Raw genomic sequence first — 72089 nt, forward strand, 5'->3', positions numbered from 1 at the left:
GTTTCCCCGTTTTCGGCTTTGTTTCACCGGCGTAGCACTGCCGTGTCACCGCGTCCGCCATGGCCGACGACGAGCTAGTGTAGGGCCGTAATCCGTGCTCATAGGGACGTCAATCGATGCGCCTAGACTTGGTGATCATTTTGGTACGTTAGCCGTCGCCGTTGATCTCACCGTCGGCGAGAAATCGCTGGTCAGAGTCGTCGCTGCCGTAGTCAACGTCGGAGGTTGAAGATGACATGTGGGACCCGTTGTCAGTGACTCAGCGTTCAAATGGATTTTTTTTCTATTTTCAGATTTGATTAAATAGTATCTGTTTTTGTTATTTTTGTATAGATTTATTTAAAGCTCCAAAAATTATGAAACTTTGTGTGTGACTTCTCTGTGATGTATAGTATTTAAGAAAAATATGAAATAATGTTTTTCAGTAATTTTTAAATGTGGTACAAATTGCTCAATTAATTCATAAATGGATTTCCATGATTTTTCTAGGCTTATTTATTTATCCAAAAATTATGAAATTTGTTTTGCCTCTTAGTTAACATGTAATGAACATGTACTAAAATTTTGAGCTCAATTAGAATAAGTTGATTTATTTCACAATTTTGAATTAAATAATTAATTCATAAAAGCAAATAGTAACCTTTAATGATTTAGGTTTTTGTTTGGACTTTTGGATTGAGTGATGACCTTGGGTCCTTAGTTGATGATGATCCTTGGCAATTGATGTATGTGTTATGAAAAAGGATTTAGTTGGTTGACTTGCAACTGTACCGCGAAGGAAAGTTGTATTCAAATTGTTAATTTTGCATCCATCATCGAGCATCATGTTTCATATTCCACATCATGTTAAACATGGCATTGTTATTACATGTAGTGAACGAAGGTGAAAATGTGGTAGTTAATCAAGCTGTTGAGGAGGTTAATCCGTCTGTTGAGGTCGGATCGAATCCTTGTGTAATGTTGCAAGAACCGGACTTTTCCGTCAATGAAGGCAAGCCCCGGATGCATACAACCCTACCTTGTGTTTTACAAATTAATTTCGCTTTTGCTTTCCGTTACTGCATTAAGTGATTAGGAGTTAAGTAAGAGCCTAATTGGTGCATTACCACCCTTGTTATTCCATATTTACCATATTACCAGTTTTAAACCCATATATGCCTAGTTTTGCTTAGCTATGCGTAGAACGATGAAAGTCGGGTGACTACCTGCCACCTGCAAGTAACAAATGGAACATTGGTTAATTTTGTTAGCATGTGATATGAGAATGTGGAGTAATAAATCTAGACCAGGTGGACTCGGTGTGTGTGAGCCACAAGACATGGAGGTCTTGTGAGCGGGTTCTTTCCGCCTGTGTTGATTAAGGCACGTCCGTTGTTGAATTGTATGAGGTGAGAATTTGTAGTACTAACCACATACTCCAGTAAGCCTAAACTTGGAAATTCTATTACGAGAATGGCTACTCGTGCACTGGGAGTGGAGAGATGGCGGGAATAGCGTGTACCCACGTGGCCATGGGCTGGAATGGTGGAGTACTGTATTCTCGGGTGGCGCGGACCCATTCTTGTTTTAGAGGATCCAAGGGTAGGTTGATATATGTGAGTCGGGGACCTGCATATGTCATGTGGTCTAGAATCCCCAGCTGGGCTTAATCGGTTCGAATCGTCGTTGCTCCTCGGTTAAGGAGACTCAACTCACTGTTCATCATCGTAGAATTAATAAACAGAACTTGAATAAGGCTTGTGAAGGTGTTGGATATGAAGTTTCATGATCTCAGTGCGGATCGTGTCAGCTTTGTATATAATTCTTGAGAAGTTTTCTATATAAAGAATGTTGTTAAAAGAGCTTTTGCGCAAAAGAACTTTGATCATTGTTAAAGCTATACCTTGAATCCCTAAGCCTGCATTACTGAGTTTATCAGTTAATATTTTGGATAAGTCTTGTTGAGTACTTTCGTACTCAGGGTTCGTTGACCCCTTGTTGCAGGTGAGCTTCATGAGCAGATCTGTTTTGGATCGTGCTGCATGACTATCGTTCGTTCTGACGATGAGAAGTAAATGTGTGATCCTTGGGTAGGATGTTTATTTTGTGTGTTAAGTATATGTTCATTATGCCACTCCACTACTACTATGGTTTGTAATAATCATCGAACTTAGTTTGTAAGGTTTGAAACAACTGGTTTGTAAACTATGTTATCGTAAGACTTCCGCTGTTTTTACTCTAGTTTTGTTATTGGAATAAATGTTGTAATACTGCAATGACTCTGTAACGTGATCCTGCTCGGAAATCATGGATGATTCGGGGTTCCCCGAGGACACCCAATAGTCTTTTTAAGTTATTGGAAACATATGCATAAATGTCAAAGGTTGTTGGACAGTGACAGGTGCATGTGGGCCCTATAACTTAGGAGGTTCTGCCACAGAATGGTATCAGAGCGATCGTTACAAGGTTTTTGTTGTATTGTTTTACAAAAACTTCAAAATGATTTGGATGACTAAATTTAACTTGTTAATTTGGTCCAAATTGCTTCTGACTTATCTTATTTCTTTCTCACCATTCCCTATTGGATTAAAAAGGTTTTGTGTGGTGGAGTAGTAATCATACTATGCCCTATATAAAAACAAATGTTGTTTATGTGTATTATAAACTTTGCTGTTTTTGTTCGTAAGAACGATTCATGCATCAGGAATAATTCACTCGTTACTTCCTTCACCTCTTAGTCTGGAGTTAAGTAGTGAGTCTGGTTTGAGGAATGTAATCCATCTTAGCTACTTTTTGGATTTTGATCAAATGGTCTTACTTGGATTAAATTGGTTTCCTATAGTATGGCTCTTGCCAAAATGATGCCCCGTAAGTCCACCGGACCCAAAGGAGTTCCTTGTCACCAATTTGCCCCTAGAAATGATGGTGCTAGCAGTAGCAGCTCTAGGCCTGATCCCCAGGCAAAGATACTGAGGGTTTCTATGGAGTTAGCACAATCTACTAGAGATAGGGCTTTGGATGTTATACAAATAGGAGAGTTACAGGGTCAATTGAGGCAGCTCACCACCGTGCATAGGAACTACGAAAGTATGTTAGTTCATATGGTGGAAGGAAGAAATGAAGCTTGGCACAGGGAAAATGTAGCTAGAGCTAGAACTCATGAGCTAGAATTCTATGTAGAAGATTTAGAAGAATATAATACATATCTACATGAGGAAGTTCATAGGCTTAGCAATCTACTAAATCCGAATCATGAGCCTCAAGCAGATGCCATGGACCCCGGTGTCATCCTTGCCGATGATGATGAATCGGGAGAGGAAGAAGAAGAAGATCCTAAAGAATTAGTAATGATTGATGAAAGTGATGATGAAGACGGTAATAATTCCGGAATGGATACCGAGCCTGAAGTTTGAAGAAATTGAGGAAAAGAGTAGAGTTGTATAATAGTAGCTCTAGCTAAGTTATGTAGTTCTGTTTTCGTACTCGTGGGTTTGTTTGTACGTTAGTAAACTCTATGTAATGTGTCTAGAGTAAGCTTTGGTACAATTCAATAAAGACATGTGAATAAAGTTTGGTTTGTTATGAGCAGATGCGTCGTACACGGGGTTCGTTTATTCCGGGAACTTCACAAGATGAGGATGGTATTCCAGATCCGCCACCAGTTCCAACCAATTTAGCTGATGCTATAACTGCACTTGTCAATGTGATGGCTGAAAATTCTCGTTTGCTTCATGAGATGGCTCAGAGTAATCAGAATTAGATGTACGGAAACCGTGGACGCCACCATAATCGACAGGAGGCTACATATGTTGATTTCACAGACACAAGACCCCCGGTGTTCACCAAGGCAGATGAACCATTGGAGGCTGATGATTGGCTTCGAACCATGGAGCAGAAATTTGACCTTATCCCATGCACGGAGTATCAGAAACCTACGTTTGCCGCCCAACAACTTAGAGGAGCAGCAAGTGCTTGGTGGGCAAACTTAGTGGCTATGCAACCTGCTGGCATTCCAATAACTTGGGCTGAGTTCCGTACAGCCTTCAGAGCCCATTATATTCCTAAAGGAGTGATGGCTATGAAGCTAGATGAATTCCTTGCTTTGAAACAAGGAGATCAAAGCGTTATGCAGTATGTGGGAAGATTTAATCATCTGTCCCAATACGCATCCGAACATGTCAATACCGATGCCAAGAAGAAGAGGTGGTTTATGAGAGGCCTGAATACCAAGTTGTAGACTATGATGACCACTTATACCAATGTCACTTACCATGAGGCAGTAAATATTGCAATTGCTTCAGAATCAAAGTATTGGCAGCATAAGGAGCTCAAAAAGAAAAAGAGTGTGCCGTCTGGATCTTTTGGGGGAAATCCGAAGAGGCAGAGGGTGATTTATCATCCAGTACATCATAATCATCCTCCTTATCGTCCGCCGCAGTTCCAAGCCGGGCAACAGTCAAATGTTCGTCCTGCTATAACCTATCCGAGTTCACAATCAACCAATGCTCCTGGTGGCAATGCTCCAACATCCCAGAGTCACAACTATCCATGCTACAATTGTGGAAGAACTGGTCATTTCTCTAGGGAATGTCCATATCCTAGGCAGGCTAATCAAAATTATCAGAAGGCCCCTGCTAATCAACAACAGGGTCAGGCACCAAACAAGAACCCCAATCAGAATGCTCAGAAGGGCAAAGATGAGAGGAAGACAGGACGGGTGTTCTATATTCAAGCTGGAGAAATTCCGGAAGGGGAGCCAGTGATGATGGGTATGTTTCCTGTTGCCAATCACCCTGCAATTATACTTTTTGATTCTGGCGCATCGCATTCATTCATCAACAGAACATTTATCGTAAAGCATGAAATTCCAATTGGGGCAACAAAGGAAAGTTTCTTTATACAGTCACCCGGGGGATGTCTATATACTAAGGAAATGGTATACCAGGTACCCATAAACCTGGGTGGGCATATTTTTCTCACTACCATGATTATTCTTAAGGATCAGGATATAGATGTAATCTTGGGAATGAATTGGATGTATCAGCATAAGGCTGTTATAGATATTTTGAATAGGACTTTAAGAGTAAGTTTGCCTGATAGTAATTCTCAACTTCTTATCCAACTTCCAACCCTAAGAAGATCAGTGGGCAAGATTTGTGCAACTGCTATCAAAGAGATTAGAGATATTCCGGTAGTGTGTGAATTTCCAAATGTGTTTCCTGAAGATTTACTCGGTCTACCACCTGATAGGGATGTACAGTTCAATATAGAGTTACAACCTGGAACAGCTCCAATTTCTCGGAGAGCTTATAGGATGCCACCTAAGGAATTGGCCGAGTTGAAGACTCAGTTACAAGAATTGATTGAGAAAGGGTTTATCCAACCTAGTTCTTCACCTTGGGGATGTCCGGCAATTTTTGTGAAAAAGAAAGATGAGACTTTGAGGTTATGTGTCGACTATCGTCCATTGAATAAAGTGACCATCAAGAATAAGTATCCATTACCTCGGATAGATCTGCTTTTTGATCAATTGGCCAGAGCTAAAGTTTTCTCCAAGATAGATTTGAGGTTAGGATATCACCAAATCAAGATAAAGCCTGAAGATATTCCCAAAACGGCATTTACCACAAGATATGGATTATATGAATACTTGGTAATGTCTTTTGGTTTGACAAATGCTCCAGCTCATTTCATGTATCTAATGAACTCAGTATTCATGCCTGAGCTAGACAAGTTTGTAGTAGTGTTTATTGATGACATTTTAGTATATTCCAAGAATAAGAAAGAACATGCGGAACATCTCAGAATTGTTCTGACCCGCTTGAGAGAACATCAACTATATGCCAAGTTCAGCAAGTGTGATTTTTGGCATAAGGAAGTGCAATTTCTTGGACATGTCTTGTCAGCCGAAGGAGTTGCAGTTGATCCAAGCAAAGTGAAGGATGTGCTTGATTGGAAACCGCCAACCACAGTTCATCAAGTTCGGAGTTTTCTGGGTTTGGCGGGGTATTACCGTCGGTTTATTCCAGATTTCTCAAAAATATCAAAGTCCATAACTGAATTGTTGAAGAACCAAGTTAAGTTTGTCTGGTCATCAGATTGTGAGGAGGCTTTCCAGACTTTGAAGAGACTGTTAACCACTGCACCAGTATTAGCCCAACCTGACATCGAGAAGCCGTTTGATGTTTATTGTGATGCTTCAGGTATTGGTATTGGATGTGTGTTGATGCAAGAAGGCCGAGTCATTGCTTATGCGTCCCGACAACTTAAGCAACATGAAGAACACTATCCGACTCATGATTTGAAGTTAGCAGCTGTGGTTCATGCTCTAAAGATTTGGCGGCATTACCTGCTTGGTAATACGTGTCATATGTATACAGACCACAAGAGCTTAAAGTATATCTTTACTCAGTCAGAGTTGAACATGCGACAAAGAAGATGGTTAGAACTGATTAAGGATTATGATTTGGAAGTACATTATCACCCCGGTAAAGCAAATGTGGTTGCAGATGCCCTCAGTCGCAAAAGTTATTGCAATTGTCTGACAGTGAGAACAATGGGTTTGAATTTATGTCAAGAAATGGAAAAGTTGAATGTAGAAGTAATTCAACAAGGAAGTTTGACCAACATAATTGTTGAAGCCACTATTCAAGATCAAGTTATTGCTGCTCAGAAGGAAAACAAGGGTATAGCCCATATTAAGGAAAGAGTCAAGAATGGAAAAGCGGAATGCTTTAGTATTGACAATAAAGATGTGTTGTGGTTCAAGGATCGCCTGGTGGTACCAAAAGTTCCTGAGTTGCGGCAGTCAATTCTAGATGAGGCACATGCTACTAGGTTATCAATCCATCCAGGAAGTAACAAGATGTACCGTGACTTGAAGCAAAGATTCTGGTGGACTAAAATGAAAATAGAGATTGCTAGATACATAGCAAAGTGTGATACTTGTCAAAAGGTGAAAGCTATACATTTGAGGTCTGCTGGTGAGTTACAACCATTACCTATTCCATCTTGGAAGTGGGAGGACATAAGTATGGACTTTATTGTTGGTCTACCCAAGACATCAAAGGGATTTGACTCAGTATGGTTATTGTAGATCGACTCACTAAGTCAGCATATTTTCTTCCAGTCAAGACAATATATCCTACGATCCAATATGCCAAGATGTATTTAGCAAGAATCATGAGTCTCCATGGAGTACCCAAGACTATTGTGTCAGATAGGGGTACACAGTTTGTCTCCAACTTTTGGAAACAATTGCATTCTTTATTGGGTACCAAACTTCTGTATAGTACAGCTTATCATCCGTAGACTGATGGACAGACTGAAAGGGTTAATCAAGTACTTGAAGATATGTTAAGGTGTTGTGTCCTTAACTATTCCAATAAGTGGGATGAATGCTTACCTTTGGCCGGGTTCTCATACAACAATAGTTATCAGGAAAGCATTAGAATGGCTCCATTTGAAGCACTCTATGGTCGTAGGTGCAGAACATCGTTGAGTTGGTCTGAGCCAGGAGAGAGAAGATTCTTTAGAGTTGACCTTGTGAAAGAAATAGAAGACAAGGTTAGGCAAATACAGAGTAATCTGAAGATAGCTCAGTCCCGCCAAAAGAGTTATGCGGATAGACGACGGAGACCATTGGTATTCAACAAAGGAAATTTTGTATATCTGAAAGTATCACCAATGAAGGGAGTTAACCGTTTTGGTGTTAAAGGAAAGTTGGCACCCCGATACATTGGACCATATCAAATTTTGGAGAGGTATGGAAAAGTGGCATATCGCTTAAAATTACCTAAACATCTTGCAGCTATGCATGATGTGTTCCATGTTTCTCAATTGAAGAAGTGTCTCCGAGTGCCTGAATAGAATGTTGAAGTTAAAGGAGTGGAACTAGAACCGGATTTAACTTATTCTGAATATCCTATCCGAGTGTTAGATCAGAAAGATCGTGTTACTCGAAGACGGACAATCAAGTTCTATAAGATACAATGGAATCAACATTCAGAAGAGGAAGCTACTTGGGAATCAGAAGATTACTTGTTAGAAAAGTTTCCAGAATTTCTAGCGTCAATATAGAATAGAGTAATGTAAGTTGAGTTCGGTAGTACAAATTGTGTTTTGTAAAGGGACCTCAGCTGTTTTATGAACAGAGTTTGTATGTGTTCTCACGACACATTTCCTTTTCCATTACTTACCCTATGGCTTTGAATCTTGGGGCGAGATTTCTTTTAGGGGGAAGGATTGTAACACCTCGGGTGTTTAAATATTAAAATCTGACATGTCATCATATGCATTGCAAAGCATTTGGCATTTGGTGAAAACTTTGAGATGCATACACTAATACAAGTTTATATTTATGTGGTATGTGTTGCAATGTATTGTTTGACTCAAGTTCAATGTTTGTTTGGATTTTGAATTTTTCGAGAAAACCCCGCTTTTCAACATTTAAATCCTACCCTGAAAATCCATTTCAAAATCTAAGCATATTTTGGGGTTGGGCCCAAAAGCAAAAGTGTAGAGCTTGGCAAGTTATACAAAGTTTATTTTTGGAGTTTTTCAAGTTGTTTACAAAAATTTTGAGTAATTCAAAAAGGCGTAATTCGTTAAATTTCCCTATTTGAATTCAAAAGTTCATTTCAAAATCTAGACCGAATTAGGAAATGGTTATAAAAGCAAAGTTGTAGAACTTTTGATTTTGAACAACTTTTATTTTTGGAGATTTTTGAGTTGTTATGAAAATTTGGGAGTAATTTATGAATTTTGGTGAATGGTAAACTTGTAATTTCGATGAACAGTGTTCACCGCTTGCGCTACACCGCCGGCGAGCTTCGGCTTGCTTCCAGTCACGCGCGTGGCCGTCTGGGCGTTGCGTTGGCACGCTGAAGGCTTCATCGTGGCTTCCTTAAGCTTTCTGGCCATCCTTTTAAGCCTGAGCCGCCATCGTCGTTGCCCTTCTCCCTTGCTCTGTTTTCCCGTCGCCGCTGCTCCACTCCGGCGAGCCCGTGCCGTTGTTGTCGTGCTCCACCATCGCTGATAAGCTAGTCCCAGCTCCGCTTTAGCCTTACGCGCTCAGCCAACCCATCAATTCAGCTTAATTTCGCTGGGAACCACCGCTCGTCGTGTTTCTTCTCCACGGCCGGCAGCCCCGCTGTCGAGCCCGCATCGCCGTGGCCAGCGCGCTACGGTGAGTCCCTGCCCTTGCCGAGTCTTGCTTCGGCTTCGCTGCAATGATGTAGTGCTTTGTGACCCATTGGTTTCTCATTTTGACCACCACAGCTACCGAAGCATCGCCGTCGTTGAAGATCGCTCTGCCGTGAACCCTGTCAACATCGACCCGTGTCATCGTAGCTCATCCGGTCCCATTCTTTGCTCTAACGTGTTCGTGGTGAGCTACTAGACCTTCCCATGCCCTCTGTTTCCCCGTTTTCGGCTTCGTTTCGCCGGCGTAGCACTGCCGTGTCACCGCGTCCGCCATGGCCGACGACGAGCTAGTGTAGGGCCGTAATCCGTGCTGATAGGGACGTCAATCGATGCGCCTAGACTTGGTGATCATTTTGGTACGTTAGCCGTCGTCATTGATCTCACCGTCAGCGAGAAATCGCTGGTCAGAGCCGTCGCTGCCGTAGTCAACGTCGGAGGTTGAAGATGACATGTGGGACCCGTTGTCAGTGACTCAGCGTTCAAATGGATTTTTTTCTATTTTCAGATTTGATTGAATAGTATCTGTTTTTGTTATTTTTGTATAGATTTATTTAAAGCTCCAAAAATTATGAAAATTTTTGTGTGACTTCTCTGTGATGTATAGTATTTAAGAAAAATATGAAATAATGTTTTTTTAGTAATTTTTAAATGTGGTAAAAATTGCTCAATTAATTCATAAATGGATTTCCATGATTTTTCTAGGCTTATTTATTTATCCAAAAATTATGAAATTTGTTTTGCCTCTTAGTTAACATGTAATGAACATGTACTAAAATTTTGAGCTCAATTAGAATAAGTTGATTTATTTCACAATTTTGAATTAAATAATTAATTCATAAAAGCAAATAGTAACCTTTAATGATTTAGATTTTTGTTTGGACTTTTGGATTGAGTGATGACCTTGGGTCCTTAGTTGATGATGATCCTTGGCAATTGATGTATGTGTTATGAAAAAGGATTTAGTTGGTTGACTTACAACTGTACCGTGAAGGAAAGTTGTATTCAAATTGTTAATTTTGCATCCATCATCGAGCATCATGTTTCATATTCCACATCATGTTAAACATGGCATTGTTGTTACGTGTAGTGAATGAAGGTGAAAACGTGGTAGTTAATCAAGCTGTTGAGGAGGTTAATCCGTCTGTTGAGGTCGGATCGAATCCTTGTGTAACGTCGCAGGAACCGAACTTTTCCGTCAATGAAGGCAAGCCCCGGATGCATACAACCCTACCTTGTGTTTTACAAATTAATTTTGCTTTTGCTTTCCGTTACTGCATTAAGTGATTAGGAGTTAAGTAAGAGCCTAATTGGTGCATTACCACCCTTGTTATTTCATATTTACCATATTACCAGTTTTAAACCCGTATATGCCTAGTTTTGCTTAGCTATGCGTAGAACGATGAAAGTCGGGTGACTACCTGCCACCTGCAAGTAACAAATGGAACATTGGTTAATTTTGTTAGCATGTGATATGAGAATGTGGAGTAATAAATCTAGACCGGGCGGACTCGGTGTGTGTGAGCCACAAGACATGGAGGTCTTGTGAGCGAGTTCTTTCCGCCTGTGTCGATTAAGGCACGTCCATTGTTGAATTGTATGAGGTGAGAATTTGTAGTACTAACCACATACTCCGGTAAGCCTGAACTTAGAAATTCTATTACGAGAATGGCTACTCGCGCACTGGGAGTGGAGAGATGGCGGGAATAGCGTGTACCCACGTGGCCATGGGCTGGAATGGTGGAGTACTGTATTCTCGGGTGGCGCGGACCCGTTCTTGTTTTAGAGGATCCGAGGGTAGGTTGATATATGTGAGTCGGGGACCTGCATATGTCGTGTGGTCTAGAATCCCCAGCTGGGCTTAATCGGTTCGAATCGTCGTTGCTCCTCGGTTAAGGAGACTCAACTCACTGTTCATCATCGTAGAATTAATAAACGGAACTTGAATAAGGCTTGTGAAGGTGTTGGATATGAAGTTTCATGATCTCAGTGCGGATCGTGTCAACTTTGTATATAATTCTTGAGAAGTTTTTTATATAAAGAATGTTGTTAAAAGAGCTTTTATGCAAAAGAACTTTGATCATTGTTAAAGCTATACCTTGAATCCCTGAGCCTGCATTACTGAGTTTATCAGTTAATATTTTGGATAAGTCTTGTTGAGTACTTTCGTACTCAGGGTTCGTTGACCCCTTGTTGCAGGTGAGCTTCATGAGTAGATCTGTTTTGGATCGTGCTGCATGACTATCGTTCGTTCTGACGATGAGAAGTAAATGTGTGATCCTTGGGCAGGATGTTTATTTTGTGTGTTAAGTATATGTTCATTATGCCACTCCACTACTACTATGGTTTGTAATAATCATCGAACTTAGTTTGTAAGGTTTGAAACAACTGGTTTGTAAACTATGTTATCGTAAGACTTCCGTTGTTTTTACTCTGGTTTTGTTATTGGAATAAATGTTGTAATACTGCAATGACTCTGTAACGTGATCCTGCTCAGAAATCGTGAATGATTCGGGGTTCCCCGAGGACACCCGACAGTCTTTTTAAGTTATTGGAAACATATACATAAATGTCAAAGGTCGTCGGACAGTGACAGGTGCATGTGGGCCCTATAACTTAGGAGGTTCTGCCACAGCTACCCTTCTAGGGTTAGCCCAAGAGGCTAAGGAATTACAATTCTATCAGATTGAACTGGTCGAGAGACGTGCAGAGCACTCAACACAGCTTCAAGCAGACAAAGGCGGACATATGTAAGTTTGTCTTAGACAAATGCGTGCTTGAAGGGGGCACGTTCTTCAATGAGAACAGCCCGCTAGCGATTTTACTGGAGTACGAGAAGCTGAGGAAATGGGCCACGATGATGCGTCCGCAGGATTACACCTTAGCGCATATATAACGACTTTAATATGTAAATGTAATGAATTAACGATGACAAGAACGACTAAGTGAATGTATATATATGTATATTATCTCATGTGTAATGCATGCATACTTTTTAAGTTTAATCTGTGAAATCTGAATGTGATTTGAATTTGAATTTATATGCCTGCTGTATTTTATTTGAATTTATATGCCTGCTGTATTTTTTTAATTCAGGAAATAATTTACCGAGGCGGGCAAATAATAAAGCCCGCCACGGCTAATGAACATAACCGCGGCGGTCCACAAAAGGTGTCCACCGCGGTAAAATAATTTACCGCGGCGGGCGGTGTCACGTGCCTGCCGTGGTAAAAGTATATTTACCGTAGCGGGCACGTTACACCGTCCGCCGCGGTAAATCGGTTAACCGCGCGGGCAAAGTCGTCCGCGCAGTTAAGCCACGATTTACCGTGGCCTCTAGGCCGCGGCGGATGGCTTTGCCTGCCGCGGGAAACCGAAAACGTCCGCCTCCAGTAAAGTTTGTATAGTAGTAAATGGCATAGGCCACTACTGCATTTTCTGGGTCACTCTATCCAACTGCCAATTGTTTCTATCCTTACATAGTGAAAGTTAAGAGAGCATTGATAGGGGCGCAGCAATCTGGAGATACATATTTGATGAGTATGGCTGCTGCTATGTTGGAGAAATTTGATAAATATTGGGAGAAGAAGCACAATGTTATGGTTATTGCTACAATTCTTGACCCTAGGTTCAAGATGAGGTACATTAAATGGTGTTTTGCACAGATTTTTGACCCAGGTGTGAAATTGAGATTAATGACATCAGCCAAGAGTTGGAAAGGCTCTATAACAGGTATGAGATATTAAATCGGCAAAAGATGGGTGATAATGGCACGAACAGGCAATCAACCCTAATTTTTTACCATTTGACCTTTTTTTAAAGAAAATTTAAGTTTGGCCCATGGGAGACGTAAACTCATCTTTAGACCCTGGGATCCTGACGCCGAGGTAACACGTCTCGGCGTCATAGATCTTGGCTCCGAGATGTCTGGCCGTGCACAGCAGGATATCCCAGATGGTGTTAACGTGACAGGTGCCTCGACGCTAGAATACATGACGCCGAGCTCAGCGCCGCAGATTTTAACGTCGAGCTCGGTCCCGCCGCCGCCAGCCCACCGTCGCCTCCTCCGCCGGCTTTGAATCCTCCGCCAGTGACTGTGGACCGTGGAGTGGTGGTGTGCTTGGAGCGGAGGAGCGAGATGATGAGAATTGGAAGTGAGCTGAGCAGGCAGCGTGGGTATAAATAGCGGGAGCAGAAGCTACCAGACTGGCGCCACGGTAAATTGAAGGCGAGCGTCGTGTTATATGGGTGTTGCAGATGACGCAGCGGGGTAGATGGCGGGGAAATTCAATGCGCGCATCAACATACAGTATGTATTGACCAATCCATCATCATCCGACGGTCCGAGAAAAAAACAGAGGCTCGATCAGAGAGTGAATTTCAATTTCTGCAGCGCAGAGCGCATGCACTAGCCTTGCTCCAGCACTCCAGCAGTCCGCGCGCGGAGGCAAGCGCACGCCTGGCCTATTCCTACTCGGACCGTCGGATGATGATGGATTAGTCAATACATACTGTACGTTGATGCGCGCATTGAATTCCCCCGCCATCTACCCCGCTGCGTCATCTGCAACACCCATGAATTCACGACGCTCGCCTTCAATTCACCGTAGCGCCAGTCTGGTAGCTTCTGCTCCCGCTATTTATACCCACGCTGCCTGCTCAGCTCACTTCAATTCTCATCGTCTCGCTCCTCCGCTCCAAGCACACCACCAGTCCAGTCACTGGCGGCGGATTCAAAGCCGGCGGAGGAGGCGAGGGCGACGGCGGGATTGGCTGACGGCGGCGGCCCGCCATGTATTCTAGCGTCGAGGTACTAACCACGTCAACGTCATCTATGATGCTCTGCTGTGGACGGTCAGGCACCTTGAAGCCAAAATCTGTGGTATCGAGACGTGTTACTTCGACGCCAGAATTCATGACGCCGACTCCTAAGGTCCAAGGATGAGTTTACGGGGGTGTTCGGCTAGTCTACTATTTTAAATCATCCGAAATCCACTGTACAATGAAAAGAGTCAAATTGTAAAAAATTGGGGGCACTGCCTTTCCGTTCCCATAATGCCCTGGACACAGCCTTTAAATCATACGCTCCCTCTCCACTCTCTTTTCAGCTACACACACTCTATAACACGCCCGCGTGCAGTGGCAAAAAACCATACAGGCCAAGGCTATACGCACGCATACTACACCGTGGCACTGGCACGATGAACAGGCCACTGCATGTCAAGTTCCTAAAGACCATGTACGGGCTCCTCGTCATCGTGGCCTTGGCTGCCGCCGCCGCCGTGGTCCCGAGGACGAGCCCTGAGGAGGTGCTCGCGCTGGCGCGGGAGATCCGGCCTGTCCACTGCCTGCTGGCCCTGCTCCTGGCCGCCGCCGTCGCCAAGCTGCGGCGCATGGGCCGGCCCAAGGACGTGTACCTCGTGGAGTACGGCTGCTTCCGGCCCAAGCCCTGGTTCCGGGCGCCCTTCGCGACGTGCCTGGAGCACGCGCACCTGATGCCGTACCTGGTGGACGAGGAGAGCGTCAGCTTCGCCATCCGCCTGCTGGAACGCTCCGGGCTCGGCGAGGAGACGTGCGTGCCGGAGGCGTACCACTACATGCCGCCAGACCGCAGCCTCGAGGCCTCCCGCGACGAGACGGAGCTGGTCATCTTCTCCGCCGTGGACGAGGTGTTTGCCAGGACGAGCGTCAAGCCCGAGGAGATCGACGTGCTCATCGTTAACTGCAGCATCTTCACGCCCACGCCGGTGTTCGCCGACATGGTCGTCAACAGGTACAAGCTGCGTGCCGACGTGCAGAACGTCAACCTGTCCGGGATGGGGTGCAGCGCGGGGCTGGTCTCCGTCGGCCTCTCCAAGAACCTCCTGCAGACGGCACGGCCGGGCACGCACGTCCTCATCGTCTCCACGGAGATCCTCTCGTCGCAGTACTACGTCGGCACGGAGCGCGCGATGCTGCTCCCCAACTGCCTCTTCCGCATGGGCGCCGCGGCCATGATCCTGTCCAACTCCTCGGAGCGCGCGCGGTACAGGCTCACCCGCCTGGTGCGCACCGTGACGGCGGCCCGGGACGCCGACTACCGGTGCGTGTTCCAGAAGGAGGACGACAAGGGCAATACCGGGATCCGTCTCTCCAAGGACCTCGCCACCACCGCCGGCTACGCGCTCAAGAGCAACATCGCCGCCTTCGGACCCCTCGTCCTGCCGGCCTCGGAGCAGCTCCTCGTCGCGCTGTCCTTGCTCAAGCGGAAGCTCCTCAGCGGGCGCGCCAAGGTGAGGCTCTACCGACCGGACTTCCGCACGGCGTTCGAGCACATCTGCATCCATGCAGGCGGCCGCGGGGTGATCGACGAGGTTCAGCATGGCCTCGGCCTCTCCGACCAGGACGTGGAGGCGTCGCGGATGACGCTGCACCGGTTCGGGAACACATCCAGCAGCTCCGTGCTGTACGAACTGGCGTACATCGAGGCCAAGGGGATGATGAAAAAGGGCGACCGGATTTGGATGATCTCCTTCGGCGCCGGCTTCGACTGCAACAGTGTTGCGTGGGAGTGCGTCAAGCCGCCGGCCGACGCCGACGGGCCGTGGGTCGACTCCATCCAACGCTACCCGGTGCAGCTCCCAGAAATCGTCAAGGACACATCTGATGACTCCTAAACCATGCACGCAACTGGCGTTTTCAGTCGTATATAGTTGTACGTACCTAGGCGGGACTCCGGTTCGACGCCCACCGTCGGACCTAGGCGGGAGTCTGACCCCGCCACGCGTCACCACCTCGCGCAGTCGCACACATGACACTAAATGAATAGTGCACACGGTCGGTCCGACACCCCGCGAGCCCCGGTCCGACGCCGCCTTGTCTCCGCGTGCGCGTTAGGGTCAGCCGTCGGACCCAACCAGAGGCCAACGCGAAGACCTCGCTCTCGGTCTCTGCTCAGACGCGCCGGGGGACCGACGGACCCTGGATTAGCCTGGTCTGACGCCCTAGAAAACTCGGGTACGACGCTCTATTTTCACTCGTTTTGATCTCCAACTTCACCACCCTTATCAAGTGTATCACCTTGTACATATGTGTATTATATTTTCACAAATATTTTTAAGGGTGTTAGCACTCACTAGAATCTAAATACATATGCAATGAGCTAGAACATCTAGTGGCACTTTGATAACCGTATTTCGATACGAGTTTTACCCCTCTTAATAGTACGGCTATCTGTCCTAAATGTGATCATACCCACTAGGTGTCTTGATCACCAAAACAAAATGCCCCTATGAATTTTACCTTTGCCTTAAGCCTATTTTGTTTTTCTCTTTCTTCTTTTCCAAGCTTGAGCACTCGATCACCATGGCCTCTCCACCATCACCATGATCTTCTCCATTTTCTCCATCACTTGGAATGTGTTGCCTATCTCATAATTACTAGAGCAGGTAGGTTAGCACATAGGGTTTCATCAATTCACCAAAACCAAACTAGTGCTTTCACCGGAAGCCGGGATGTTCAGACAACGGTTTGACCAAGGTCCTTCCGTGTCCCCGCTCATACATCCTCCCCTCTAGTGTGCACGCCATTATAACAAATCATAGCCTGAATTGAGCTACTCGGCTTCATGGTCAGAATGATTTATCCGGCCAGTTGAGTGAAAGGCAGCGTTCAATCTCGAACAAGGTCCAACAATGGTACGGTCCTTAACCGACACAGACGGAATCAATATAGCCAAACCTAACACCATTTGCATATAAAATCCCGCCTGGTCTCCATTTATATAACACCACATGGTTATTTCCCACGATAGCAAATATAGTCAACCGTGACCAAGTATCCACCTATAAGGTGACAGAAAATCACCTGACTTCTACTGGTCTAAGCATGGCTAAGCATATAATTTGATCCTGGACCTAAAGAGGGGTAACAAGGTATATATATATCTAGACAAGGGAAAGATATATGCATCAACGGTTCCAAACAACGCCTATAACTTAATGCATCAAACATAAATGACTCAAGATATTTTTAATAAATCATGGGAGGCTCAATATGTTTCAAGGCTTGCCTTTGAGAAAGCTAGCGGGAACTGCTCCGGACACTCTGGCAGCTCCTGGACCTGTCCTTCCCCTTCTGGACCCTCCTGGACCTTCGGTGGAACCTCCTCTCCCACCGTCTCAAGCTCCAACAACGTCACTCCTCCTTCCGGTGATCCTATGTATGCATGGATACATCATACAATTATAAATAAAAATGAATGCATAAAGGATGACATGAATATATGATATGATGCAAACACATGGCTGAACATAACATATTATAACAACAGCAAGCTACTAACATAAGCATGTTTAGTATGGAAACTCATAAAGAAATAAGTCACAAGCTTAGATTAAGCATTTTCTAAACTACAATATAGTAGTCACTTGTTTTAACCACAACAGGAGTTTTAAATATCCAACAAACACGTTCTTTAAATTTCTAGAAAGTTTATGAAATTGTATAAAAATTTCTTATTAACATCTTAATATGATTCAGGGAGTGTTTGGTTGGGTTGTGGCTGTGGAAAAAAGCTGCTATGGACTGTGAGCTGTGGGAAAGCTGCTGTGGGCTGTGAGCTGTAGAAAAGCTGAAAGCTATTTGGTTAAACAAGTACAAAATATACCTTCTATCTTTATATCTCTTGAAACAACTATGAAAGAGCTTTTTATTCCACCAATTTCGAAAAGCAGAAAGCCAAAAGCCAAAAGCAGAGTCAAATCAGCTTTCAAAACTGTACTACGGAAAAGCAGCTGCTTCTGAAAAAGCCGTCTGAAAAAGCAGTCCCTTTGGTTGGGCTTTTGGCTTTTGGGGCCAAAAGCCAAAGCCAAAGCCAAAAGCCCAACCAAACGGACCCTCAATAGTTAACAAGGTCAAATAATGCCATGTTTCAGAATTGCACAGAACACAATCAAAACCTGACAGAGAATTTATAAAATCTATAACTCCCAAATCTGCTGGCCTAAAATCATAAAATTTTAGGACAAGATAGATGAGTAAGTTATCTACAACTTTGTTATTATCAAGATTTACAACAAACCTCATTTTCACCATGAAAGCATCATGACAACAGAGACTACACATGCAGCCATTTTCAGCACATAAATAAAAGGTTCGCCACTTGTTTAGTTAAACAAGATAGCACAATCATAAGTTATTCTAATAGCTTCAATCATCACTACCCTAGCTCAGCAATATTTTAGCTTAGTCATAAGTAAAAGCTGAACACAAGGATCATACATACATATTAAGCTTCTCATAGAAAACTAAGAGTTACACTAGCAAACACTTGAATAGCAAGCAAAAAGAGGAACTGCATCAAAATGGAATCCTGCATGCTTGCAGAAATTACAGTGGCTAAGATACATCCTAAACATGCTAGAAAAGTTATTGATTAAGCCCAAACAAATTATTTACAGGCCTTTATTAATTTCCTTAGGTGGCAAGGTGAAATAGAGAACTGCTATTTCTAGTGCACAGTAAATTCTGTAAAAAATATAGTAGCTTAAGAGTGCATTCAATAGACCACTGGAGGAATTTCATAATTTTTGAGCAAGTAAACCAGCCTCTACAAAAATCACAAGCAGATCAGGCTTTCATCAACTTAAACAAGCATTAAACAAGATTAATTCATAACACCACAGTAAAAGCATGTAAACTGCAGGTTTAATATTCTTCTTAGCAAGTATATGACAAAACAAGATCAACAAAACTGGAACCATGATTTTTGGATACTTCTAACTCAAGTTATGCATTTAACAAGATTTCATAGCATTAAACAATTATAATTCAAACAGCATACAAAACGGTAGCACACAGCAAGTTTTATATTTTTATCAGATAGAACACTCCAAGATAAAACCAACAAAATTGGTTTCACTCAAATTGGACTCTCCTAGCTTAAAGATATGGATTTTACAAGTTCAGCACACAATCTGGAAAAGATTAACAACGAAAACTAAACCCTAGCTGCTGCTTTATGCACCCAGTGCATTGCAACCAGAGGCACTGACTGCTGGGCCCCGAGATCAACCTGAACCCACATGTCGTAGGGACAGAAGCAGGGGCGGCGCTTTGACCGGCCTAGCTCACCGGCGGTGAACTTTCCGTCGACGCGACCACCACCAGCGGACTCCACTCTCCGAGACGCATCTATCAGGATAGGTTAGCGAAACGAATTTCTCGACTTCCGCGCAACAGCGGCAGAAGAGGCGGCTTCGGCGGCGGAAACGCACGCACGGCGACGGTCTGCAGCGACGGGCTTGCCGGCGTCGGCCACGACGGCGCGGACGAGGCATAGGCTGAGCTTCTACACCCTAATGCGAACTCAGAGCAAGCACAAAGGGAGAGAGACGGCCCGGCCACGTCGAGCTCGAGCTCGACGGTGGCAATGGCGGCCATGGCAGCAGCTTCGGCCTTGGGGCTCTCACCTCTTGACGAACGATTACAAGGCTAGGTCTGGGACGTAGATGAACTCATGACCCTGCTGTGGCTACGAGGAATCGAAGGATGACGCGTGGTTGCGGTGGATTTGGGCGGCGACGTGGGTACGGCGACGGTGGCGGCTCTCCCCTTCGAGCGAGAGAAAGAAGAGAGGAAGAGCGAGCGAGTGCGAGAGAGGGAGAGGAGAGGTCGCGCGTCGTTCGTCTTCCCTTCGCAGGACGCGGCGGCATGGGCCCGACGACGGCGTACGGTCGCCACGGGCGGGCGCGGCCTGGGCCTGTCGGCCACTTCACCCCTGCCATCCGATTCAAATCAGCTAAGGAGCTGACTCAAAACCACCCCAAAAAGACGACTGAACTCCAAACTTTGTCCCTCCGTAACTACTAAAAACAACGATGATTTGATCAAACAATTGCACAGAATGATAGAGATACACGAGTAAAACAATATTTATTAAATAATATTGGACAAATTCTAACTAGTTTGCGAGATATTAGTTCCCAAAGAGGGCTACATGGAAACTGAAAACTAACGAAATTCAGTCCCAGACTTAGCCGATTTCTGGGAACCTGAAAACAGCAGCAGGTTCAGTTTTGGGATCTCTGTTAGGCGAGGTTAGGCACTGATCTAGGTCACGTTCATTAAACAAAGTTTGCTCTACTCAATCTGAACTGCAACTTTTATTTAAGGTTCAACTCCATGTAAGAACTCTAAGACACATATCAACTCAGATCAAACAAGCATCTTGAAATAAAATTACTTCTGGGCAGCTAGCATATAAAAGCATTTTTAGCCTAAAATATGAATATAAACTCTAACTCATTTTTAATACTGAGTGTGTCTAGGTTGATTAGGTGTTCAAACAACATTCACTTGCATTACCAAGCATGATCATAAAGCAAAACATGGATAAATTAAGCATTTCATAGGATAAACATAGAGTAAATAAAATGCAATTCACATGTTCATGCTCATGAATGAATGGATGATGTTTATGCTCATGCAATGCAAGTGCAAAATGCAATCTTAAAACCTAGGGTGTTACATTGTCTTCAATGTAAAAGACTACGTATCCTTCCATGTGTCCTCCTGTCTTTAATTGATGTTCAGGTTGTAGCTTCCGCTCTTCGAAAGGTCCTTCAACATAATAACAATAGCTTCTGAGCTCCGATGGATCATGTTTGTATTGGGAAAATATTTTGATAGCTAGAACACCAAGATATATGAGACTTATTTCGACTATAGATACCACAATGTTAATGTCATTTGTTTGTGGGGCCTCGTTTAGATTGCGAAAAAATTTCAACCCGATGAATAGTACCACTTTCGTCTTATTTGGCAAATATTGTCCAATCGTGGATCAACTAGGCTCAAAAGATTCATCTCGTGATTTCCAACTAAACTGTGTAATTAGTTATTTTTTTACCTACATTTAATACTCCATACAAGCGGCTAAAAATTGATGTGATGGAGAGAGAGTGAAAAAACTTGGAATTTGGATGGCATCTAAACAAGGCCTAGATTTGTGTTTCTTTCATCGGTTGATTTATTTTTTAGTTTTATGATTTATTTTTTTTCTAAATGTCACCGTAGCGTTAGCGCGAACGATATACTAGCTCTATTTAGCTATCCAAGAGGTTTTGATCTAGATGATCCCAGGGCATCTCTTATACAGCACCCAACAAATTTAGCAATATGGCATGTAAAGAATATATGGTCAATCGATTCTGCCCTTGCACCGGACACACTTCTCACCGCCTATCCAACCTCTTCACTTTAGGATTGTTGCAGCTTGTAATTTGTTGTTATCATAAGAAAATCATAATATTCGTGAGAATTTTGCATTTCCATGTATAGCTTGCAGTCCTATCGATGATCCCTCCACCAGTAATGAACCTTTAGGGCTAATTTGAAAGTAAGGGGAGGCACACCTAGGGATGGAAAATCCTCCCTGAAAAATTAAATGGGTTATTCAAATGATATCCCCATATATTTTCTATGCGGGAAAAAGTAAAGGATCTCAAGAGGATTTGAATTTTCAAAGTAGCCCTTAGAGGGATCTGTTGTCGGCGTGTGGACTCGACGCCTCAACCCCCCTACTGATGCGGTCGAGATCCTCCACCATCATAGACTACCTCCACATGTGCATATGGTCTACTCGATCCATGGAGGATGACAGCAGCGGCGACGACTGCGTTGGCAAATGGCAAGCTCAGGCTCACCGACGAGCCTTTTAATTTTTTATATTCATTTCCAGAGACGAGCTCTAAAAATTCTGATTAACAGTGATAACTCGGGTGGGCAAGTTGCTCGTATCTGGAAAGTGATTTCGGCCGTCTCTGAAAACTTGTGTGGTATTAGTACTACTGTTTTATGATCAGAGGTAGTATAATTCAATGTAACAATGTTTGATGGTAATATTCGGAAGAACTCATATACACTGCCTAGTGTTTGTGGTACGACAACCTTGTTTTGAGCACATAACTTGGTCAAATAGCAACGCATATCAGAGCATCCCCAACACATAGCTTTAATGCTAGTCTAACTAGGCTCGGATGCGGACGAGCGTTAGCTCGTGGTTCTGTCCCCGTCGTGGGAAGGCAGTCGGGAGTTCGACTCCCGGCGCTGCGGGCACAGCTGCGGTTATGCGTAGTTTGTGCAGAAAAAAACTCCCTCGTTTGTCGCGTGTTCGCTTGAGCTTATCCAACACTACTTTTCAGCTATAGAATAATATTTTTCTCTCACAACATTCAGCATTAGCATAAGCCAAATTTCAGCATAAACGAACAGAAAAAGGCCCGAACAAAGGTTCGGGGGGTTTTCTTGTCCTACATGAAATGTGTCTCCTACCTTAAGCTAAATGCGGGGGACGTCCCCCCTGTAGACCAAGTTTTTTTTAACTAGACTCGGATAAAAAAGATAGGTGCCCATAAGTGGCAGTGGTACCTACAGAAACTACAATAGCCTCAGGAGAGAAAATCAGGAAACACAAAAATTGTGTGTGAAAAAGTGGAGAGGAGAGAGTGGTAGGGACAACAAAATCATGCTTGAGTTGGATGGATAGTAACTTAACTTTTTTCATTCCTATTAGACCTACTACTTTTGGATGAAGCCACCACTACTATGCCCCTGATTGGTTCGTTGCTAAATTGCCAAGCCAAAGATTTGGCAAGTCATGATTTTAACTATTTTTGGTTTGCTATCAAAACTTGCTAACCTCTCATATTGACGTGCCAAATCCATGACAAATTTTTTCTCCAACCTTTGCTTGCTTAATTTTTGGCATGACAATTTTTTAGGTTCACTTTTAAATTGCCAAGCCAAAGATTTGGCAAATCATGATTTTGGCTATTATTTAATTTGCTACCAAAACTTACTAACCTCTTATGTTTGACTTGCCAAATATATGATAATTTTTATATTCAATTTTTACTTGCTAAATTTTTGGCATAGCAATTTTCAGGTGTCTGCATTGGCCATGCACTCATATGGTCTAAATCTGTAACAGATCGAGCATGTTTACGCTCGTATACTTTTGTTTTTGACAGAGTTGTTACACAGTATGTTCCTGGTATATTGTTGTGCTTTTTTATTTTATTTAAAGGCTGTTTTTTCTCATGCTATGATGGTTCGCGTCATCTCGTTAAGCAATAAGGCTGTCCGCACCGTAGCCTCTATCGCGCGCGCTAAACGGCCTACAGCACGCGGTAGCGTTCGGCGCGCCCGCACCGCAGAGCTGCAAAGCAGTCGGTACCGTATCGGCCGAACAGGGGCACACTACTTCTAGCGGACCGCGCGTCCGCACGCTAAGCACTGTAGCACGGAGAGAGAGAGTTGGTGAGAGAGAGAAAGGGGAAGGGAGGGGAATAAAATATGGAATAGTGGGTATAGAGTATGGGGTAGAGATAACACGAGTGCAGAAAAAATGAGTGTAGAGTAGAGAATCTCGATGACTAGGATAGAATATTCCTTTTAAGAGATAGAAATAGAGATAGACGAGTGCGGATAGCCTAAAACAGAGAGCGCTATAGTTTGAACTGAGCAATACCTCCTCGATCCCTGTGTGGGTATGAATTTGTCTTTAACTTCTGTGGGAGAGCCCAATGCCCCAATCGTCCTGACCGCGACAAAGCTCCAAACGCCTTTTCGTTTCCCATAATCCTCCCAATCGGCTGCAGGAAGGAAGAACCGAGCTCGCCCTAGCATGATCTTCCAGAAATCAAATAAAAATCAAATAGCTAGCGACTCTTAAATGGCTAGTCTAACATGATCTTTCAGAAACAATTCCCTCACAGCTCACATAACTCTCCAGTGCAGTATTTTTTTTATATTTCTAAGTCTTATTTAGCTAGCTATTTTCAAGTTGTCATTGGGGACGCCCTAAGAGCAAGTATAATAACAAGCTGTAAGCAGGCTAAATACTAAGGTGGAGGAGAGAAGAGAGAAGAGGGAGGAGAGGAGAAGTAGGTTGTAAACTTACAGCCGGCTTAGACACAAGAACCGAAAAACTCCGTGAGAGAGATAAGTATGCCATATATTAATACTGAAGAACTCACTATTATACGAGTGCACTAACAGTCTGATCGGCTGGCCAGCCCTCTCACATAAACACTGTTCACATGAACCAGCCAACAACACTTCTCTCTTATGTAAACGAATCAGCAACGATACGAATCAGTCAACCGAACGTACTGTAAAAGGTATGTCGTAACAATCCTTTTAACCAGCCATCAGCTGTTTTATTAGCTTTGCTCAAAAGCTCATCGGCTACTTTCACCCTGTTGGAATGGAAAGTGATACGTACAGGAAGTTATACGTACATCTAGACTCTCGCACCATCAGGCAAATGACACATGGGGCCGACCGTGCCGCTCCGTTCTACGGGCCCCACATAGGAGTGGAACAGCTATACACCGCTTCCCATTCCCAGCCGTACGCTCCCGCGCGCCCGCTCACCTGCCGTCGCACTGTGGGCGGCGGGAACTCCCAAATTCGAAACCTGCCGCCTCCTTCACCCTGGTGGAATGGAAAGCGATACGTACAGGAAGATATACGTACATCTAGACTCTCGCACCATCAGGCAAATGACACATGGGGCCGACCGTGCCGTTCCGTTATACGGGCCCCACATAGGAGTGGAACAGCTATACACCGCTTCCAATTCCCAGCAGTACGCTCCCGCGCGCCCGCTCGCCTGCCGTCGCACTGTGGGCGGCGGGAACTCCCAAATTCGAAACCTGCCGCCTCCTTCCGCTACAAGCCTCCGCGCCGCTCCCACCGCCACGGCGGCCCCACCGCGCTCACGCTCTCTGGTCCCACCGGTCAGTGTACGAACCACCGCTCTAGGAGGATTAGGAGCACGCGCCCTCGGTCCCCCACCCGAGGAGCCGCCACGCACACCTCCACCGCCCACTTCAATTCCCCAAAAAACGGCATCTCGGCCGCCGTCCCGCCCAACAACAGTACGAGACAGGGGGAGCAGTTCGTCGCGTGTCGCGCCGCCCGCCAATTCGAACGGGCGAGACCGGGATCCGCACCGGAGCCGCCGGAGAGGAAGAGATGGCCAGGCCGTGGTGATCTCCCGCGGGGCTGGAGGTGCGTGCGCGGGGATGGATCTCGCGGGGATGAAGCGGCGGGAGCTCCAGGCGCTCTGCAAGCGGCACGGCCTCCCCGCCGGGGGCTCCAACGCCGACCTCGTCGCTCGTCTCGAAGCCGCGCTCTCGGTGAGGACACCACGCGCTACCCCCGTAAGGCAGTAATCCTCGTTGAGCCGCCAAGTGCTCGTGGAAATGCTCCACACGTTCGATTTGTTTTTTTTTTCTATGAAAATGTTTCGCGGTACTGCTCCTTCTAATGCTGCTGTTGGGTTAATTTCCCTTGTTGTTGTAGGGGACCGCTAGCGCGGAGGAGGAGGTGGCCGGAGTGCCGGCGAGGAAGGGGTGTCTGAAGCAAACAGACGGAGATGCTGCCGAGGCAAAGAAGGTTACTTTTGCGGCGGAGGAAGCGAAGGCAAGGAGACTGAGGTCTCGGGTCATCTGGTCGCCTATTGCCCCCAAGACAAGGGGAAAGTCTGCTCAAGCCTGTACTGACTCTGCTGCTGCTGCTGCTGAAGATAGTATTTCTGCAGAGGTGGTCGCAGATGTCCCGGTGAGGCGGTCCAGGAGGAATTCGGTGTGTGCTGCCGAGGCTGAGGAAGCAGGAGAGGCTGTTTCTGTTGATAGGAAGCGCAAGCGCAAGAACCAGGAGAATGATGAGAGTGTCGCTATCAGTGCTCAGGTTGCGGTTTTGTCTAGAGTGACGAGAAGGTCAAGTTTGGCGGGGGTTGGTGTTGTGTTGCCTCCTGTTGGTGAGAAGAAGAGAGGCAGGGGAAAAGCGGCTGGTGGTAGTATTAAACTTGTTGCTGAGGTTCAAGACAGTGAGCCTGATGTGCAGAATTCGGCTCAGGTGGACGTATCAGCTAGGATTACAAGATCTCGCGCAACAGCACCTGTTGTAATGTCACCCACTGTCGTTGAGAACAAGAGGAGGAGGAAGACCGGAGATGCACAAACAAATTTAGAGCTGCCTACAGTCTCAGATGTGCCTAGAAATGATGCTCCTGTCACCAGGTCTTTGAGGAGCAGAGTTGTCCAGGTTAACAACAGTATGGTGGACGAAACTCACACTGCCAGGCAGCTGGAAAACAAGACGCAACCCAGTAGGCTACCTACTCGTAGGCATCAACAGGTTTCATCTTCTGTGGAGGACAAAAATCAAGAACAAACTGCTGCTCCCAATAAGGCTCCCATATTGAGGCGATCAGGGAGAAATCATTCTGAAGATGCTGAGAAGCAGCCAGAAGTTAAAGATCCAGTTAAGCGATCAACACGTAAATCTGTTGTCCTAGCTACACTTGAGAAAGAGGAGAATGATCTAATTGAAGAAAAGAACCCTGAAGCACATGTTAGGAGATCAATGATGAAATCAATTGTGCCGGTTAAAGATATCAAAGGTATTGGTGAAAAGATTCAAAATGCTAACAGTGAAGATGTGGTGAAGCAAGCAGCAACTAAAGGACCTGTTAGGGGATCGAGACGTAAATCTGTTGTCTCAGAATTGCATAAGAAAGAGAAGGGTCTCATTGCAGAAAAGAATACGGAAGCACATGAAGGGAGATCAATGCGGAAACCTGTAGTGCCAGTTAAAGATATTAAAGCTGTTGTTGAAGAAATTCAAAATGCTAAGGGCAAAGATGTGGAGATGAATGCTGAGATGAATGTTAGGAGATCAACACGGAAGTCTGTTCTTCCTAATATGCTTAATGAGGAGAACCAAGATCACAATAAAATTGTCAGAAATGAGAACTTTCAAAGTGGTAAATGTCAAGATGATGAGAGGCAACAGAAAGTAAAGGAACCTATTAGGCGATCAAGGCGGTCTGTGGTTGCAGTGCCGTTTGAGGAACAAAATAATGGTCTTTATGAGGAAAAAATATCAAAAATTCCTATGAGGAGATCAACACGTAAATCTGTTGCTCTTAATGAAGTTGAAAAAGTGAGCATGAATGACACTGAAATAGTTGCACGGGAACCAGAAAGAGTTGGTGAAGAGGGCTTGAAATTGAGGAAGCACAAAATTTCTTCGCTGGAAATATCCTCTTCAGCTAATGATTCCAGGAAGATGGAGGATTTTGATGGACAGAAATTCAGGAAGCAGCAGAACGCACAAATCTCAAATGAAAAAGGTAACACAGGGGGAACACTGCAGGCATCAAATTCCACAACTTTAAAGGGAAGGTCTTCAAAGAGGAGACGGACAACTGCTTCAGAAGAAGTGAGGTCTGTCAAGGAGGCAAATGATGACATAAATATCAGGGAAGCAACAAAGGATGCACACAAAGCTACTCATGAGAATAAGGAGTCTGGTAGCAGAGTTCAAGAATTTGGTCAGGTTAATGCCACAACTCAAGAGCACTCTTCAGGACCATTGCTTGTAACAGCGACACTCACTGAAGAAATTTCCACAGCGCAGAGTGTACATGTGGTGATACCTGGGTCAGAATCTGGTGACAATTCAAATGAAAGTTCAGATAAGAGTAAGCAGGAACATTCTGACATTCAGGCTGTTGATAGCCATTTATCTGAAACAAGTGGGGAATTAGACCAGTCATCTTGCATCGCTGGACTAGTTCTACACAATTTTGATGCCTCAGAGGACAAATCATTGATGAGCAAAGGCGAGGTTAACATGGGTGCTAATGACATGCTAGGTAATTTATTTCTGCATTGCCAAATTTATAGGCTTTAGCTATGTCCAATTTATCTGTTGTAGACAATCATCACCACAATTATATTTTATTGATCTTCTTTGTATGCTCAAAAGCTGGCATCTAACTACCTTATTGATTTTTTGATGTTGTAATTAGCTTTGCCCATTACTGTCTTGTTATATACTGAAAGGCAACCTTTGTCATTGCAAAATCACCAGATGGCATATAACTACCTTATTGATTTTGTGATGTTGTAATTAGCTTTGCCCATTACTGTCTTGTTATATACTGAAAGGCAGCCTTTGTCATTGCAAAATCACCAGATGGCATATAACCACCTTATTGATTTTGTGATGTTGTAATTAGCTTTGCCCATTACTGTCTTGTTATATACTGAAAGGCAACCTTTGTCATTGCAAAATCACCAGATGGTTTATCAATTGATTTCACTGTTGGAGATCGTGAAGAGCAAAGCCCTGTATCCGGAGAAGGGAGAGTTGGTTTGGAAGCAAATGCCAGCGAGCCTGGGCAACAGAACCTTGCTAACGTCAAGCCCACTGGTCTCCATGCCAAAAGTCTGCAACATGATACTGACATAATAGCTGAAAAGACTGATAAAGGTACAACTGGATTAATCCTATATCCATAACTACTTACTGATTTAGAAGATAATATGTATGTTAAACATCTGAATTCACCTGTGCCAGCTAATTGGTACATGCATTTTCAATTTTGTTGGAAGGTCAAAAGTCAAAACCTGCCATATAATTTTTCACTGTTTTTTCTAAAGAGCTTGTACTACTTACTGATCTTGTTGCATGATTTTCAATTCACTACATTAAACTTGCAAAATCTCCAGATGTTTTGCCTATGGCTTTCCTTATTGAAGAGCATGGAGAAAAACATGCAGTGAGCCCTGTAGCTGTTGAAAAGAGCGTCGGTTCGGAAGCAAGTGCATGTGAATCTGCAGGAAAACCTCTAACTGGCATCTTTTCTAATGATCTCCACACCAAACATCTGCAACATGATTCTGATGTGCTAACTAAAGAGACTGGTGAAGGTAATATTGCATTAATACTTGTTCCACAACTTGTTACGGATCTCGGAGATGATGATGAAAAGTTGTGTCGTCTGCACTGTGTTTCATTTACCAATTTGAAACATACTGAGTTCATCTATGTCAAATTGAGGGTACTTGTATTTCTAATTATTTTTAATAGGCTTTCTGTTTCTTCTATCTGCAACAGCTAGGCCTATGTTCCATTATCATTTGTTGTCTTATAACTATCTGACCTATTTATTTTTTCTATTCTGAACACAACCTTTGGTTCTTGTGTAACTCTTCACTAACGACCTTTGTCCTTTGCTAATACTATCATACTATTGATCAGCTTCTGGAGCTGCCCGACCAATATCAGAATCAGATACTAATCCAGAAATTCAATGTAATGCTGAAGAAAGCATTCGAGCTGCTGATCTTGGGAAATGTCCCAGCAGGGTCAGCAAAGGGAACCCTTATTCGACAAGTCTGCCCTTGGAAAGTGCTGCTGATGATTGTATTCTTCCAGTACTGAATGGTGATAAGGGATGCTCATCAGATGGAAGACCTTCGTCATTTGGTCTTGAGTTTCTGTTTGCAGAAGCGTGCGAAGAAAGCTATTCCAAAAATATAGAAAATACTGTTGGAGATTGTGAAGAGCAAAGCCCTATATCCGGAGAAGGGAGAGTTGGCTTGGAAGCAAATGCAAGCAAGTCTGGGGAAAAGAACATTGCTGATATCATGTCCACTGGTCTCTACGCCAAAAGTCTGCAACATGATACTGACATAATAGGTGAAGAGGCTGATAAAGGTACAACTGGACTAATCCTGTATCCATAACTACTTACTCCTACTGATTTAGAAGATAATATGTATGTTAAACATCTGAATTCACCTGTGCCAGTTAATGGGTACTTGCATTTTCAATTTTATTGGAAGGTCAAAACTCAAAACCTGCCATATAATTAATTCACTGTTTTTCTCTCTCTAAAGATCTTGTACTACTTACTGATCTTGTTGCATGACTTTCAATTCACTACATTAAACTTGCAAAATCTCCAGATGTTTTGCCTATGGCTTTCCCTATTGAAGAGCATGGAGAAAAATATGCAGTGAGCCCTGTAGCTGTTAAAAAGAGCGTCGGTTCGGAAGCAAGTGCATGTGAATCTGCAGGAAAACCTCTAACTGGCATCTTTTCTAACGATCTCCACACCAAACATCTGCAACATGATTCTGATGTGCTAACTAAAGAGACTGGTGAAGGTAATATTGCCTTAATACTTGTTCCACAACTTGTTACGGATCTGGGAGGTGATGATGAAAAGTTGTGTCGTCTGCACTGTGTTTCATTTACCAATTTGAAACATACTCCCTCCGTTCTAAACTATAAGTCGCTTTGACTTTTTTGGTACATCCATTTTGCTATGTATCTAGCCATATATTATTTCTAGATACATAGCAAAATATATGTACCAAAAAAGTCAAAGCGACTTATAATTTAGAACGGAGGGAGTACTGAGTTCATCTATGTCAAATTGAGGGTACATGTATTTCTAATTATTTTTAATAGCCTTTCTGTTTATTCTATCTGCAACAGCTAGGCCTAGGTTCCATTATCATTTGTTGTCTCATAACTATCTGACCTATTTAATTTTTTCTATTCTGAACACAACTTTTGGTTCTTATGTAACTCTTCACTAATGACCTTTGTCATTTGCTAATGCTATCATACTATTGATCAGCTTCTGGAGCTGCCCCACCAATATCAGAATCAGACACTAATCCAGAAAATCAATGTAATGCTGAAGAAAGCATTCGAGCTGCTGATCTGGGGAAATGCCCCAGCAGGGTCAGCAATGGGAACCCTTATTCGACAAGTCTGCAATTGGAAGGTGCTGCTGATGATTGTATTCTTCCAGTGCTGAATGCTGATAAGGGATGTTCATCAGATGGAAGACCTTCGTCATTTGGTCTTGAGCTTCTGTTTGTAGAAGCATGCAAAGAAAGCTATTCCAAAAATATAGAAAATACTGTTGGAGATTGTGAAGAGCGAAGCCCTATATCCGGAGAAGGGAGAGTTGGCTTGGAAGCAAATGCAAGCGAGTCTTGGGAAAAGAACCTAGCTGATATCATGTCCACTGGTCTCTATGCCAAAAGTCTGCAACATGATACTGACATAATAGCTGAAGAGACTGGTAAAGGCACAACCAAATTGATCCTGTATCCATAACTACTTACTGATTTGGAAGATAATGTCTGTTAAACATATGAATTCACCTGTGCCAGTTGATTGGTACTTGCATTTTCAATTTCATTGGAAGTTCAAAACCTGCCATATAATTTCTTCACTGTTTTTTTTTCAAAAGATCTGTACTACTTCTTAATCTTGTTGCATGATTTTTCAATTCACTATAGTAAACTTGCATAATCTTCAGATGTTTTGCCAATGGCTCTCACTATTGAAGAGCATAGAGAAAAATATGCAAAATTGTGTCATGTGTTCATATGCGTTAGTGGCTTAGTGCTACTGCTAAAACCATGTTAACTATCTCCAATGGAGCAAAATTGAAATATCGAAATGGGTAACCACTGAAGAATCCTGAACTCTGTTGACAGTAGACACATGTCTAGTGCATATTGAACTCAGTTGACAGTAGACACAGCTAGGCCTATGGTTTATTATCATTTGTTCTCTTATACTATCTGAGCTATTTATTTTTTCTATTCTGAACACAACATCTGGTTCTTGTGTAACTCCTCGACAATGCATTGCCTTGCTGACTGAGAAAAAATTTGGCCAGTGGTCTTTGTCATTTTCTAATGCTATCGTACGATTCATCAGTTTCTGAAGCTGCCTTGCTAATATCAGAATCAGATACTAATCCAGAAATTGTCTGCAATGCAGTTGCTGAAGAAAGCATTCGAGCTGCTGATCTGGGGAAATGTCCCAGCAGGCGCAGCATAGGGAACCCTCTTTCGACAAGTCTGCACTTGGAAGGTGCTGCTGACGATACTAGTCTTCCAGTAGTGAATGCTGATAAGGGATGTTCATCAGATGGAAGACCTTCGTCATTTGATCTTGAGTTAATGTTTGCAGAAGAGTGCAAAGAAAGCTATTCCAGAAATGCAGAAAACAGTGCTGTAGAAATTGATGGTGGAGACAAACCTAGCACCCCTGTGACACCTGGTTTCTATGTGCAATCTGATTGTCTGGAAGATGAGGATGTGCAACCTACTGAATGTGATGCTGACAAGAAACTTGATGATGATGAAGGTGTCGTAGAAGGTATGAATCCTTCATAACAGCTTCTGATATTAATTGGCCACTTATATTTTTTTAATGTATCCTTTCCCCTTTCTCAGCAGAAACTCAAGAGAAAAGTAATGATCAGCATGTTCCTGCCAAGACTGACCTAAACATGAAGTTAGACAATGAACTTTCTGGTCCTGGTACGGAATCAAGTTGTAGCATTACTGAAAAGAACGCAAGGTTTGTTGCAGATAATCTTGATGAACAAGCTATAATTCTGGTCCAACATGGTGATGTGCAAGAAGGTAAGCATCCATTTCTATGATAGCTGGATTAGTGGATAGTGAGTGTATCAGTTCCAGTTGTACTATCTGGCTAAGTGTTGTTTGAGAATAATACATAAATGTGTCTCAGGTGACCTCAAGAAACCTTCACCATGTTCAACAACACCAGAGTGTAAACATAAATGTGGTTTGCCTGAGGAAACAGTATTGCCCCCAAAGAACACGGGATCTCTATCAAGTGCAGAACAATCACCATTTGGCCTGGAGTCTTTGTTCTCACCGGAAAACATAGATGAATCTATGAGATTTGCGACAGCTCATACTAAAAATGGATTTGATGATTCAAAAGATTGCCATGTCAAGTCTGCACTCGAAAATACTCTTGTGTCTGAACCTTTTTCACACCATGAAGGTATTTCCAAAAATGATGATCGTATGCATACATCCCAGAAAGATCATATAATGGCAGGTATAGACATCACATTTGATGGTGGAAACAAACCTAGCACCCCTGTAACACCTGGTTTCTATGTGCGATCTGATTGTCTGGAAGATGACGTGCAACCTACTGAATGTGATGCTGACAAGAAACTTGATGTTGATGAGGGTGTCGCAGAAGGTATGAATCCTACACAAGAGTTTCTGATATTAATTGGTCACTTATATTTTTGTAATTTGTAATGTATCCTTTCCCCTTTCTCAGAAGTTTTAGCTCAGGAGAAAAGTAATGATCAGCATATTCCTGCCAAGACTGACCTAAACATGAAGTTAAACAATGAACTTGCTAGTCCTGGTACAGAATCAGGTTGTAGCATTACTGAAAAGAACGGAAGGCTTGTTGCAGATATTCTTAATCAACAGGCTATAATTCAGGTGCAACAGGGCGATTGGCAAGAAGGTAAGCATCCATTTTATGGTGGCTGGATAAGTAAATAGTGAGTGTATCAGTTCCAGTTGTACTATCGGGTTAAGTGTTGTTTGCAAATAATGTATAAATGTGTCCCAGGTGACCTCGAGAAACCTTCACTATGTTCAGCAAAACCAGAGTGTAAGCATGAGTGTGATTTGCCTGAGGAAACAGTATTGCCCTCAAGGAACACGGGACCTCTACCAAGTGCAGGACAATCACCATTTGGCCTGGAGTCTTTGTTCTCGCAGGAAAGCATAGATAAATCTGTGGGGTATGGTGCACTTGCTTCTGCAACAGCTCATACTGAAAATGGATTTGATGATTCAAAAGGTTGCCATGTGAAATCTGCACTCGAAAATACTCATGTGTCAGAACCTTTTTCACACGATGATATTTCCAAAAATGATGATTGTATGCGAACATCCCTGCAAGATATTGGAATGGAAGGTATAGACATCACACTTTTTCCCCTCTTCTATAGTACCCCCCTTCATAATTTCCTTGGATTCCTCCAAACCTATAGAAATGAGGTATTTCCTGCCATTTAAGTGGTACCCATAAGAACTGTTCATTTTTTAGGATTACCAGAGGCTAACCTTGATGAAGAACGGGTCCTGTCAGTCTTTTCATTGGATGCAAAGCACATAAAGGAGTAAGCTTATTTTTTTGTCGTACCACTAAAAGTTCATATGTAATGGGAATGGTATGTGTTTGATTATTTTAAGATGGGAAATCAATTTTGTAGGGTCATTAATTTTGAGGAAGTGGCTTGTGAGGGTGAAGGAGGTAAGAAGTTTGTCCATTCTGAAGAGCTTAAAGCTTCATCTGAGAAAACAAATGTCAATGGGCCAGGTACATCCTTTATTGATTCTACAGTTCTAGACCTTTGTTCTTTATACAGAAAATTAGTGGTCTCTCAAGACTAAAAGCATTCTTGGATATATTTTAGATTTGACTATATTTTTTATACATAACCTACTGCAGATGGCAATGCACATGGTATTACTGATGCTGTACTGAGCAGTGCACTGCACACTCCTGACAGTGACAACTATGAGATATGTTTGGGTTCCAATACTGACGTGCTGCATCAGGGTCATAATGATCAATGCAGTGATGACACAGAAGATATTATTGAGGATGCCTCTGCCAAGTACATAGAAAGGGGAATTGTACTACTCTCAGGTAAAGAAAGATCAAATTTAAAAGATGGGGAACTTAACTCCAAGTTGGAGGGAGCAAAAGTTGTGGAATCTGGTCTTTACTTCAACAAGGATATTGGTAACATTTTAGATAGTGAATCAATCAATGTTGAACAACGGGTTAAAGTACACCATAGCTCTGATCTGTCTCACTCGGATGAACTGATTGGGTGTTCCAATACTGAAATGCTGCGTCAGGGTCACAATCATAAAGATCGATCCAATGTGGATAGGGTAGAGCAAGTTGCTTCTGAACCCTGCACAAATGATATTGTTGAGGCTGCTGCTACTGCCAAGTGCATAGAAAGCGGACAGGTGCTGCCCCCATCTGAAGAGAGGTCTAATTTGAATGATGGGCAGCTTAACCCCAAGCTGGAAAGCCCAAACATTATAGTATCTGGCCTTAACTGTGATAAAGATGTTTGTAATACTTCAGACAATGGATCTATTGTGGCCGTTGTTGGTGAAAGAACTCCATCTGGTTCTGGTTTACCAGAAGATTATCCTAAGGATCATTACCCACGACAAGAGCTTTCAGATGTCTTCTCAGTGGAATCATCTCTTCAAGGCACTATATTTGGGAAGACAATTTTTTCTGGTGTAGCAGGTTAGTAACTTCATGTGATTTATGAACCTGAAGCCGTCTTAAACTATCAGTTATCAATTAATGTGTATTTTTTAAAATGATGTATCAGGAATTGGGAATCCTTCATCAAGTTTAGCAACTCCTGATTATAAATATGAAGGTGCTTTGTCTGAGGAAGCAGTGTGCAGAATGAAGAATTATACTGGAACTAGCTCGGTAGATCCCAGACACTTAGTCATGGACCTGCAGTCTCTTTTCTCGGAGGGAAGTACTGAAAAGTCTGATCTGCAAGATAATCTTGCATTTCCAGGTGCTGAGAGCGGAAGGGATGAACGTATCATTTGCCATGTCGAGAGACTAGTTGACACACATGTTTCTTCTGAACCTGATACATACCAAGGTCCTTGTCGAGATCTCAGCAGACATGAAGAAAGAGAGAGTTGCGTGTCTGTTCCCATGCAAGTCAAAGAAAGTGGAGGTAAATTTTATTTGTGTGCTATCAAACTTCTCATTTATTAAGTCTTCATGTCGTGCAACATCATCCTGTCTAATCCTCATAACTCACATAGAAATAACTGAATGATACTGTTTTACCTAGGGTTCTTGAGGTCTAGCCACATGAAAGGTTCACTTACATCAGTCCAGATTGATTTGGCTGATGATGCCCATCTTATTGAAAGGTAATTTTGTTTTGCATTACTAAAGCTGCAAATGTTATGAACCATATGTGGTCTCTCCTTTAGTCTTTTTGACCTTGCAATCAGACAATCACTGTACCACAGGGATATTGTTGCCACCGTGGAAGTGGTTTGTGAGGAGAAAGTGGAAAGAAAGTCTATGCCTACTTCAGATAGTGATATCCTCCAAGAAAAATCATACTCCAATGGACATGGTAAGCCTGAACTTGTTTGCTCGCTGAGGGAAAGATGCTTTGTTGATATCTGTATTGTTTGGCATAGTCCAGGGTCCACTAAAGGGAATTTTGACTTCTAGTTTATATTGTAATTTGTCAAGCATATAAAATATAAGAACCATTATACTTCCAAACTACTTTCAGACAAAACTATTCAAATAAATTTTATGTGTTGAAACCCAAAATGGTAAAAGGTATTGATTACCGAAGTTTGGATGGTTTAACTGCATGCAACCAAAGACAACACTTATTTGGCACTGGGCGGAGCAATAGATTTTATTTGTGTATGGCCTCATGATTAATTCTCTTCTGTTAGGAATTTGTCAATCTTGCAGCCAGAAGCATTTAATTGAAGCAAACTCCAGGCTATTTAGTTGTGGTACCGAAGTGGTCCATCAAGATCATAAAGAGTGCAACGAACCTAATGAAGGTAAATTCAGTCCAAAAGCCCTTGTTGAAAACATGACTGAAGATGCACCAATTGAAGGAATAGGAAGTTCAATGATGGCGCCCTTGGTTGCTGGAATGTCAGAAATACCTGATGAGCAGCTTAACACTAAGATGAGTGATGAAAGTGAGGAACTCAGCTTTAGCTGTGATAAAGACACAATTGAAAATTTCTGTACTGGGCCAGCCAAATGGGATCTGTACCCATTGCCCAAAGACTTCCATATAGACTCTTGCCAGAAACAGGAGGTCCCAGAAGTCCTTTCTTCACCTAAATCTCCTGAAGAATCCGCGAAATTTCAGTGTGCGGGTCTTTCAGGATCAGGTTAGTTATAATGATTTCGTTCTTATATATTCTTGAATCTTGACTCATACATAGACTTTAACAAAGTTATCTGCAAATTTTTCTTCTGTGTATTCTCTCATTCTAGCTTTTACTATGTCAGGGCCTTGCCAGCAGCATGTGAATGAAAGCACCAGTATGCAAGTGACTTGTAATATTGAACCGCTCTATCAGGATCATGAGGAATACAATCAAAATAATGAAGACCAAACCCCTCCTGGTATCCCGTCTAGCAGCGTGCCTGAAGCTGTAGAGATTGAACAGTCAGAAATGGAAATAGGTCTGATCCCTACTGCAGAAGCATCAGTGTTGCCAGTTCCAGATGAGCGGCTTAACAATAAGCTGGAGGGCAATGAAGATAATCACCCAAATGATCTTCCTGCTCCAAGATCTGAACAATCTGCATATTTTCAGAACAATGACTTGGGTTCAATAGGTATGATATTGGTCCTGACTTGTTCATATCTTTCGACATGATGTGTTGCTCAATTTCTCACTGATGTTTTTTTTGGTATAGATGAACTCCGTACTAAGCTGCAGAGTTTCAAAGTTTCCAGCACCGTAAAAGGAAGCTACATCGCTATGAGTGCCCCTCGTCCGAAGCCTAGGGACAGCATGAGTCAATCTGCAATCGTGCTGCTCAGGAACATAGAGAACACACCTGCTGTTAAAGCTGGCCATCCTGTCAAGCCGAATGCTGATGGTAAGGACTCATCAAGGCGAGCGCTGCAGCCCATCAGCGGAAGACCAAGGGAGCACTGACATATGGTAGGTCGTGGTTCGTTTGTTAGTGTATCGTGTCTGTGTTCAACCTTTGGTTGAAAGTTAGGTGTTCATCTCACGGAAAACGGTCCTGTGTATTTGTGCAGCGTGTTGCGACGAAGCTGCTGCGTGCATTATTTAACCTAGTGTGTGTGCCCATTGTAGTAGAGATTGATCGAGTTGTGTTATGCAAGTGGCTAACCAGGTGTTAACCGCTGTTTGGATCTTAATTAGCTTAAACCAGTCGTGGTGTTCGACGATTTTCGTTTAAATATACCTATGTCACGTTGATTGGTCTTATCGATCTCTTGCAATGGGGATCGCAATTAGCGTGCCTTATTCATGCTGGGGTTTGAACCGCTCCGCTAATTGCAATGCTGTGCTCATGTTTGAATTAAACAACACATTTCTATGCCACCTTCGTCATTCTTCAAATCAATGTTACCAGATCTACAACTCTGCTTTCTCTCTTGGGCATGATAACTTGCAGTCTTGCAGAACTCTCTCTCAGAACTTATAAATACAAAATTTTATAGCTGTTGCAAGAGCAACTATGAAGACATAAGTTTCTAGTCAATGTAGGAGCGAGAGAACTAAACATCTGATCAAAAATAGAATTACCGGTAATGGAAACTCAAACTTCATATATCAACACTTACAAGGCACTTCAAATATGTGGTCCTGTATACGCATTATATTTAGAGTTTACTTTTCATTTTGGGTTTTAATTTGTTTTAAACAGCATGCTCATGTAATTGGGAACAATTTAGCATGCTAAGAATTGCATCTAAATGGGGAAAAAAGTATCATAACGATGCAAGTGAAATCTCCAAGATTGCACCCAGAATCCAGAAAAAGGGAAAAGGTCCTGATTAGATCCTCTGCCAAAAAAAAGGCAGATTTTAATAACCATTTCTCAAACCAGAGCATTGTACAACTAACTCTTCAACATGGTTCTCAAAGTGATGTTGCAATGTTGCTGTGGATACAGGCAGAGTAGAGAGAACAGATGGGAGAAAAGCAAAATGAAGGAAAACTATCTATGTTTCTACCATGTAATCCTTGTGAATCGTTGTATGAGAGAAAGGCAATATGAGCTCCAAGTCTTCTGCAACCCAGCCCATGTCATCATAGGAAAGAACCAGTGCTTGGAATTTCACAAACCCCAAATCATCGCAAGTGCATCATCTGTAGTAATGCAGATCCAGAGAAATCATTCTGTCAGAACGTAGCATGCAGGCGTAGACTCCTAGAGTATATTTGATTGATTTTAGAGTCCACTGACTCATTTGATAACACCAAATTGGATGTAGCAATTACTAATCAGTACAAAATCTCTATCTTTCACCTAAGGCCAAGAGCTATACTACATGCAAGGCTTTTTTTTCCTCTAAAAAACTGATCTACAAACTTCTAACTGAAGCACTGTACAAGGCACAAGGGAAGAATTTGATAGTCCATGCAGGTGAAGTGGTTCCCCGCTGATAGCTCAAGGACACAGATCACTGAAACACATATTAATAGATAGGGATGAAAACAAAAATGATAACTTCTGATTTTTGGAAATCGTTTTCGTGTTTTTTTCTGGTTTTCAAGCCTCAACGGAAATGGTAGTGATAATTGAAAAAATGAAAACGAAAACGATAAAAATAATCGGAAACGAAAACGAAAACAATTTTGCTCTCCTCCGACCGTTTCCGAAGATTGCCGTATTTAGCCGGTAATTTACCGTCGGTAATTACTGATTCAAAGGCCTTGAATCCTAATTTATTTAAAGACTATATAATGCATATACTTTAGGTCCAGTTGGCCCACATTTAAGCATCCCATCTGCACACACAAGCACATAAAGCAAATATTTTTTTGAGGAACTATACGGTAAATATTTCATCCGTATATGAATAAGAAGGCAATAAGTCAATCACGTACTGCACCCTAACTCTGAGGTTTAGCTTGTTTGAGATCTAAGATAGTGTGAACTGTGGTTTTAGCTTGTAGTCTTGTCAATTGTGGCTTTATTTATAACTATTGTCATGTGAGATAGGTCGAGTTTTGTGGCTCTTCTCATGTGCTACAGTTTGACGTGTTTCTAATACTTGGCACTACACGCTTCCCAAGATTTCATTTCCAATTTTACCCTTGGCAGGGTCCAGCTTACCCATCAATTACATATAAATATATAATTAAATAATGAGCATTTTAAAAGGGAGAGGACAAGCTCAGAAAAAAATGGCTCTTCACCACAGGGCAACATTAGCAACAGATATTTACATGGCAGTTCATTACTTCGACTAAGTTTTCCCTAAATGACATGCACCAGTAGCAGCACACATTTACATGAAGTATATACTCCATCCGTCTCTGAATAAATAGATTCCTAAAGTTGTCTTAAGTCAAACTTTTTAAACTTTGACTGGATTTCTAGAAAAACATGTCAAGATTTATGACATCAAATACATATATTATAGAATATATTTTCATAATGTGCTTATTTTATGTTATAGATGTTGTTACTCTTTCCTATAAAGTTAGCCAAATTTAAGATAGTTTGACTTGCATAAATTTTAGGAGTTGATTTATTTGGGGACAAGGGAGTACGTACAACCTTGATACTCTTTTCAGCAAAAACGATAGTGGTTCAACGTCATATGTTTCAGAAAGATGACTCCTGAACAGATACGAAGCAAGGCATTCCTGACTGTTCGAACCATGTTTAAAACTTTTGTCTCGCACATTGCCATATACGCTTAACTGTTCGGGTACTAACGGTGAATGCTGCAGCGACCTCTTCAACAATTTCTTGTCTCAATCCATCTCCATTTAGTACTTATACATTAAAGGCTACTAACAGTGCTTTTTTTGCACACTTGTCAGCACCGCCCCCCGGCCCCCAATCTGCCTCCCACGGCTGCGCCCCCTGAGGCCCTGACCCCCTCCTCCCGTCCCTCCGGCAGCTGCCTGATCTCGTGCCACCTCTCCTCTCTCGCCCTGATGCGCTGTCACTCGCAGAGAAGGCGGAGGAGGAACTCGGGAAGCCCCGATGAAGCTTCTCTGGACGCTGCCGCGGAGAAGAAGCTCCGGCGGCCGTGAGCTCGCGACATGGTGCAGCCACCGTGGCGCTGGAGGCAGCGCTAGATCAGGCTGCGGGTAGAGAGCGGGTCTACGGCTCCTGATCCATCGTCCCTTGGTGCCGGCGCAGCCCTATGTGCGAGACAATATTTTTTTTAATTTTAATTCTTTTTTAATCAATATTTTAATACTAATCGCTAAAAAAATGTAATTGCATAAACCGATCCTTTTGGTCACGTGCAGTACCACACTGTCGCACCACATGACTGACGCAAAAAGGGGAGCTACGCTGGCGTCCGCCGTTGACCCGAGCTGACGTGGCGGAACGTGAGCTGTCGCGCCAGCCGCTGGCGCGACAGGGAAAAAGGATTTGGCCGGCCCAGCCCACATGTAATATAATCCTCTATGGAAGAGAGCAATGATATTTCCTTTATGTCCATGTAGCCCTAAGGAACATATTCATGCTAGTTACAAGTGTCAATATCTAGAAAGCAGAAACCTCGATTGTAAAACAAGAAAGCAACTTATAACTGCCTTAGCACTAGGGGTGGATCCGGCTGGGGGGGGGGGGGGGGCTCAAGCCCCCCTACCTAAACCGAATCAGTGCAAATTACTGTAGAGCCCATATGAATTTTTAGGCAAAGTTCTATAGTGTAGGGGGGCTGAGACTTAAGATCGAGCAACAGTGTTGTTCAGTCCCCCCTAAAATATTTCCTGGATCCGCCGCTGCTTAGCACGTTGACTAGTAAGTCAGTAGAGCCGACAGACTACAGAGCTTAGCAAACTGCTCTGCTTGATGCCTGAAGACAGGAACGACACTACGCAACAGCCATCCACATGGTTAATAATACAAACCAATAGACAAAAGAAACATGTTTGTCCCAACATGATCAGGGAAATGTCTTACCTGTCACACACTCGCAATGGCATCTGTAGGTTGACTTCCAGCTGATCGTGCTACATCAGTAGGTTGTGGCACAGAGATATGCTCAAACTTAAACTCCTAATTCCCTCTCCTATCTGCTCACACTGTGCTTATACACTCCCATGTAGCTCAGATGGATGATACAACCAATTCATGTGCAAAAAAGTGAAGGTGAAGAAAATACACTTGTATTCCCTATAAAAAAACATAGGCCCAGCTCAGTACCTATCCACATTTGGTTAACAATTTAGTGAACACAACTAATCCTTTCCAGATATGCAAGAGTATAATGGGCTGCATTTCACTGTGCTGTCCTGAACCTTCTCCACCTAATATAAGTAAACTACATTCGACATTCCCATAGGTATCATCTAGGACTGAGCCAATATCTATGGTCCATCTAACCAGCTTCAAGGAAGAAGCTAAATACAGAGAAATATATAACTGCTAAATTCTAAGGATACCACAATTTGAACTAAGCAATGCAGACCAAATAGTAAGTGATCCAACCATGTACTGTATAATACAGGTCAAATACACAGCCTCGTATTTCATGACTGAAAGTAAACTGCTGTACTAATTCCATTGAAGAAATTCTGAAAAGAAAAAAAAAACAGTTCCACAACTAAAGGAAAAACCAGACAGCTCATGCATAAGGAGTTATATTTATGTCCAAACTGGACCATGGACCATGGAGAAAAAAACTATAAATTTTGTCAAAAGTATCTACAAGCTAGAGAATAGAGATATCAGGTGATAATTTAATCGACAGAATTCACCTTGAATATGATCAGCCAACAACAAAGATGTGCTACGACATAATCATGATTCCTTTTATTATCCCATATGATTTCATCCATACCACTTCAAAAATCCCCAATTGTACACCCCAGCACTACTCAAGAACTTGAAGATGAGATTTGAAGAACATAAGAACTAGAAGATACCCCGTACGTTGCTGGGATTACGAAAAATTTGGAATGAAATTAAGTGGTGATGATGTGGATAGCTTGCAATTAAGAGATTGGAAGTTAGTGGGATGGCATGACTATTAGTGAGAGATAATATGGATAGTTAGTGAAGAATGATGTGGATGGCTTGCATGTTGAGATAGACATGTAGTGGGGATTAGCTTTGTAAGAGATATAGATAGATAGATATGTCATGGGAGATTTCTTTGCATGTTCACCCGATGACTGTGCGAGCATACAGAATGTCACTTGTGTATTGTATTACAGCCTCTCCAGCTAATGTATTGTATTAAGTTACAAAGGGAGAGTGCTAATTGAATTCAACCGAGCAAGAAAACTATGGGAGACACCTTTCTAATAAGCACCATGTGGATGAGCTGCCCAGTGCTATAACACTACCTTGTGTGTTTAAAAAAAAATGCATTTATATTACAATATATACTGCCTCATTAGTTCGAGTGCATTAATTTTCTAATTTTATCTGCTAAAACTGCAACTGGATTGTGTCCCACATAGCTATGATTCATTTGTTCCTATGGAAGGATTTGATGAACCACTTAAAGTTTCTTCCAGATGGGAGTACTTGATCCTGAGTTGGATGGAGATGAAGTTGAGAAAGACAGCTTAAACTGTGAGACAGACACCTTGATCCTGAGTTGGATGGAGATGAAGTTGAGAAAGACAGCTTAAACTGTGAGACAGACACCAGTCGGATTGTTCGTACTGGATCTGTGATGAGCAAGACCGCCCTTTCGCCCAAGGACACTTATTGCCAGGAAGAACTGGAGCTACCAAATGGCTTACCCTCATTTAAATTTGCAGAAGAATCTTCTAGATCTGGTTAGTATTTTTTTTCTCGAATACGCATGAGATCTGCGTATCATTTCATTAAGAAGAAGCTACATTTTTTTTCTTCATATGGTTAGTATTTCTCTTGACATTTAAAATTCCTTGGTTCGACACAGTACAAGGTTCGCTAAAGGGAATTTTGAGTTCTAGTTTATGTTGTAATATATTTATGAAGAATATAATAAAATAATAAAAAAAACTAATACTTCCGAACTACTGTCAGACAAAACTGTTCAAATGAATTTTATGTGTTGAAACCCGAAAGGTTAAAAGATGTTGATTACCGAGTTTTGGATTGGTTAACTGCATGCAACCAAAAATAAAACTTAATTGGCACTTGGGTGATTAATAGATTTTATTTGTGTATTACCTCATGATTCATTCTCTTCTGTTAGGAATTTGTCAACCTCGCTCCCAGTCTGCAATAGCGCTACGCTGGAACAAAGAGAACACAATTGCTGTTAAAGTTGGGCATCCTGTGAAGCCAAACGCTGATCGCTCGGTCCTGAAGGACTCATCAAGACGAGGCCAGCAGCCCATCAACACCAGCGCCGGTCCTAGGATTTTGAAGACCTCTCATGAGCTCGTCGCGACGGCCTCTCTAGACCATGTATACAATCTTATATTATATAGACGCCAATTTTATTTGTAAAGGGAAAAGCAAATCCAATAATATATTTTTAATTTAACATGACTAAATTAGAAAAAAAAAACATGACTATATGAGTACAAAGTACTAGAAGTCTGGAATAGTATACAAATAATTAATTTGGATTAAAAATGAACAAATAAAAAATACCTAGGGCCTGGACATGAACTGAAACAACTGATCACAATTCGCAAGAAGGCAGGAACCAAGATGTCGTTGTCGTCGAGCCCTGCCTGGTCCTGGTCGCCGCCGTCGTGCGCCGTTCTCGAACTCGGCGGTGCGGCTCGTCAAGTTTCAGAATAACTCCACTGAGGCTTTATGGACTGAATTTTGAAATGACTTTGTTGCGTGTGTTGTTATAAATATAGTGGTAATTTAATTCACTAATTCTGAATGGGACTTCTGCTATGACAAAAACACATACTATACCCTTACTGCTGTTTTTTTTGAGCCAATGATACCATTGGACGTACGGTTCCACTGAATACAAGGCTTGGCCCTTGGTTTGTGGAGGACGATTCTTATCTTTGCTCATCTCCAATGACTTTTAATATTTTCAATGAAAGCTGTTGCCTTTCTTGCACCACTATAATAGATTGTTGGGAGCTACTAACGCCCGGACGTCCGGACAGATGCCCGCGTCCGGATGTCCGCGGCTACTTGTTTCCCGCGCATAGCGAGCGGACGGCGCAGACCTCAACTTGCTCTGGGCCCACTCCGGGGCCACCACGCGAGCATCATGCCGCCGTCGGCCCACCTGGGCCACCAGCTCCGCGGGTGTTTGCGTGCTCGTCGGGTAGGGTTTCTCGTTGAGCTCGAACTGCCATGGCGAGATGGAGGGAAAGGGAAGGGAGGGGAGGGAGAGGAGAAGAGAGGGTGAGGTACGCCACGCAAGGAAGGCGCAAGGTAGGAGGCGACGCCCTACGGCAGGCCGCTGTCCGCTAGTCACCAGCGCCATTGCAATATGTGCAACACCCGATCTACTTTTAAAACATACAGATGAAACATTTGCAACGTACGTCTGAAGACAAGAACACTTCCAAAAAAACACATAAAACACTTGAAAACCATTGCAACACGTACGCAACATCTAGATATATAAAACACTTGCAACATATGTGTGAAACATATGCAACATCTAGATAAATACACTTGCAACATACGTCTAAAAAAACAAATGAAACATTGGAAACAGATGTTTGCAACATACGTGTAGAACCATTGCAACATACCGATCTACTTTTGCAACATCAATACGAAACCCTTGCATCATACCTCTGAAACAACTGAAATACTTGAAACATACACTTACAACATATGCTTTCAGTGCAATGCCACCTTGTTACTTGGACGATTGGAGCTCGTCCTTGTAGAGCTCGATGCTGGCACGGAGCTCGATGCCACAGAGTGCGCGGAGGTCGCCGGTGTAGAGCTCGACGGCGGCACGGACGTCGGCAGTGGCCACGGCAGGCAGATGGAGCACGGCCACGAAGGGAGGCGTGAGTCTGGACGGTGGGCAGGCGGCGCCGCGCGAGTGGTGCAGGAGGAGTCTATCCCGTGAGTGGGGGCGGCGCGGGCAAGCGGAGTCCGTCCTGCGAGGGCGAGTGGGGGCGGCACTGGCGAGTGGCGCAGGCGGATTCCGTCCAAGCGGGGACGGCGCGGGTGAGTGGACCGTCCATTGAGAAGGGGCGCACATAAACCTTTATAAAATAAGTTTGCAGTAGGATATGAAGTGCCAGATAAAATTTCAGTGAGATCATAAAATTTCTTCAAGCAACCATAAATTGTCAATGCATTGTCCCATTCAGCAGAAGATGGAGAAATCTTGGCATAACTACAGTGATTTGAAGACTTCAACCTAATAAATGCATCCTTGTAGTATAAGGCATCTCTCAGCATTAGGTAGGTAGAATTCCATCTAGTTGAAACATCCATCGAGATACCCCTCTTTGTATCCAACCCAGCTTCGGTGGCACGCATCATAAGCTCTTCCCACTACAATGGAGACCCTTTCACGGCTAGTACAAGTGATTTGACCTTGCTGATTGTTCCTAAAATGACTTTCAACCCATCTCTAGCAACCAAATTGAGAATATGGTAGGCACATCGAACATGAAAAAATATCCCATCACAAACTAGGGAACTATTAGCATTCTCTTTCAGATATGAAATTATATCGTTGACAGCCACTTCATTTGAACTAGCATTATCCAAAGTCAAAGCAAACAATCTATTTTCAATGTACCATTTAACCATAACTTCAGTGAATGACTTAGACAACTTTGCACTAATATGCCTTCCTTTTACATTGAAGAAACCAATATTTCTCTTTTGCATACGCCAATTATCATCTATCCAATGAATAGTAACACACATGTATCCTTTATTTTGGCATGAGGTCCACATATCCATTGTTGCACTAAAGCGACACTTGATAGTTTTCAAGTGTGCATACAAAGTTTTCTTTTCTTCAAGATATTTGTCCATTATTTCTTTCCTAACAGTGACACATGACTTTATTGGAAAGCTAGGACGGAGAGATTTTATGAAATCAACAAGATACTCATGCTCAACTATATTGAAAGGATATTCATGCATGGTTATTGTCAAATTCAATTTCTTCAAGCTAGCTTCTTAGTCATATTTGAAAGGCTGAACTTGAGCATTTTCACTAGCAGGGTTCTTACCAACTTTAAGCTGTTGTTGTCCCGCCACAATACTGTGCTTTGACTTCAAATGGTTCTTGAATGCAGTCGTCCCACATACGCCCTCAGCTCTGTACCTCTGATTGCAGTTAGCAAAATTGCAGTATCCCCACAGCTGTGCAAACTGCTTTCCCTCCACCTCTATAACCTCCTTTTTCTTGGTGAAATACTTCTAGATAGACGATGTGCATTTCTTGAACCTCTTGCCAGAAAGGTGAGCCTGCTCTTCATCCTTGTCATCCTGGTCATCATCATCGACATTAATTGGAGTTGTGGTCGCTGGAGTTGTGGTTGTTGCTAGTGTGCCAGCGCCACTGCCACTGCAACTGGTGTCAACATTTGGAGTAGAAGAACCCATCACTGATGCTTCTACTGATACTGCTGTAGATGGACTTTCACAAGTTCCACTAGAGCTAATACTTTGAGATGAAGGCCTTTTACTCCTTGATCCTGCCAAGAGCCAAGTGAAACATTGCTAAATCAGTGCATGCCGGTCCCAAATAATCAAGCAAAAGGTCCCAAATAGCCAAGCTTCATCAATAGCAAAAGCAATAATCAAGCAATCGGTCCCAAATTAGTACCTCCTGCTGGAGAAGCCGTTGCTGCCGGTGCCGATGTCGGTGCCGATGCTGCCGACGGCGCTAGAAGGTGGCGCATGCTCGTGGTCTTGGACTTGCCCTTGATCTTCGTTCCAGGAGCAGAACCCCCTTCTCTAGCTCTAGTGGGTGCCATCGATGGCCGGGGTGGCAGCGCTGCCTCATGGCTGGGTGGCGGCCGGTGGCGCTGGCGGGCTCGGGACGCGGGCGGCCGGCGGGGTCGGGTGGAGGCACGGCCGTGGAAGAGGAGGCGCGGCCGTTGTGGACTCGCGGTCATGGTCGCGTTGCCCATCGCCACTCGCGCCGCGCAGCGTGGACAAATTACTAGTAAATAAACAATTCGAGTCGGCGTCCAGAAGGCAGAGGCATGGCCCACAAGAACAGCCTCATGCCCTCACCTCGTGCCATCATTTGGCTTTAGCCTGATGGTCTCCTGATGGGTCATTCGTTGTCGTGAAACGACAACTATACACGAATAGGTGTGAACAAACGTCTCTTCACGATTGATCTTATCCATCAAGCAAAGAATTAGTGAATAGAAATAGACAATTAATTTTAGTCCCAAAAGACATGTCTTTTGGAAAAAGTCATGTCCCCTCATGACACCCTTCACTTATATAAAAACATTTCAGAGATCAATTAAAGAAACATTTCTTCTAAATCTTGTTTATTTAAATTCACACTTAACGTGTTATCAGCAGCACTGGAACGAAAAAAACAGTTCTTCCAAATCTCGTCCATTTAAATTCACGCTTAACACGTTATCAGCACTCTCTCTCTTCGCTTGAAAGGGATGAACAGAAAACGCTTGGACGCAAGAACAAGAAGGAGAACAACAGAGTGCGGATTTGGCTTCTCCGTCTCCGTCGATTCCAGCGGAGGCTACCTGGTGTTGTCGGCAACGACAACAACTCCGATGCGCATCATCTTCCACCAGCGCTTGCTACAGAATCATCACTGCCATGCTGACGGCCATCGGAGATGCCAACCCAAGCATCAGGCCTGGCATAAAATGCTAGTCTTCGTCACGGAGCAGTAAGAAATCATGGTTACTTATTGATCTATACGATATTCTTACCTTTCCGAGAAACGGCGGCGACAACGACCTCGCCCAAATCGGCAACAGCGACCTCGGCTTCACCAAACCCGACGGCGGCAGGCCCTGCGCTCGCCCCTCACGCCCGGCAGCCTTCGCTCTCCCGTGGCCGGACAGCCCGAATCGGCGGCCCCGAGCCCGTGGCAAGGCGCCCCGCACGACCGGCATTTGCCACCGGCGGTAGCCGACTTTGTCAAGGACACGCGGCCGGGCGGCTCGCGCAAGTGGCTCCTGTCCCTGCGGCGTCGAGTCGGTGGCAGGCGGCCCCGCGCATCTCCTCCCACGCTCGCGGCCAGCGCCTACATGCGACGGTGCCTGCGGCTCTCGTGGCCAGGCATGTGTGCGGCTTCATCTCTACAGTGGTCAGGTCTTCCCTGGCGGCGTCATCTCCCCAGCGAGGGGGAATCCTCCTCGGCCTGACGCACACCAGGCCGGCAGCAGTGGCGCTCGCACATGTCAGGCCAACGAGCGGCGGCGGCCGCTCCCAGTCACGGACTCCTTGGCGGGAGCAGCGGCGGTGCCCGCTCGGCCTAGTTTTCGATGAAACTGTCCAAGCGTGAGGAACCGTCCGTGGGATTGGGTGGATAAGCTTGTGCATTTTGCACAAAACCCCCTTATTTTCTGTGAATTTCATAATAATCCAAATGGATTATTAATATATTCCACATTAATGTTTTAACCATCAGACTTACACGAGAGTCAATCCAAATGCAAAGAGAAATTTTTTCTAGTGGATAGTTGCACCACAAACTCTATACATAGAGAAGCAAAATATTCCTAAACTCTTACATAGAGATAGGGAAATATTTTGTTTATCGCTTGACGCGATGTCACGATAGTGGGCTTTGGTCGTGCTACTATCATACTCCCTATTGGTACTCAAATAATAATCATGAATCCATTTTTTATTCTGATTCCATAATGTACCCAATTAAAATTATAGAGACATCCGTCAATGTGGTTTTTCATATCGAAACCCCAAGATGACAACTAAGAGGGGTATTTTCTCTTAACAACAGATATGGCACATCAAGTAGTTAAACAAAACATACATAATATGTATCCAATGTTACGTACATAATAATTGTCAATCTTGATGTCAACAAGACTTGGCATATTTGTCTCGGTTATTCAACCCTATGGATAACGTGAGAATTATTATCGATTCTATTGGTCATAACATCAATATGAGACACTAAATTTCTTGAAGAAATTCAAGAACATACATGTGACTCTATTTGCCATTTTATGAACCATGAAAATTCTATGTAATGCATATTTATGCATCTACGATGTTGTTCTAACTGTGTGACTTACTCATAAGGTACCATAAATTTACCAAATACTTTGCTCAAATTTTTCAATTTAGATTAAATGATCCTGGACGTAGGATCTAATCCATTTATATGGATTGTTTGGTCTTTAGGAACTTCATCATTAAGTATCTTATGAGCATACAAATAATGGCCACACTCAATTCTGATCCTAGATTTATAAATTGCCCGTGTGTTGATCACATTTGAGGATAATTCTAGGCATTAGGAGAAGATTTATACCACATTAAGAATACCAGGAATCAAAAGAGCAATCCTCACATCCACATACCAAAGATTCTAAACCTAATCGTTTAGAATATCTTATATTTGTATCATATTGCAAAGAATCTGCCAGAAACATTTACTGATAATAAGAGTGACAAAATCCTCTTATCCTAATTATAATACGTCCGAAAGAATGGAGGTACCAATTAAAACCATTCAACTCCCACTTCCAAAGAAGAGGGGGAGAAGTACGGCTGCTCCTAAGAATAATGCTCCAAATAAGCGTCCAAGGATACCGAGGACAAGATCCTCCAAATTAGTAAATCCAAGCCAACCTCAAGTTGGTAGACACCCAAATGAATGAGCATCCAAAACCCAGATCAAAATCCACCTGGATCAACGTTGCACCCAAATTCTGATCCTAGAACATCGGAACACCCTGACTCCATATGAGAAATGACTCGGAGTCCAAAAAGGTTACCATTTTCACATGCTATATTGATTTCAAGAACTGAATCAATCATTTAAAGACTACAAATTGCCACGACATATACTCCTCAAAGATTGCTCTTCACCTTACTAAATCCAAACCAAAAAGTCCTAGGTAGAGTGTCTTCACACTCAAATTTGAATAAACTAAAAGGTGGCAATTAAGGAGATTGCTCTTGTTCAATGATGAAAAGTATTAACATAGTAATATCTTTCCTCATAAAGTTTCTTTTTAGAAGCAAGATGGTGAACAATGAGAGCTTGTAGCATATGGTTTCACACAGAGACCCATCATAGTATACCCCATTGTATGTGTGAAAATGAAGTTTTTCAAATTCAATAATTGACAGATCAAATGAATTTAACAGATTTCGGACGTATAAGTCCCAATGGACTTCACATTCTGAATTCAAATACAAATCACAACATACATTATATATAATGAAGCATGATTGTGTATATTGGTTATTTTGATATTATCATGGTATAGAAATAATTATGTAATCATTTGAGATACAATTTCCATCACGTGGATTTGAGATGAAGGATTTGGGTAAGATCAAATATTGCCTAGGCTTATAGCTTGAGCACCATCCTTCAGGGATTTTAGTGCATCAATCAGCCTATATCTAAAAAATATTGAAGAAATTCAATATAGACAAATCATATCATAACAAAACCCCGATGGTTGTTCGTTCTTTAGAAATAGAGAAATATCCATTTAGACCACGGGATATTGGGAAAAAGATATTGGGATCAAGTTTCCATATCTTGGTGTCATTGGAGCACTTATGTATCTTGCAAATTGCACCAGGCTTGATATCGCATTTGCAGTGAATATACTAGTTAGACATAATGCAAATCCAACTCACTGTCATTAGACGGGAGCGAAGCATATCCTTAGATATCTTAGTGGCACAAAGAATTTTGGTTTATTCTTTAAGAGAAATCATGATCCCAATATGATTGGATACACGGATGCTGGTTACTTATCTGGCCCCCATCCCAAACCGGATTTGTATTCTTACATGGAGGTACAGCTATTTCATGAAGTCTTCTAAACAAACTCTGACGACGACCTCTACTAATCATTCTAAAATTATTGCTCTATACGAGGCATCACATGAATGTGTATGACTTTATAGAATGATTAACCACGTACAATAGTCATGTGGTCCGGGCAATGAAGTTTTTTTTTTACAACATACGGGCAATGAAGTTGATGTCACCAGCAGCTTCGTCAATGGCACCAATCAAGGCTGCAACATACTGTGCGTTTGGACCTTTGGCATTCCTCTTTGTAATCGTCGATTGAACCACATGAGTCCTTTGGCCTTCCATGAACCGCCACGGCCACGCCGGTGAGCACTACTCACCTGTGCTACGAATTCGCCGCCCACTCACAACTCCAACTCTACTTGAATGCGTGCATGATCATCAATTCGCTGTCATCTGCTATTTATAAGCCTCAGCTCGATCCCGGCTGAACCACCCCTCCATCCATCTTCTACTCCGGCCAGAACCACAAAGACCACGAGCGTGCACAAGGTCGAGCACCTGGCAATCAGGCAATGGCAATGGAAGCAGCGGCGGCGGCGGCACCACGCCCGCGTCACACTCTCACCGCCGTCGTCGTCGCGCTGGCGGCGGCGCTCCTTGTCTTCGCCCACGGCGTCGTTGCCGTGACGCCGCCACGTGCCGTCGCCCCCGCCGCCGCCGTGCGGTCCTGGGTGGCGCGCCTGCAGGTCCTGCACGACCTGTCAACGACCTCCCTCGACGTCGACGGCGGCGCCGGCGCCGGCCAGCAGCAGCAGGGCGGGGGCGGGTTCGCGGAATGCTGGGGCGCGGTGATGGGGCTGAGCTCGTGCTACAGCGAGATCCTGATCTTCTTCGTCAACGGCGAGTCCTACATCGGGCCCGAGTGCTGCGTCGCCATCCGCGGCGCCACGCGATACTGCTGGCCCGCCATGCTCGCCTCCGTCGGGTTCACCGCCGAGGAGGCCGACGTCCTCCGTGGATTCTGCGACGGCGAGGAGGCCGCACACCAGCTGGGCGGCACGCCGCCGCCCGTGCCCGCTCCCGGACGGGGAGCCAGGCGGCTGTGAGAGAGTGACCAGCTAGCGTACCTCGCCGGCCGGAGTCGAGGTCGAATAAGCTAGGCCGGAGTCGTGCGTGGTGTGCTAGGGGTTTTTGTACAAACACGGCACTGCATGTACGTGCCAACCTGCCACGTCAATAAAACTGAACTGGATTTTCATATTTCTCAAATTTTCTCTTTTGTTAGCTTTTATTATTTTGTGCACTGCATATTCATAATTCTCTATTTTACCCGATTTGGAGAGGAATTCGAGTTCGCGAGGTGAAAGGTCGTCCAGGGGTGGTAATGGGCCTGCCAATGGCCCCTTAGTAATTTAGTTCAGCCATAGCCCAACCATCAGATTTGTAGGCCCAAGAAATCTCGTCCCGTTGCTCGTTGCAGTTGGAACAGCCCACCATAGGAAACTTGGACCCAGTCCTTTACTCATGTTGGGATGAGGCCTTTTTTTCCAACTTTTTTTTTTCCAGTTTCCGAAACTTTTGAAACAACCTTTTATAGGGTATTTGGACAGGAAGCTGGACACACAAATCCTAAGTTTCTGTTTAGTCATCTCCTTGCAAGAAGATGTCAAATGTTTGAAAGTTGAAACGATTGGTGCAAGGTTGAAAAGGTCCTCCCTCCATTTCGTTTTTATATGGCGTATTTATTAGGTTTGAGGAAACTGATCCTTCACTATACTTAATTTGACCACTAATTTATGTTACAATACTTTAAGAAATGCAAAACCAATGTCTTCTTTAAGAACATGTAGCATAAATTACTACGAAACCAATGTCTTATTTAAGAACATGTAACATGTGACAACCATTTTGATGGTTGAGGTGCCAAAGTTAGAGAAATCAAAACCTAAAATATTTTAATACATATAAGTAAAGTGTATATAAATATTTTAATACATATGAATATTTATTAATAATAAATCTAAAAATACCAAAAAATCACAAAAATCTAAAAAAACTAAAGTACTCAATTAAGTCTATTTTAACCCCTTTACTCTTGCCTTTGTCTAACTTTGACGCCGTAGCTATCAAAACCATTGTCTCAAGAAAAGACTATCAAATTCGTTCAATTTTAACCCTCAAGATGGTTTTGAGTGGGTTTCAGATGGCTCTAGGGTCAAAATTAAATAGTTTTGATAGCTGAATGTCAAAATTAGACGTTTTGTAGTTAGAAGTTAAAATTAGACACAAACAAGAGTTAAGGGGCCAAAAATAAACTTAAATATTGGAGAAATCATGCACCTGTGACCGAAGCACGGTATCGATCTAGCTGTGCCACCTCGTTATGCCTATCCATATGACTCTAGCCATCCAAATAAATCTATGCAACATAGGGTACGTGGGCGGATTTGATGGTTCTAACTCTAGTTCATTATCCCTCCCCCAGATTATTTCAACCAGGGAAAAAAATCCTCTGATATGTACGGAAAGAAGGAAAAATAGTCCTGCTCATTGTTATCACAATCATTTCACCTATACAAAACTTGGTACATTCGCAGGTGGCAAAAGTTGCAGTCGTGCGTGGTGTGGTAGGGGTTTTTGTACAAACACGGTGACTGGCTCAGTGCGGCCCCGTTCGTTTTTTTTTCAGCCAGAACAATATTTTCTCTCACAACAATTCAGCCAGAATAGTGTTTTCAGTCAATTTTAGCTAAAATTCAGCAAACCGAACGGAGCCAGTATTAGGTCGTTTTACACCGACTGGCTGTATGTACGTGCCAACCTGCCACATCAATAAATCTAGGTGTTCATAATTCTCTATCAGCCTGTTCGGTTGGCTGGTTCGTATCATTGCTGGTTCGTGAAGAAGTACTGTTGGCTGATTTGTGTGAGAGAAAAATACTGTTCCGGCTGAAAATTTATGATCGTTTAAGACAAGCCATAGCCAAACGAACATGCTTATTTCTCACTTGTTTTGTACACTTCATCTGCATGCTCATAAATCTCTTCTCTATTTCCCCCTATATTATATTTGGAAGAGGAAAAAGAGGTAGGGGTGCTAAAGGGCCGGCCCATGAGCCTTTCCTAATTGGAAAAAGTCTACTTTGCTTCCCTTAACTATCGCAAAAATCAACTTTTGCTTCTTGAACTAGAAAACTGGACAACTTCTCACCCATCTTTTCCAACCGGACATATGACCTCCCGGCTATTTCTCTAGGTGGTTTTCTTTTTCTCTTTTATATTTATTTTGGCTGAATATTTGAAAAATCATAGTAAGTAACAGAAAACTCACAAAATAGAAAATCTAATTTTGTTGGACTCCACATGAGTAGATCTACTTAGTAAACATATGATATGGCATGCTTTAGTACGAAATTTTTGCTCTAGCTTTATATCTATGCTTTTCTGTGATTAATTTATAGCTACAGTTTCTGTGGTCCTACTGTGGTAAACTTTTTATGGTGGACTAATCATTGTATGTTTGAGATTAAGTAAAAGTTTCATGCTTATTGGATCATGTATAACTGAGTTATAGATTTATTTAGGTTTATGCTTATTAAATAGTTTTAAAATAGTTAAAAAGTGTGTAAAAAGTATAAAATATGTGTTCTCCATGTAATATTACTATTGTTATATCGAATGAACACTTAACATAATCATGTTGTCATATAGAACATATATTTTCTATTTTTACACACTTTTAATTATTTTAAACTATTTAATAAGCATAAATCTGAATAAGTCTATAACTAGTCATACATGATCCAATGAGCATGAAATTTTTAGTACCTCTCAAGCATACAATGATTAGTCTACCATAAAATTTTTATCACAATAGGACCACAAAAATTGCAGCTATGAGTTAATCACATAAAAGCATACATCTAAAGATAGAGCAAAAACTTTGTACTGAAGCATACCATATCATATGTTTACTGTGTAGATCTACTCATGTGGAATCCAACTAAATTGGATTTTCCATTTTATGTTTTTTTCTATAATTTACTATGATTTTTTAAAGATTTAGCCAAAATAAATACAAAAGAAAAAAAAAGAAAAACCACCTAGAGAAACAACCAGGGAGGTCATATGTCCACTTTAAAAAGATGGGGGAGAAGTTATGTTCGGTTTTCTAGTTCAGGGAGGAAAAATTGACTTTTGCGATAGTTGAGGGAGGCAAAGTAGACTTTTTGCTTCCTAATTTTGGCTAGCACTTTACCTATATAAGCCATAGCCTAACCATAAGATTTGCAGGCCGAAACAAAGCTTGATGGAACCGTACTGGGCTTCAATTTAGAACAGCCCACCATAGGAAACTTGGACCCAATCTTTTACTCTGCATGTTGGGACGATTATACTTCAAAAAAAAAATCCAGTTTCGTAACTTTTGATCTGGCTTTTTAGGGTGCTTGGACAGGAAAACTGGATTACATATCCTAAAAGTTTGTGTTCATTCATTGCCTTGCAAGACGATATCAAATGTTTGAAACGATTGGTGCAAGGTTATAACGATTTGATTACATATCATTGACTATACCTTGGCCAGTAGTTCATATCACAATGTCATCAATTACTACAAAACCAATGTCTTATTTAAGTACATGTGACATAAGAATCTATTTATGTACTAAACGAACATATATTTTGAATAATTGATAGATGGTCAAAGTTTTCAGTGTTTGGCCTTTTAAATCCTAATATACCATACACATTTCAAAATGGAGGGAGGAGTACTATCAAGTAAACCAGAAATAAAATACAAATACAAAATATTACCTCAATTATTTAGGGTAGAATCATTTTTTCGACGAACTAAACAATCAATTACTGTGCAGTCATATCATGAAAAATGCATTTTGCATCCTTTTGCCTATAGGTTGCCAAGTTATAGGTAGCTAAAACTATATTTATTTGTAATAATTGTATATAAGGACTCAAAACTAATGAAGATATAAATTTAGTATGACTATATTCTTTGCTACATATTTTGTGGCTGAAGCTGAATGATGAATCGTTGTCTACTATTAGAATTATATTGGACTTTATTACTAGTATAAGGTTATTTAGGATCATTCAATATAATTCTAAAATATTTTATTACTAACAATATGATCTAATTACAGTAATAATAGTACAGAACTCATGCAGAGCAGGAACAACTATTTATCTATATCTATCTATCTATAATATAAATTAGCGAAGGAATTGAAAAATACATGTTACCTGAAAATTCCTACCCACCTTAATTTTTGTCCCTTGGATCTACTTAAGTCTTTAAATCTAACGCTCTGTATCAATCTACCGGTGGGCCACCTCCTAATCTTACATTTTACGTCTTACGTCTTTCGCATTCCTGCCGTACAAATGTGCTTCTGCGCCCTCCCTCATGCAGTTTTTTTTCACCCAAAATCAGCGTACCCACCCACGTGTAGGTGGTCGCCTCACCCCTGACTCCGCCCGCCTCCCACAACCGCCACACTAGCACCGGCCCCTGCACCTCCCCATCTACGGAGGCGAGGTCCGGACACCGTTTCCCCGCCCCGCTCCGGCCCCGTCACGACGCTACCGCGCAACACGACGCCGTGAAGCCGTCCGGTTGCCGCCGCCACCCCGCCCCTACCCCACCGAGGCAGCGAGGCCGACGCCTGATCCGGAGTCCGGTCCTGTCACAACGCCGCTGGTGGCGAGATGATGGACACTGCATGGAGAGCCACCAGAAAATATGCCGCGATGGGTTCCTTGCCTCCATAACCGACGCTGTGTCGCAATTCGCCAATGGGCCACTCCTCGATTCTCCAGTAGAAGGTGCGGTGGCCCTCCCTTGCTCTTTTCCTCACGATATGATCTGCCGGTTCTTTAGGGCCTGGGTGTCGAAGTGGTCTCGATCTAACAAGTTAAGATCTGATTTTCTCCTTGTCTGCGTGTGCGGTTTGAAGGTTTGTAGCGATGGAGTAGGTGCCTTCTCCACAAAACTATTGAATAATCCTTTCATCAATATTCCAGTGCAAATGCATGAGCGAGATAGCCATACATCACTACGGGATACAGTAGATTTGCAAAGGCCCAAAAACACTCGGCAAACGCTATGCCGAGTGTAACACTCGGCATACAGCACACGACATTGATTTGTCGGCAAACAGTAGTTTGCCGAGTGCCCGATAAAAAACAACCGGCAAACAGTTTGCTGAGTGTCAATAAATACTCGGCAAAAAAAATTTGACGGGATGGAACGGTGATGTCGATTTTGCCGAGTGCATGACGGAAAACACTCGGCAAAGTTTCTCAAGTTTGCCGAGTGTCAACACGAAAACACTCGGCAAAGTTTCTCAAGTTTGCCGAGTGTCAAGACGAAAACACTCGGCAAAGTTTAGACACTTTGCCGAGTGCCACGCCTAAAACACTCGGAAAACAAGCGAGCAACGGTCAAATTTTATGGTCACTTTGCCGAGTGTCCATTGGAATACACTCGGCAAAGAAGGTTCTCAGAATGATAGAAAATGGTCTCTTTGTCGAGTGTTTTGCCTTGACACTCGGCAACCAAGACTCCCCCTTTTTTACTAATCTGTCACATATAATGGATCCCTCTCAATTCACAAAAAACCATGATAATTCACAATAAAACATCATCACAGGCATAATTATATGTCACAGGTAATAAACCATCATCATAATTCACAATAAACTATCATCACATGTCACAATAAACCATCATCACAATTTACAATAAACCATCATCACAAGTCACAACTAAGTCACAATAAGCCACAAATGTAAATACAATCACTGCGGAGGCCCTTGGAACCTCTGCGACAAATCCGGGTCTTGAGACTGATTATTTGATGCTGCCTATTGATTCTGCACAAAAGAGAAGTATTCCAAACAGTGTTAGCTTCCTTTTTAACAGTGTTAGACTTCATATTGCAAAGTGAATTTCAGTATCGAAAGGTGTGCATCTACAGCATACTGGTTAAGCTTACTTAATAGCGAGTAGCTAGTTAGCTGGTCCATGAAAAACAGTAAAATACTAGCTGGTCCATGAAAAACAATTTATATAAAAAAACAAATCTACTTGCAGACACAATGAGCTATATCAGCAGTAAATGTTTCATTTGATGCTAAGTGCATACTGAAGAAATACATGCTTGTGAAACTTACGGTCATGCATATAACGTAAATGTTTGTTGTGGTTGGTTTCTGTTCATCTTTCTTGTAAGAAGTCATTATTTTCCAGTTCTTTTATTTATATATGATCCCCAAAATACAGTTTACTTTAGCATTATGTATTGATATGAAGTTTCAAGAACTGAAGTGTCAAGTGACTCACTAGAGTAGTTGTGGGTAGCTGAGGTGAAGAGAATAGCATCGGTGGCGGTGACAAAGGTTGACCCATACTCGATGCAAAATTCTGCATGTATTGGAACATTTGGTCCATCCTCAACCGATTTTCTTCCTCCATCCTCTCCCGCTCGGCCACCATCCTCGCCTCCATCTCCTCCCGTTGCTTCATTTCTGCTTCCACCTAGGCCTATAATATTTCATCCCAATGTTACAATGCAAAGCTAAAGTACGTAACAATCAACAAACAATGAATAAAATAGAAATAACCTGGAGAGCCTCCATCTGGAACTGTGTAGCGATTGGCCGTGGGCGTACCGCCGGGCTCGAGCTCATGCTCCTTGCTGGGATCTGGGAGTGAGTGGGAGTAGAGGCCGTGTCGAGTGTACTATCGCCAATCCAGTACCAGCCATGCTTCTTGCCTCCTCCCACCCTCATCATGATTTCTCCATCAAGATCCTGGGTGCTCGGATCGAACTGTGGCCCATGAACCTACCTTGCCATCGCTGTATACTCACTGACGCGGCTGTGGATGTTGGGATCGCTGTACGCCTCGGGTGGGTCCTCCGGGTTGAAGTCGATGTTTGACATCGCCTTGCCCTTTTTGGATAGAACCCATGCCTTGAACTGGGAGCAAGGCTGGCCATCATGTGACGACAACTGCGGCAAAAATGCAAAATGATTAGAAATTATGCAGAATTGAGCGTTAGAATAAAGAAACGAATTTGCGTACCTATTTTTCCCTATATTCATCAAGGCTCAGGCTGCCTTGATGGTGTGATGCACGTGGCATCAACAAACGCTGGTCCTGGCAAGCGTTGTGCGTCTCCACCCACCTGGGCTCCAACCACTTGCCCACCATGTATTCCCAGCACTGGGCATGCTAGGCGCACCAGTACGGAGGCACCTACGTGATCAAGTGTATGATATATGAAAAAATGAAATTAAGCGTAATTAATCTCATAAAAAGTAAGTATTAATGTTCTATATGTACCTGCAAGAATTGTTCCCGGGTCAGGTTCATTGTTCTTTCCTCTTCTATTTTAACCTTCATCCTTCTGTGTTGAGCATAGTAGTCGATGATGGCCTAGATGCGCGCCTCGTAGTGCATGTCCTTCACGAGCTTCTTGGCGGCTTCTTCAGAGATGGAGGCTACCTTGGCCTCGTGCCCCTCCTGGCATCTGTAGAAGTCCTGCATATAGACGCGATGTATACAGTCATTACTTCAAGAATGTCCAGTGAATATGATGTATTGAGCAATGTAGTGCGCGGAATACTTACCCACAGCTCGCCCTTCACCCGCTCCACCTTGTTGGGGAATACCCTGCCGTCACGATCAGCGGCATCGAGGGCGGTGACGTAGTGGTCCTACATGTAGGCCAGCTGTAGCTCTTTGTGGAACTGCACTAAGCCAGGGAAGTGTAGCATGCACAAAAGGCCAAGGATGCCGTTGACCTTGCGGTTGTGATCACCCCCACTGACCTTAATCCAACCCCTGCCTAAGTGATTAAGATAAATTATTAGTTTCCATTGTAATTTTCAACATATCAAACAAAAAATTATTGAGAACATCTAAAGTTACTTACTTTTTCCCAGAGGGTCGAACCATCGGACGTCTCTTAAGAGGTATCGGTCACCTTGGGAGGGTCGAGGGACCTCACAACCAGACCTCGGGACCCACTACCTCCTTCTCCACCTACTCCTGCTCCTCCTATACCTCCTCCTCATCACCAGAGGTGTGCGTGAAAGGTACCTCCTCCTCATCATCAGAGGCGTGCGTGGAAGGTACCTCCTCAGACGACGACAAGGGAGCTACAGGCGCCGAGGGCCTCTCCCCTTTACCCTTCCCTCCACCCTTGCCTCGACCCCTCCCTGAAGCTGACCCTGAAGCTCTGCTCTTTCCATAAAGCATCGCGATCTTCCTCGTACCGCCTATCATTGTTCAATCACCTGCAATTAAAAAGAGTAAACCAATCAACACAGATAAATAAAACATACTTAGAAAGATATGACAAATAATAAATAAATTAGTATGGCTCATACATGTATTAGAAATAATCATCATGATCAGGATTAGCTGGATCATAAGTCTCATCATCACTATCACACGTGTTGATATAATCATCATGATCAGGAATGTCGTCATCACTGTCATTGCCTAAATGTAATCGCTGAAGTAATATAAGTCCTTACATTCTGAACCTCATCTCCAGCGTCCTCATCAGCAACCCTTTCATTGTCTACTTCCATTCCGATCGCTTCGGTTAAGTTTATCTCAAAACTCCCTTCGAGCCCATCTTCTTGGAAGAACTCTCCGTCATATGTGTTGGAGTCTATGTTGTAATCTTCATTGTTTGGTACAGGTAGTTTACCATGTGGCGATACCTTGTACACAACATTCCAACCCTTAAGACGGTCGTCAGTTTGGCATGGGTATGAGAGATAATAAACTTGCATGGCCTGTTGAGCCACAATATAGACATCGTCTCCTAGTAAGATGGATGATTGTCGAATTTCAACTAGCCCAAGATTAGGGGTCCATCTCACTACTGATGGATCAAACCAATGGCATTTGAATATGACTGGATTAAGAGGTTTGCAACCATGAAACATGAGTTCGTATATTTCTTCAATTCTTTTGTAGTACTCGACCCCATCTAATCCTGGCATAAAAACTCTGGTATTTGTGGTTCTTCAATTGGGCCGACTCTGCTCGTGGCTTGTTGTGTGAAAGCGATAGCCATTCACGTCATAACCGGTAAATGACTTGACCCTATAGGCACAACCATCGACAACCTGTCTCAACTCGACACTCATAGACGCATCAGTTTGGCCCTACAAGTTCAAATAGGGTGGTTCGTTATATTATTCGCATGTACGAGCAACTTGTAATGTCAAACTAAGTACGAGCTAAATTGGACTGTACCTTATGTTTGAACCAAAAAATGAAATCAGCTTCCTACGGGGTAGGCTCCCTTGATTCACGCCAGAATTGACGATGAAATTCTCTATACCAACGAGAAACATGGGAGTTGGACGCAGAATAGTGACTACTTGAGAACAAGTTTGTTGAGAACTTACAACATGTATGACTCCACTTCGGATAGGTTGGTCAACACATACAGCATGATAGTGCGCCACTCTTCATGTTTCAAGGTCTTGTTGGTCGCACCACTTGCACTTCTGAGTTGCCATCGAAAAAAGCTAAGGCTCGATTCATCTTCGCCGGCATTGTAACGAGGGGGTGGATTATGCACGCTAGGAAGGTTGTCAGCATAGTATTTTGTTGTGAAGTTTGACACCTCTAGAATGTATGCCTCTACAATGGATGCTTCAATTTTGCATTTATTTTTACATTTAGTTCGAAGAACCTTTTGACATCTCTCAATTAAATAGCACCAATGGCCCTACACAGGCCCCCCATTCATGCTTCATACGGGAGGTGCAGAATCATATGCTGCATCGGATTGAAGAAGCCGGGTGGAAAAATCTTCTTCAACTTATAGAGCAACACATGCGCCATTCTTTCCATTTCTGCAACCACGGTACGAGATAACTCCTTGGCACAAAGCTGGCGGAAGAAATTGCTCAACTCCGCTAGCACCTACCAGACATGCTCAGGGACATAGCCTTGAACCATCACCGGAAGTAGGCGCTCCAGCCATATGTGGTAATCATGACTCTTGAGCCCACTGATTAGCATAGTAGCTAAGTTCACTCCCCTCTTTAGATTCGCTGCATACCCATCAGGGAACATTAACATTTGAAACCATTCTAGTACCTCCCTCCTTTGGGCCCTCATTAGGACAAAATTGGCCTTAGGCTTTCTCCACGACTTGCCGGCTCTAGCAGGCGCCATGTTTAGCTTTGGTCTATCGCATAACCTCGCTTGATCCACTATAGCCTTAACATTATCCTTTGTCTTATTAGGAATGCCCATGATTGTACCAAAAATTGCCTCGGCGATGTTCTTTTCAGTGTGCATTACATCAATGTTATGTGGAAGAAGAAGATCATCAAAATAGGGGAGGTTCCACAAGCACGACTTCTAAGTCTAGGCATGTTGCTTGCCATATCCCACAAAACCACCTTCTTGTTTATTGACCTCGAGAGCATCTAACTGAGCACGAACCGCGGCTCCTGTCATCATCTACGGTGCAGGGTCTTTAACTATGACATCTTTCATAAAGTTCTTGATGTCTAGTCTGAATGGATGGTCAGGAGGGAGGAATTGTCGATGTTTGTCGAACGAAGAATACTTGTCACCCTTCGTCAACCAAATGAACATCAGAGAAGCCTTGCATACCGGGCATGGGAACCTCCCGTGAACACACCAGCAGCAAAAAATCCCATATGCCGGCAAGTCATGTAGGGAGTACTGGTACCAAACATGCATCTTAAAGTTTGTCTTTGTAGCTCGGTCGTATGTCCATACCCCTTCCTCCCAAGCACGGACCAAATCATCAATCGGAGGCTCCATGTGCACACTCATATTATTCCCCGGGTGTTATGGAATTATCAACGACAAGAATATGTTCTGTCATTGAAAGAGGACGCCAGGGGGGAGATTGAGGGGGATAACGAACATGGGCCAACAGGTGTACGGGGCAGCTGCCATTCCATAAGGATTGAACCCATCTGTTGCTAGTGCAACACGTACATTACGAGCCTCTAGAGCTTTCTCACGATGAATCTCATCAAACCTTGTCCAGGCTTGACCATTGGATGGGTGTACCATCTTCTCAGGATTGTATCGACGTCCGTTTTTGTGCCATGTTATCTGTTTCGTGGATTGCTCAGTCATGTAAAGCTATTGGATCCTCAGTATGAAAGGAAGGTACCGTAGGATGTTCACAGGGATTGCGAGTTGCCTCTTCTGACCATCACCAGAGTCTATCTCCAGGAACCTAGACGATTCGCACTTCACATAGTACTTTTCTTCCGCATACTCTTTCCTAAATAAGATGCACCCCTTCGGACAAGCATGTATCTGCTCGTATGGCATCTTAAGTGCACGAAGGAGTTTCTGTGCCTCATACATGCTCTTTGGCAAGATGTGACCATCTGGGAGCAGGCTACCAACAACTGTGAGCATAACATCGAAGGTGTCTCGACTCAAGCTAAACTGGGACTTCACGGCCATTAGGCGTGCAATGGCATCCAGTTGTGAAACCTTGGAATACCCGTGAAGGGGTTGCTGTGCCGCAGACAACATGTCGTAATACGCCTTTGCGGTAGCCTCTGGCTCCTCCTCCCTACGTCCTTCATCGAAGTGTGCTTCATGATAGTCATTTAACATGTCTCCTACCCCGGCATCCCCATCATATTCCTCGATGCTTTGTCTGACGACCTCGTCTCTCCCACGATCGGCTTCACTATGGTAGATCCACCTGGTATAGTCTGTCGTAAATCCATTCTTGCAAAGATCTTTACCCATGACCAGCTTGGTTTGCCGACGCGTGTTTGCACATTTGCTGCAGGGACACCAAGTGACACTAGCTCCTTTAACCCTTGCAAATGCCCGTTTCAAGAAAGCATCGGTCTTGTCAATCCATTCTTCGGTCCACGAACTCTGACTAAAGCGGCCCGTGTACATCCACTCACGGTCATCCATCCTCTAGCATATCAGCGAGTAATATAAAAAATCACGTTGCATCTACACGTTCCTATACTATCTAATAGGTGAAGATAGATCCTAATCCCACCCGAGGATGTATAGATGGGGTTAGTTTCCATCTCTACTTCTATCTGAGATAGAATTTCGATAGCACCTCCCCGCTGTTCTCCAAATACACGTCCTGGAAGGGAGATTGTGAATCCAGAGAACAACAGGGAGATGCTGCCGAAACTCTATCACTGATCGGAGTAGAGCATGGAAACTAACCGCATCTACACATCCTTAGGCTGTCTAAAAAACGTGGACAATTCGAAACAGATACAGTTATAGATATGCAAAGATCTGCATATTTCCAACCGTATCTCTTTCGAACGGGAGACGCCTAGCTAGGTTACGTGATATACGAACATGATACGGAAAGAAGGGTCTTGTATGCCTCACCTTACTGTCCTGCAAAGTGACGAGTCGAGGACGTTGCAATAGCCTCTCTTGCAATAAAAGGAACGTAGTAGTGTCAAATCTAAATTTCGGCAGCACCTCCCCTGCACGGGGAGGTTTTCAAAAGCTGCAACAAACACAACAGCACGATGGCCGACAACCACATCCACAATAGTCATTCAAGATAATAAATTTTATAAATATTGTGAGCCAAATCTAAAAAATGTTTTGACTCAGGACAAACTTAGATGGACTTATATTTGATCAAACAAAGTGCTATTTATGTAGCAACTGGTAATTCCAACATCTCATTTGTGTTCTGAACTTCCACATGCCTCCTGGAAAGGATATATCACCTATCTAGTGTATCAGGCATGCAGCCATGCATCTCCACCAACTAGCTACATTAATTTTTTTTAACAAAAAAACTATTCAGACAACACCCAGCAGCATGAGAAAGATGGGAAAGGAAAACACCGTACATGTGCACCATTGATCAAAGTAATTTTTCATCGTTCTCTAGTTACCAAACACTCCACAGAATGTAATTTTCTAATCTCCAAATAATTTTGTTGTTGGTTAGATAGAAAATATTGCTAGCTTGATTCCCTGCGTCTGCGTGCATTTTTTTATGAAGTCAGTTGCTACGAATAAACTAGCGGCTGCTGCGGCTAAACAGTCGTCATCGCGGAACAGAAACAGTACGTACATCAATTTCAAATACTACTAGGTTTATTTCGATGATCGAAGGAAGATTAGGCTCAGGCGCTGTCAGATGAGATGCTTGGTGGCTTTGGTTGCTTTCCTACCCAATACCCATACCAGAAAGGAGTGCTCAAGTTTTGATTTTGAATTGATTGAACTGCAGGAAGAAAAGGGAGAAGCTGCATTTCCGCTATGCTTTTGCCATGTCATCCTCCACGCTCAAAAATCACAACAGAATATGTAGGGGAGTGTGTCCCGTCCCATTTGTACACACCCCAATCATCTGGGCCCCAGCATTTGGAGATTGGTGCACACTTTAGCAAACACGGCAGCAATGCTGCGATCAGTGTTGCCGTGTCGGTCAGCACAGCCAACTGGAGTCTCTAAAACGACTTATAATTGAGTAGTATTTAGACCAGTAGTAGCAGAAAACAAAGGAGACACGAGAGGCTTCAGGCTCTCGACGTTCAGACAATTTCAAATACTATATAATAGGTTTATTTTGATAATTGCATGTACTAAATTATTATCACTAAATTGATGCAGAATTGGTTGACCCTGCCTGTTCCGTGGACTGCTCGCCAAAGCAGCCGATTGGCGACCAAATAATATACGGCGTGTTTAGTTCCCTCAATTTGGGAATTTGGGATACTGTAGCACTTTCGTTTTTATTTGACAAATAGTGTTCAATCATGGACTAATTAGGCTCAAAACATTCATCTCGTAATTTCCAACCAACCTGTGTAATTAGTTTTTTTTCGTCTACATTTAATGCTCCATGCACGTATCGCAAGATTCGATGGGATGGCTACTGTAGCACTTTTTGGGATTTTAGGGTGGGAACTAAACACGCGCATAATAGCGTTTGTTACTCTTTCGTGCTACTATACTATGGCCAGCGCCGAGAAGTATTGCGTGTTGGTGAGCACGATGAGGATGGCCAGCGCCGAGAAGTAGACCGGCACCGGCCCGAACAGGAACCGCACCAACCAGTGGAGCTTCTTCATCCTCCACTGGTTATAGTAACATGAGAAAGATTCACAAGATTCGTCTCTGTTCTATCCTTAATCTCCAAATAGTTATGGAAGCGAAGGAATGCAGTTATCAATCCAAAGCTAGACTAAATATTGTTAAATCCTTGGATGCCTACAATTATATGGAGCATTTAGAAAATCTTACTGGGGCGGGCGGCGTCGGTGGCGGGACACGCCGGGGGCAGGCAGTGCCATGGGCGGGGCGGGGCAGCGATGCCGCGCCGGTGGCGGGGCGCGGTGGGGCGGGGGTTGGCAGCGTGCGGTGCGGTGCGGTGCGGCGTGTTGTGTGCGCAAGGGTGAGGGCCGGGGGTGCTGACCGCTGGGGCATATGAAGGAGTATGCCGAGTGCCAAGATCTGGGGCACTCGGCATTATTTTTTTTTTAATTTTCATTACGGTCCGATACTGTGCAGTGGGGCCGGTCGACGAAATTGCCCGAGTGTCCCCTATATGACACTCGGCAACTATTCTTTTCGCTGAGTGTCAGGTACAAAACACTCGGCAAAATAAATTGATATTTCATGCTCCACCGTCCTCCTTCTTCATAGCGTGTTCTACTAAATTTGTTATGATGTAATTTAAAAATACCTTGTCAAATTCACTCAACAATGCATATTTGATTTTTCTACTAATATTAATCCATTATTTCATGCAGTTATAACTCAAATTCAATATATATCAATTAAAATTCTATAATTGCAGTTAATAAATTAAAATTATCAAATGGATCTGGAAAAATTACCAAAATTTGACGTGAACCAATCTATGTTGTCTATTGCCTATACAAAAAGTTTTGAAGTCAAACCCCAATTCGACCGTCACTTTGACTCCAAATCTTACCGGATCCTTCTAAACGCTACGATTCTTCTACGGAGATGCTTCTATTTGTAAAGGTCGTACGTGACAAATTGTGCGAAACCTTCTCAATTTTTTTTCACTGTCTCCACGTATGATATCAGGAGATCTTAACAAATCTCGTCATTTTTAGTCTTCGTTTGCTTTTTTTTAGAATTTAAAAACCATTCGGCCACAAGTTCGTGGTCGTGTTTCTTGAATAAAATGTTCGAAAATTCTTTTCATTTCCCGAGTATGGCCCCAAAATGGACTCAATAACATGAATATGATTTCTCCACTCAATTTATTCCATTATTTGTATCACTTGCAGTTCAAATTTGACTTAAACCAAAAAATTCCTCTAAATGCAATAAATTACTTAAATATAGCAAACAAATGGAGAAATATACCAAATTTTAACATGTAGTACCACATGTTGTATGTGGAGAGTAGAAAAGTTTGGAGGGCAGGAGAGAAATAAATTTTATTATTTTGCTGAGTGCCATTAAAAAACACTCGGCAACAACATTACTTTGCCGAGTGTAAACAAAAAAACACTCGGCAAAAATATTAGTTTGCCGAGTGGCAAGCAAAAACACACGGCATACTTTGTCTTTGCCGAGTGTCTCTAACGGACACTCGGCAAAGTTCTAACGGCTGGGCGGCGCCCCCAACGGCCGTCAGATGGCCGCCGCACGCCCAGCGCACGTGACTCCATTTTGCCGAGTGTCCATGTTTGCCGAGAGTTTTGTTGTATTTTGCCGAGTGTTTTATATTAGGCACTCGACAAAGTTGGCTTTTGCCGAGTGCTATATGTTTGCCGAGTGTTTCATTAAATACACTCTATAACTTGGTTGTTTGCCGAGTGCCCGATGGAATGCACTCGGCAAATCCTCAGGCACTCGGCAATTCTACTGTTTCCGGTAGTGCATATACTAACATCTTTTGTTTTCCTCCTGTTTTTGTTTTTAGATTTTGTCACCGACACCTCAGGATAAGCATTGCAGTGCTCTAACTGGTATTGATTTGCAGTTGCAGCGCTCCTATTTTTGATAGATCTCTGATTGATTGATGCTCATTTTAGATTTTGAGTCAAGTTTAGGTTCATACGAGCATCTCCAAGAGACTCTTTATATCTTTCCTAATTTATAGGAATAGAGATTTTGGTGATCCAGCATACGCTATATGTTTATATATATGTCTGTTCAGATTTTTTTATTTAAATTATGCTGCCCTGAAAGTTGTAGGTTGTTTTTGTGCTTTCTGGAGGAGAAAAGATAGCTACAATGCAAGTTCTTGGCATTTTCCATATAGGGAAATAAGCGAGCAGTCAAAACCTTGTAGCCCAGGGCAACTAAATTAAATTGTAGGTTCTCCACGTTTAATATGCAGCTAACTCGATCAGATCCTTATGAATATATTTATCCAACTGTTATTCTCAGGGAATTACAACTATTTTCATATTACAACTATTTTCATACATAAATCTTGATCTCGCCTAATGTTTGTGATATACTATTGAAAATATTAGAACTTTTTTTTTCTCGAACGCGCAGGAGAACTGCGCATCAATATATTAGAACTGCTGTTCATTGAACTATTGAAATTTTCAATAGTTCTTAGCTATAGGAGAGGTACGCGTGTTCAATGATATACTCAACCGGGACATACCAGTTGCTTGATTGAGTATGTAGACATGCACCTCAGCCATCATCATCTCTATATAGGTATTCTGTTCCCTTTGCTCTATCTGTTTTTATTTTTCAATACATCAATTCTTTGTTCTTTGAAGCACGCCGCTTGTAAAGCAATAAATGTTGATCCTGGTTGTAACATCGTCACATTTGGAAAATTAAAATCTGTAATTTTGGGTTAGCAAAGTGCCAGCTTTGGCTCCCCATCTAACCTGTACTGACATCACTTAAACTTTCAGGGTTGGTAGCTGTTATATTAGTTACCTTTAGGTAGCTGTTATATTAGTTAACACCAGATCTTAACTGGTTGCATGCCCTCAAATCGACAATCCTGTGATTATAGTTTTTGGGGTTGTATTTTCACTCTTTTCTCTCTTAATTAATGAAAAACATGCCACGGCACGGTCATGAATAACTCTTGTACATGTACTCGGCTCAAGTAATTTTTTTTCATACGGGAATGTCAACGAGAAGATTGACGTCTAAGAACTTTGAAATCCATTGCACCAGGAGGTGCTTTATATCTTTGTTTTCTATACAAGCTGGCTAGATCAGTAGTGATCCCTAGAAGACTGTAGCCACATGTCATTTGCTGATTATATAATTTTTCATGAACATGATGCTTATGTTAAAGTAGAACTGGTACTATATCACTGTTGTTGCACATGAAAACAATTAATTATTTCTTCTAATGTTCATTCATGGTAATAGGCAAAGCTTTTACTGTTCATTGGAGAAAATTTAAAATTGGTCGATACATGTCCAGGAGAAAACATGATTGTGATGAAATGGAGAGGATGACACTTGCGGACTTGGCAAGCGGGTGTGCAGAAGGACTTATTCTCATTCTGGACCAAAGATGTCATTAGTAAGACCAACAGACAACAAATAACATACTTGCAATATCATCCGACTACCAATATATGCTTTACAATAATTCAGCTATATTTTCCACCTGCCATAAATCTTAGGAGAACTACTTTGTTTTGCGTTGTTTTGCACTGGCTTCTTTGTGACAATTTGGATTGCTGTGGTGATCTTCAAGTCCAATGATATGTTGCCTAATCAAACTGCTCTAAAGGTTAGTGATTCTTTTGTCAAACTTTTGGTGTATAGTTTTACTAATATTTATGCCACAAGAATACTGAGAAGTGAGAAGCACTTGGTTTGATTCCTAAGATTGCAATGACCATTAGACATACATCCAAGTTTCAAACTAATAAAGAAAATTAGTTTAAAATTAGTTTTTCATTAAATGAATTTCTATACTGATTTTGAAGCACAAACTTGGTCCATTACTCAGAATTCTTAGAGCTACTTAGAGAGAGTATCATGAGGATCACTTGAATGCTGTCATGCTTTGGGTAGATTGTATCAAATTTATATGTCCTACAACTCATCGGCGAGTTTGAGGTGTGTGCAGATTGCTGGAACTATATGTTACAGTCACGGATAAAGCTATATGCATGTCTGCCTGTGCTTTTTTGTTTTTCTTTTCTTTTCTACTGTGCTGTAATCATCGAACGGGACAACTACCTCAAGGAGAGACCTATGGCCCTCGACAACCGGCCCCGTTCGTCTTGCTGAAACTTGGCAAAAACTGGCTGAAAACACTGTTCTGGCTGAATTGTTGTGAGAGAAAAACACTGTTCCGGCTAAAAAAACAAGCCGAATAAGGCAGTTTCTGGGTAAGCCGAACGAGGTGTTGGGTTCATGCTTAATCGAGGTCAGATTTTTTTGTCCATATTATTGTTTACTTCGCCCTACGCTTTCTTTTCTTTTGGTAGCATAAGAAGTTGATCTTTCCGTGCTTGCTTACAGGATCTGGCGAGACGAAGTCGTGGATCCTGGCGTCAAGCATAGCCGAGACAGTTTTAGGGATCGGACAAGACAGAGTTCGCGGATCCTAGCGTCGGGCGCAGCCGAGGTCGTTTTAGGGATCGGGCGAGACTGAGTTCGCGGATCATGGCGTCGAGCGCAGCCGAGACAATTTTAGGGATCGGGTGAGACGGAGTCGTGGATCCTGGCGTCGGGCGTAGCCGAGGTAGTTTAGGGATCGAGCGAGACGAAGTTGCGGATCCTGATGTCGGGCGTAGCCGAGGCAGTTTAGGGATCGGGCGAGATGAAGTCACGGATCTTGGCGTCGGGCATAGCCGAGGCAGTTTTAGGGATCGGGCGAAACAGAGTTCACGGATCCTGGCGTTGGGCGCAGCCGAGGTCGTTTTAGGGATCGGGCGAGATGGAGTTCGCGGATCCTGGCGTCGGGCACAGCCGAGGCAGTTTTAGGGATCGGGCGAGACAGAGTCGCAGATCCTAGCGTTGGGCGCAGCCAAGGTCGTTTTAGGGATCGGGCGAGATGGAGTTCGCGGATCCTGGCGTCGGGCACAGCTGAGACAGTTTTAGGGATCGGGCGAGACAGAGTCGCGGATCCTGACGTCGGGCGCAGCCGAGGTAGTTTAGGGATCGGGCGAGATGAAGTCGCGGATCCTGGCATCGGGCGCAGCCGAGGCAGTTTTAGGGATCGGGCGAGATGGAGTTCGCGGATCCTGACGTCGGGCACAGCCGATGTCGTTTTAGGGATTGGGCGAGACAGAGTTCGTGGGTCCTGGCGTCGGGCGCAGCCGAGGCAGTTTTAGGGATCAGGCGAGACGGAGTCACGAATCCTGGCGTCGGGCGCAACCGAGACAGTTTAGGGATCGGGCGAGACGAAGTCGCAGATCCTAGCATCGGACGCAGCCGAGGCAGTTTTAGTGATCGGGCGAGATGGAGTTCGCGGATCCTGGCATCGGGCACAACCAAGGTCGTTTTAGGGATCGGACGAGATGGAGTTCGTGGATCCTGGCGTCGGGCGCAACCGAGGCAGTTTTAGGGATCGGG

General features: G+C 43.1%; 3 protein-coding genes across 7 annotated transcripts; all 3 read left to right on the forward strand.

Annotated features, from left to right (window-relative positions):
* The first annotated feature begins 14381 nt into the window (after nucleotides 1-14381).
* Nucleotides 14382-15856, forward strand: LOC136506587 (3-ketoacyl-CoA synthase 5-like). Its single transcript, XM_066501499.1, has one exon. It carries the CDS (start codon nucleotides 14382-14384, stop codon nucleotides 15834-15836), a length of 1455 nt encoding a protein of 484 aa, XP_066357596.1. The 3' UTR covers nucleotides 15837-15856.
* A 9182-nt stretch (nucleotides 15857-25038) lies between these two features.
* Nucleotides 25039-37949, forward strand: LOC136506588 (uncharacterized). Of its 5 annotated transcripts, XM_066501504.1 has the most exons (22): nucleotides 25039-25391; nucleotides 25534-27892; nucleotides 28321-28512; nucleotides 28752-28952; nucleotides 29284-29742; nucleotides 29994-30194; nucleotides 30674-31126; nucleotides 31837-31929; nucleotides 32029-32217; nucleotides 32295-32486; nucleotides 32596-33084; nucleotides 33169-33363; nucleotides 33472-33822; nucleotides 33955-34027; nucleotides 34121-34227; nucleotides 34360-35184; nucleotides 35273-35641; nucleotides 35762-35843; nucleotides 35946-36055; nucleotides 36393-36848; nucleotides 36970-37302; nucleotides 37384-37949. In XM_066501504.1, the coding sequence occupies exons 1-22, from the start codon at nucleotides 25254-25256 to the stop codon at nucleotides 37626-37628; spliced, it is 8112 nt and encodes a 2703-aa protein (XP_066357601.1). In that variant the 5' UTR covers nucleotides 25039-25253; the 3' UTR covers nucleotides 37629-37949. The 5 variants fall into 5 exon arrangements, with proteins under 5 accessions (XP_066357601.1, XP_066357597.1, XP_066357599.1 ...); XM_066501500.1 differs by having other exon boundaries at nucleotides 31837-32217; XM_066501502.1 differs by having other exon boundaries at nucleotides 31837-32217; nucleotides 32298-32486.
* Nucleotides 37950-52089: 14140 nt separating this feature from the next.
* On the forward strand, nucleotides 52090-52623 carry LOC136507293 (uncharacterized). Its single transcript, XM_066502062.1, has one exon. The coding sequence runs from the start codon at nucleotides 52090-52092 to the stop codon at nucleotides 52621-52623; it is 534 nt and encodes a 177-aa protein (XP_066358159.1).
* The last annotated feature ends 19466 nt before the right edge of the window (nucleotides 52624-72089 follow it).

This window comes from Miscanthus floridulus, chromosome 15 (assembly GCF_019320115.1).
Source record: "Miscanthus floridulus cultivar M001 chromosome 15, ASM1932011v1, whole genome shotgun sequence".
Lineage (NCBI taxonomy): Eukaryota > Viridiplantae > Streptophyta > Magnoliopsida > Poales > Poaceae > Miscanthus > Miscanthus floridulus.

Coding starts and splice junctions, on each gene's coding strand:
- LOC136506587 (XM_066501499.1), top strand. CDS start 14,382: ATGAACAGGCCACTGCATGTCAAGTTCCTAAAGACCATGTACGGGCTC.
- LOC136506588 (XM_066501500.1), top strand. CDS start 25,254: ATGGATCTCGCGGGGATGAAGCGGCGGGAGCTCCAGGCGCTCTGCAAG. Junction 36,056..36,392: donor ATCATACTCCAATGGACATG/GTAAGCCTGAAC, acceptor CTCTTCTGTTAG/GAATTTGTCAATCTTGCAGC. Junction 36,849..36,969: donor TGCGGGTCTTTCAGGATCAG/GTTAGTTATAAT, acceptor TTACTATGTCAG/GGCCTTGCCAGCAGCATGTG.
- LOC136507293 (XM_066502062.1), top strand. CDS start 52,090: ATGGCAATGGAAGCAGCGGCGGCGGCGGCACCACGCCCGCGTCACACT.